General features: G+C 46.2%; 3 protein-coding genes across 7 annotated transcripts in view; 2 read left to right on the forward strand and 1 right to left on the reverse strand.

Annotated features, from left to right (window-relative positions):
• Positions 1 to 1,510, reverse strand: part of Smim33 (small integral membrane protein 33) — a 1,898-nt gene extending 388 nt beyond the window's left edge. The window contains exons 1-2 of the mRNA XM_052201362.1: positions 1,502 to 1,510; positions 1 to 56 (exon numbers count right to left, since the gene is read on the reverse strand). The exon at positions 1 to 56 is cut by the window's left edge and continues 388 nt beyond it. Coding sequence (XP_052057322.1) covers positions 1 to 56; positions 1,502 to 1,510 — 65 coding nt within the window. The remainder of the gene's footprint in view (positions 57 to 1,501) is intronic.
• A 6,690-nt stretch (positions 1,511 to 8,200) lies between these two features.
• Ecscr (endothelial cell surface expressed chemotaxis and apoptosis regulator) lies at positions 8,201 to 17,982 on the forward strand. Of its 4 annotated transcripts, XM_052155908.1 has the most exons (11): positions 8,201 to 8,334; positions 12,396 to 12,434; positions 12,694 to 12,738; positions 12,897 to 12,956; positions 13,470 to 13,607; positions 13,972 to 14,037; positions 14,735 to 14,845; positions 15,360 to 15,458; positions 15,667 to 15,703; positions 17,125 to 17,221; positions 17,407 to 17,973. In XM_052155908.1, the coding sequence occupies exons 1-11, from the start codon at positions 8,229 to 8,231 to the stop codon at positions 17,413 to 17,415; spliced, it is 807 nt and encodes a 268-aa protein (XP_052011868.1). In that variant the 5' UTR covers positions 8,201 to 8,228; the 3' UTR covers positions 17,416 to 17,973. The 4 variants fall into 4 exon arrangements, with proteins under 4 accessions (XP_052011868.1, XP_052011870.1, XP_052011869.1 ...); XM_052155910.1 differs by lacking the exon at positions 12,897 to 12,956 and having other exon boundaries at positions 17,407 to 17,982; XM_052155909.1 differs by lacking the exon at positions 12,694 to 12,738 and having other exon boundaries at positions 17,407 to 17,978.
• Positions 17,983 to 27,772: 9,790 nt separating this feature from the next.
• On the forward strand, positions 27,773 to 57,816 carry Dnajc18 (DnaJ heat shock protein family (Hsp40) member C18). Of its 2 annotated transcripts, XM_052155409.1 has the most exons (9): positions 27,798 to 27,880; positions 28,411 to 28,504; positions 29,823 to 30,009; positions 33,969 to 34,114; positions 45,870 to 46,055; positions 47,324 to 47,430; positions 48,670 to 48,779; positions 49,716 to 49,888; positions 53,635 to 57,816. In XM_052155409.1, the coding sequence occupies exons 3-9, from the start codon at positions 29,906 to 29,908 to the stop codon at positions 53,757 to 53,759; spliced, it is 951 nt and encodes a 316-aa protein (XP_052011369.1). In that variant the 5' UTR covers positions 27,798 to 27,880; positions 28,411 to 28,504; positions 29,823 to 29,905; the 3' UTR covers positions 53,760 to 57,816. The 2 variants fall into 2 exon arrangements, with proteins under 2 accessions (XP_052011368.1, XP_052011369.1); XM_052155408.1 differs by lacking the exon at positions 28,411 to 28,504 and having other exon boundaries at positions 27,773 to 27,880.
• The last annotated feature ends 11,373 nt before the right edge of the window (positions 57,817 to 69,189 follow it).

The raw sequence follows: 69,189 nt of genomic DNA on the forward strand, positions 1-69,189 counted from the left end.
GGCTCCTGATCCAACGACCCGTTCACAAGTGGAGAAGGCCGAGGGTAGTAGCCATCCTGCGGGGAGAGAGGTGAGAGAGCGTTGACATGGGCAGGAACATGGAAAGAAGACCCCAAGGAGAGGGAGGGATCTGAGAGACAGTGATAGAGAGAGGGAAGAGAGAGAGAGAGGAAGGTTCAACACACTCCTGAGAATCAACTGAGAGACAAAGACACTGGGAGCTGTGGGGGCGGGAGGAAGAGCAGTAAAAACAGACAGAAATGAAGATGGAGACACTAACAGAAATACAAGCCAACCCGGGAGATAAGGAGTTAAAAATCACTCAGGAAGCCTGGTGGTGGCCTGGTCTACCGAGTGAGTTCCAGGACAGCCAGGGCTATACAGAGAAACCCTGTCTCGGAAAAAAATAAATCCAAAAAAAAAAAAAAACACTCAGGAAAGGCAAAGGGAGGAGCTTTATTATCTGGAATAAAACAGTTTTTCCCCAGAGTCTTTTCTCATTCTCAGCTCCCCCTTCCCAGGTCTCCAGCAAGAGTCACAAACAGAGCCGGGTGGTGGTGGCGCACGCCTGTAATCCCAGCACTCTGGGAGGCAGAGGCAGGCAGATTTCTGAGTTCGAGGCCAGCCTGGTCTACAGAATGAGTTCCAGGACAGCCAGGGCTACACAGAGAAACCCTGTCTTGAAAAAACAAAAAACAAAAAAACCCCCAAGAGTCACAAACAGATCCTGTGTTCCACTGAGTAGTCTCCCGGCTGCCGCCCACCACGCAAGACAGTGGGCGAGGGGCAGTAGCTGCTCTGAGGTGTTTTGGAAAAGGGGGTCATTGTCTGGTCCCAGAGGGTCCCCTACTCTAAGTCACTGGAAAGGTTTAGGAAGGGGGACATGGACCCCAGAACCTTGGTATGAGGTGGTGTGCATGCCCAAACGTCATCCTCTAAGTGTAAGCATACCCCATTCCCCCCAGATCCTGGGGCCACGTTCTAAGGACCTAAATAGGGAGGGATGGGTTAAGAGAATTCTGCACCAGTCTACCCTTGCCAGGATCTCTGGGTTTTTCTACTGAAAGCTGAGGGCATAACTCATGATATGAGCATGTCCCTGCCCTGCTAGATGTCGAGTAGGGATGAAGGGATCTCAGCGAAGGGGGTAAGCTCAGCCAGTGAGGTAGCCTCCCTCCTCCAGCTGCCATTCTGTAGGACCCTGGGAGCTGGGGGCCTCTCTAACTCCGAGCACTCAGCTTGGTCCTCTGGAAGGCAGCGGGCACCAAAGAGAGGTTGACAAGGCTAAACTTCCTTTAGCTCCTCAGCCATAGCGTGCCCAGGTCCCATTTCAATACTGCTTCCCGTGCAGGGCCAGCCTGGTGTGTGAGTGGGTGGGGATTGTCGTGGGACTCCCCGCTGGGGCCAGAGGCAGCTCTGGTGTACAAAGAGAGAAGGAAGCTTGGTTTGGGAAAGGTGTGGAGCCCCCAGCAAGTCAGGAGGGAGTGAACAAAGAGTCTACCTGGTGCATTGTCCAGGGCTGGCGCTGAGTTCTCTTGGGACTGGATACCAGCAAAGGAAGAGAGCTCACTGCCCCGGTTCAGTCCCTACCCGGAGCTGCCACGTCTGTGGGCTCCTGGGCACACACCCTCTGCACACACCCTCTGCACACACCCTCACTGTTCTTTCCCACGATTGGAGTTCCGGGAACATCTAGGCTACCGTGGGCCAGCCTTCCACTCTGAGAGCACCTTGATCCTCCAGGCAGCCCAGGTTGCCCTGCCCACTTCCTCTCAGGGAAGATTCTAGACACCTACTCCCTCCCTGTGACTTGTTCCCCCTCCTACTCCCTCCCATTTCTGGAAGCTAAGGTCTTTCCTTGTTATACTTAATAGCTCAAGCACTACAGAGTGTAGATCACATACTCTACAGAATATATTGAATATAATCCCTCTCAATCTCTATAGCTCAACAGCTCTGTCCATCCATTTTTGCCTTACCACATCTATTTCTGAAATTTAAGAACTAAACTAGTTTTCTAATTTATTCTTATTTTAAATTTTAAACATTTGATGTATCATCGTGAAAGTGTGTATGTGTATGTACGGTGTGCATGGAGGCACTGTGTCAAGTCAGCTGACAACTTTGTGAAGTTGGTTCTTGTTTTGTTTTGTTTTTTGTTTATTGGATTTGGTTTTTTCCGAGACAGGGTCTCCCTGTGTAGCCCTGGCTGTCCTGGAACTCACTCTGTAGACCAGGCTGGCCTTGAACTCAGAAATCCACCTGCCTCTGCCTCCCAGAGTTGGTTCTTTCTTTCCACTATGTTAATTCTGAGAATTAAACTCAGGTCTCCAAGCTTGCATAGTAAAGTAAGTACTTTTACTTACTAAGCCATCTATTTATCATTACTGTTATTATTGTTATTTTATTGTAGTTGTTATTATTATTGACAGGATTTATTTATGTAGCTCTGGATGTCCTGGAACTTGCTCTGTAGACCAGGCTGGCCTCAAACTCACAGACATCCACCTGCCTCAGCTTCCCTAATGCTGGGATTAAAGATGTGAGCCACCACTGCCCACAAAGCCATCTATTTTTACTTAATCTATGTATTTTCACATAATGCATCATGTAGAGTTTCATTGTATTTAGATTTATTCATTTTTATGCATGTAAGTATTTCACCTTATTGCGAACTACAGTAGTCTGTGAACTACATGCCTGTTTGGTGCCTGAGGAGATCATGGAGCATCAGGTTCCCAGAACTGAGCTGTGGTGGTTATGAGCCACCACATGGGTGCTGGGAATAGAGTCTGTGTCCTCAGCTCAAAATCCCTGATTTATCTCTCTAGTCACTATTCTTTGTTTGTTCAGGGTTTTTGTTTGTTTGTTTGTTTTTCAGACAGGGATTCTCTGTGTAGCTCTAGCTGTCCTGGAACTTGCTCCATAGACCAGGTTGTCATTGAACTTACAGACATCCACCTGCCTCTGCCTCCCAAGTGTTGGCATTAAAGGCATATGCCATCACCCCCTGGTTCCAGACCCTATTTTTGTTTTTGTTTTTTTGAGACAGGGTTTCACTGTGTAGCCCTGGCTGTCCTGAAACTCACTCTGTAGACCAGGCTGGCCTCGAACTCAGAAATCTGCCTGCCTCTGCCTCCCAGAGTGCTGGGATTACAGGTGTGCGCCACCATCGCTCGGCTCCAGACCTATTTTAAATTGACACATAGGCATTGTGTATAGCTATGCGACACAGTGTAGCCGTCCCCTCCCTCTCCTTTTAGATAGGGTCTTTGCTAACCTGGAACTCATGATCCTCCTGCCTTGCTTCCACAGTGCTGAGATTACAGGTCCAGGCCACAGTGTCCAGCCAGCGTCATGTTTTAATGCATTGTACAGATGCATAAACATCAACTGGGGATAGCTGGTATGTCTATCACTTCAGGCCTTTTGTTTGTTTATTTGTTTGTTTGTATGAGTAAGGAGGTGGAGGTAGTTGGGTAGGTGGAAGCTTTTTCTGGTATAAGCCACAAAACACGGTACACAAATTCTAAAAAGGATTCTGTAAAGATTTGTCCTGTCTCTATGCTGAAAACAAGGACCTACATGTTCCCAGTCAAGTGGAAATTCCAGGCTGACGACATGGCTTATCTGGTACAGGCTCTTGTTGCAAGACTGGAGTTTGGTCTCCGGGATCTATATGGTGGAAGAAAGACTCATGCAAATTGTCCTCTGACCTACACACACTCACACACACACACACACACACACAGAGTATACACCCATAATACATAAGTTTTTTTGCTTGTTTGTTTGGGGTTTTTGGGTTTTTTGTTTTGTTTTTTTGGATTTGGTTTTTTCAAGACAGGGTTTCTCTGTGTAGCCCTGTCCTGGAACTCACTCTGTAGACCAAGCTGGCCTCAAACTCAGAAATCCACCTACCTCTGCCTCCCAAGTGCTGGGATTACAGGCATGCGCCACCACCGCCCAACTAATACTTAAGTTTTAAAATATCTAATATATCTGTGAAATCCTCACTTCCTTATCTCCTATAGAACTCTAATTTATATCCCTCTGCAAGGCATTGTTTTCTCTCTTGGATGTTTGGCTTTGGGTTTTTTTGTTTGTTTGTTTGTTTTGTTGTTTGAGACAGGGTTTCTCTATATAGCCCTGGCTCTGGCTGTCCTGGAACTTGCTTTGTAGACCAGGCTGGCATCAAACTCAGAAATCACACTGCCTCTGCCTCCCAACTGCTGGGATTACAGGTGTGTACCACTATGCCTGACTCCACTCTGGGATCTTAAATTAACTAATTTGTTTTTGAGATGGGGTTTCATGTAGATTAGGTTGGTCTTAAACTCAGTATGTAGCTAACAATGACCTTACCCTCCCAATCTGCCTGCTCCCAACCTCTGAGTGCTAGGATGGAAGACACAGACCACGTGATCAGTTCCCTGTATTTTGTTTAAGAGAGTTTCATTGTGTAGCTTGAGGTTAGCCTCAAACTCAATCGTCTGCTGCCTCGGTCTCATGAGTACGGCAATTACAGGTTTGCACTACTTTTCCTGGCCAATTTTTCCCAAGATAATTTTTGGTCTCAATTAGCTGCCTATAGCCAGCCATTCTTCATCCTGCCCTGGGTGTACACCTGCCCCTCTTTATTCACGAGGAGTCCGGTGGATTTGCAGAAGCCCCCCTCACCTACTGAGTTGAAAAAATAAGTATTAACAGCTTTTTGGCTGTTCTTGTCTCTCAGTCAAGCTGCCTGTGCCCTGTCACCTCCACGGACTCCAAGACTATTGACCTGATTCTCCAACCACCTGAGGCCTCTAGCTGGTGGGCCACAGAGTCTCCTATTGATCATTCCCCATGTAATCGAAGGTTCTAGCGATCTGCTGCCTCCCACTGTGGTCCTCTTGGATCTTAGCCAGTGCAGATCCAGACTCTTCCCCAAGTCAACAGTTTCGAGGACTTTCTGGAACCAAAGTACGCCCCAGGCCTCTCCATGACTTTCCAAGTTTGCACTCAATGTTACAACTGCCTCTCTTTCCTTGCTATCGAAGCCTCAATTACTCACCTGGTCTTACTAGTTTTGGGTGTCACCCCTTACTGGAATGTGTTCTTCAGCTCCCGAGACTGGAATAGCCCCCCTTTCCTCCTTAAGCCCTATACAAGTGCTTTTTATTTTTTTTAACCTGTTACTAACATGTTTTCCTTGTGTATCTGTGTGTACATGACACGTGTGTATATGTTCATGCATGTGAGTGTGACCTGGCATGTGTGTGGAGACAGAGGACAATCTCAGGTGTCCATTTCACTTCCCACTTTGTTGGAGGTCATCTCCATTGTTGGCGGCTGCATGCGCCAGGCTAGCTGAATGAACGTTCCTGGGGATGCTCCTGCCTCTGCCTCCCATCTCGCCTAGGAGCACAAGGAGGATACAACCATGCCCGGCTTTATATGGGTTCTGGGGTTTCAAACCCAGAACCCCCCTGAGCTATCCCCCAGTCTACCTGTTCCTAACATTGTCAAATGAAAGGAACAATAAAAAAGACAGGGAGTTTGAAGCCATCCTGGGCTACGAGGTAAGTGTCTGTCTCAAAACAACCATCAAATAAAACGAACAGACCCACAACTATAGATAAAGTAACAATAACAATTAGAAAAGAGGGCAAGAATTTGAGGAGTTGGGAGGGAGAGGAAGGGATGGGAATGTTGGAAACACAGCTCAAACTCATGTGTGCAATTCTCAAACAGAAAGAAAGAAACCCACACCCAGGGTTTTGAGCGATGGCTCAGCAGTTAAAAGCACTTGCACCTCTTCCAAAGGATCCATGATCCGTGCCCAGCAGCTACATGCCAGCTGGCCTCCGACGCCCTCTTCTGGCCTGCATGTACACTGCATGCATGTGGTACACAGACTATACACTCAGGCAAAACACCTATAACATTACAAATACAAATACATCTTTGAGAGGATAAAAGTAAAATTTAAACAACAAACAAAACAAAAAGCAGAGATTTGAGAAAAGGCTCATCTGTCAAGAGCACTTGCTGCCCTTCCAGAGGTTCTGAGTTTGGTTCACATCAGGTGACTCTCAAATTACCTGTAACTCCACCCTTTACTAGACACCCATATACATGTGGCATACACTTATACAGACACACATCAATAAAAATAAAATCTTTATTTTTAAATTTGATTTTCATTTTTAAAAACCTTTCATTGATTCTTTGTGAATTTTGCATCATGTACTACAATCCCACTCGTCTCCTTAGATTTAATTTTATGTGATGGGTGTTTGCCTGCTAGCATGTCTATGTTTCATATGTGCGCCTGGTGTCCGGAGGGCTAGAAGAGGCCATCAGAGGCCCAGAACTGGAGTTAGAGATGGTTGTAAGCTGCCATGTGAGTGCTGAGAATTGACTCTAGGCCTTCTGCAAGAAAAATCAGTGCTCTTAGCCTCGGAGTCATCTTTCCAGGCCCTAAAATGCACATGGAAGGCAGAGGCCGGCAGATATCTGTAAGTTGATCCCTACATATTGAGTTCCAGGGTAGTTAGAGTTGCACAATAGAGAAACCCTGTTTCTCTAAACAAAACGATGACAACAACAACAAAACAAAACAACGAACAGCAGAAAACAAACAAAAAGCCCTAAAAAGAAAACCTTAAGAGCCAGGCGTGGTGATGCGTACTTTTGATCCAAATGCTCAGGAGGGCAGAGGCAGTGGGATCACTGAGTTCGAGGCCAGCCTGGTCTACAGAGTGAGTTCTAGGACAGCCAGGGCTACACAGAGAGGACCTGTCAAAAAAAAAAAAAAAAAGACAAAAAAGAAAGAGAAAGAAAAAAGAAAGAAAAAAAGAAAGAAAGGAAGAAGGGAAGGAAGAAAGGAAGGCAGCAAGCCAGGTATTGTGACAGACACATGTAATCTCAGCTTGTGCAATGAAGAGGCCGGTTAGGAACTCACAGACTGCATTATGTCCATAGTGAGTTTTAGAGAAGCCTGCATTCTACCAGGTCCTGCCTAAAAACCAGCCAGTAGGTCAGGAGGGCAGGATGTTGAAAGTCTTTAATCCAGGGAGGCAGAGGCCAGAGGATCTGAGTGGAAGCAGAGCTCATCTTGCTCTATAGAGTGAGTTCCAGGACAGTCAGGGCCACAGAGAAAAACCCAGTCTAGAAAATCCATAAACAAGTGCACAAAGGAACAAACAAAGTGGAAGTATATATCAGCTATCTCTGTCCTTCATTTTTTCTCATACTCTTAAAGGTTTCAGATTGACTTCAGTAAGTATGTGCTGGGCCTTTCTGTGTGGTGAGTTCTCTGTAGGAATGCTACTGTCCTGCAGTGAGAAAGTGAGAGTCCGGAGTCTGGGCCGTGCTGTGGAGTAAGGACAGGGAACAAACACCGAACCTGAGGGGACTAGAGAGGCAAGGAGGCAAGGGGGTATGCCTCTGTGTGTGTGTGTGTGTGTGCACTAGCACACAAATGTGGCAGTGCAAGTGTGTGTACAAAGGTCAGAAGTCACCCTCAAGTGTTGTTCCTCAGGAGCTGTCTACTTGTTTGTTCGTTTGTTTGGAGATAGGGTCTTTCACAGGAGCCTGGGGCTCACCAATTAGGCTAGAGGGCCTATGAGCGCCAGGGTTCGCCCGACTCTGCCTCCCCCTGTAATGGGATTACAGGCCTGCCACCTCTTTTCTGAGGGTGTTGGGATAGAATCCATGCATGAGGCTAGTTCTTTACCCACTGAGCTCTTTGCCCAGCCCACCTCTTGTTTTTCCATTAGGAAGAAGAAGCTTGCTTGTAAGGCTTCCCTGACCAAGGCTGGAAGAACCGCCTGGACTGACAGCCCTGAGTGGGGAGAGGAATGTGGAGAATTCACAGTCTACTGAGCGTGGGCAGCTGGTGGGTCGAACTTAGGGCTGGGTCCTTGGTGACAATTGGGCTGCCAACAGCAGACCTGGGGGAAACGCAGGTGCCTCGGGGAAGGGCCTGAAGGATCCTGCTGAGAGGAAGGTAGTGCTGGGGGCAGACTGTCACCTCTGGTCACTATACACAGAAGGCAGAGAGGCCCTAGCGAGTCCTCACAACCACGCTCCAGGCTCACATCCTAATCTGGGCTGTGTGCTGAACCGGGGCCCCTGGAGCCAGTCCCAATCTGTTTCCTTCTATTCTTTGACAGGAAGCTCCTGGAGAGCCAGCCCCCGCCCCCGCCCCATCTCGCCCCAGTACTCCCTCTCTCTTTACTATGGACAGAGAATACACCGAGGAGCCTGCTACACACCCAGCTGATCTGGGGACCAACGGAGCCATGAGGCTGGGTTCAGCGATCCTCGGTCTACTGCTGCTCCAGGGTAAGATGCACTTGCCTGTTTCCCCCAGCAGGCCTCCCGCCTCCTCCCTGCCCCCACGCGGTCGCATCCAGAGCTCTTCCTGACCAAGGGAAATTCCAGAACCTTTCCATAAAGGGGATCCGCTGGCCTGGAGGATGGGAATCACCTCCCTGGTCAAACAGGCTCTGTTAGGCTGTTGTGATATTTTCTAGGGCTCCCTTATAGAGTCTGGCCCCCAGAGAGGTGGGAGTGGTTGGTGTGGTGAAGGACAGAACCTGAAAGGTCTATCTAAGGAATATACAAACAGAAGTCTGTGGCTGCCCTGTCAATACTCTCTACTGATACGGGCACCATGGTCACTTTATGGAAAGTTCTAGCACAAAATGGTCTGCACCTTGGGTTTTGTCCTTACCTGTGAAGAACTACAGTCTTTGAATTTCAAATACTGACTTTAATCTCAAATCACATCAAGAGGGTTTCCTGGTTAGACACAAAGAGTTACCGAGGAAAATACACAGCACAGGGGCTGGTTGAGCTGACTGGAGTTGTACCTCTCAGATGACACGGGCAGTCATGAGTGGGGTCCTGAGGCACAGTCCTCTAATTAGGGAGCCATTGCTGGGAACCATGAGAAAGAAATCCAGGACACTGATTCACAGGGCAGCAACTTCCCTTTGTCACCGCACCCCACCCCTGCCCCCATCCCTGTCCTTTGTGGAGGACATCTGAGGCTGTGTACCCAGCATTGGGAAGATGGGCCAGAGTGCTTAGGAGAAGGGGTCTGTGTTCCAGAAAACACTGCGAGCTGTTTCTCTAGAAGCGCTGAAGCCCCTTCCTACCCATCACCTCCCACAGGGGGAGTCAGAGGTTAGTGGGGGATTTATGAGGGATTCTGCAGGCCATCCAAACGCACAGCCTTTCCTAATGCTGGCCTAGACTCCGCCTAACCTGCTGGCACGCTGGCTGGCCCAACCTCTTCATCCAGGAGCTCACAGCAGCTCTTAGCATCTCTTTGATGGCTGAGGAATTGTCTAGAGCAAATTCGTGCCAAACACAGGGGCTTGACTGTGGAGAGAGTCAGCCAGTCTTTAGATGTGGAGAAATCGAAAGAATGGGGTGGGCTGGAGAGATGGCTCAGTGGTTAAGAGCACTGACTGCTCTTCCAGAGGTCCTAAGTTCAAATTCCAGCAACCACATGGTGGCTCACAACCATCTGATGACTTCTTCTGGTGTGTCTGGTGTGTACAGCTACAGTGTATTTATATATAATAAATAAAGTATATAATAAATAATTCATATATAATAAAATCTTTAAAAAAAAAAAGAATGGGGTAGCCGGGCAGTGGTGGCGCACGCCTTTAATCTCAGTACTCTGGGAGGCAGAGGCAGGTGGATTTCTGAGTTAGAGGCCAGCCTGGTCTACAGAGTGAGCTCCAGGACAGCCAGGGCTACACAGAGAAACCCTGTTTCAAAAAACCAAAAAAAAAAAAAAAAAAGAATGGGGTAAAAATTTAAATGTCTAGCACCGACAAGTGTTGTCAGGGCTGTGTGCTATATGAATTTTTTATATGAATTTTCTTTTCTCCTCAACAACTTCGGAGGCTCTCCCCCCACCTTACCCCAAGGTGTGATACTGAGAACCCATTGTAGGGCTTATGCAGAGGCTTACCTCAGCCTCTCAGAGAATCCAGGTCCAGCTCAAGCAGTGAGTGAAGCCAGAACTCAAATTCCCCACTTTCTTTTTTCTCTTGTGATGTTGGGATTGATCCTAGCAAGTCACACAAGCTCACACAGGCTAGGTAAGTGCTCCACCACTGAGCTACATGCCCCTCAAATGCTTTTCAACTCTAAATTGCTGCTGAGGAAAACAGGGGTGTGGGCGTGGTTAGACTGGAAGGAAATGTAGCAGGTAGGGATTAGGAAACAGAGGTCAGGAGAGTTAGGAATTCTTGTGACCACTGCTCTTTTGGTGTCTGTGTTCCCTGGTCAGAGACTCTGGGCCTACAGAAGCACACATCCCTCAAGTCCCTCCTCTGCTCACAGAAGAATCTTTATAGATGACAAGTTGGGGGTGGGGTAAGAGGCAGAGAGTACAGGCCTTTACATCTTGATGCTTGTGCCCTGGGAACTCCTCCAAAATGTATAAATCATCTTCTATATACATTTAGAAAGGCAGGTGCACTCAGACTTCACATCCTCCCAGAACTAATAAGAAATGTATGTGGTGCTTGAACAGGAAGCAACTGTCTTCAGAGGTTTTGGATGGAAAGGGTTAGCCCAGGCTTATCCTGTTCTAGAAAGGATTTTTTCCTAGCCTGGGGTTCCTGTAATATTTACTTCCTTTTGGAACCACAAAGGAGCAGGAATGTGCAAGCTCTTGACCTGGAAAAACACATCTCAGGGTTGGGTGAACTTTGGCTTGCAAACAGTTCCACAGTATCCAAGTGTGGATCGCTCCGTGTGGATAGTGGAGATAGGTCCGTGTGGATAGTGTGGGATGGCTCTGTGTGGATAGCTCCGTGTGGATAGTGGAGATAGCTCCGTGTGGATCGCTCCGTGTGGATCGCTCCGTGTGGATCGCTCCGTGTGGATAGTAGGGACTGCTCCGTGTGGATAGTGTGGGATGGCTCTGTGGGGATAACTCCGTGTGGATAGCTCCGTGTGGATAGCTCCGTGTGGATAGTGGGGACCGCTCCGTGTGGATAGTGGAGATAGTTCCGTGTGGATAGCTCCGTGTGGGTAGTGGGGACCGCTCCGTGTGGATAGCGGGGACCGCTCCGTGTGGATAGTGGAGATAGTTCCGTGTGGATAGCTCCGTGTGGGTAGTGGGGACCGCTCCGTGTGGATAGTGGGGGACGGCTCCTCGGAGGAACAGTAAGGCCTTATGAAAAACAAACAGACCAGGAGGCTGCCACAGCTTGGGTTGGGCCCCAGGAATTCAGCTGCCTCAGTCCTTCCGGGGCCTGGATCTGATGTTTCCCTAATGAAAAAAAGTCACGGAAACAGTAGGAGCAGAGCTACCACCTCCACTTCAGTCCCAGCCTGCGTGGAGGGTAGAGGGAGTGGCTCCAGATGGGCGGATCCTGTTCCCTACGTTTTTCCTTTCACATTGTTCATAGGTTTCAAGAATGATTTCATTGTGGAAAGTGAGCAAACATAACCTGACCTTCCAGGTCGCCCGCTCCCCGCACACACAAAAGCATATGCATATCTATGCAGAGGCCCACAAACACACACGTGTACCAACAAAACAGCAAACAAGAGCTCCACCGAGCAGCTGCTGTACCCTCCTCCTCCCTGGGATTGGACTAGAACAGCCATTTTTTAACTTGCCTCTGTCTGTGAGAATGAACCAGTCACTCCTTCCAGCGCTTCCTCTCCTGTTGGACATACCTCAGAACTTGTTTCCTGGCCAGGCCACTATCTCCGGTTAGGGAGGGAATTGGGGGGGGGGAGGGAGAAGGAGGGGAAGCGGGGGGGGGGGGGGGGGGAGGAGCAGAGGGAGAATGTGAAAGCAGGCCTAAGCCAACATAAGCCCTACTACCCAACTTCATTTACCTTCTTCTCCCCTTCATTTAGATTGGGGCCAAAATGACAGTTTTCACAGGAGGAAACAAATGGGCCAGTAGTGCAGAGACCCAGAGACCCAGAGTTCTGCGTGTTTGATCATATGTGTCACTGCTTTGAATAACTGTCCCCTAGACTTGTGCCAGGGTGCTGAGATAACTATTGAGGGCTGAAAACATAGTAGAAGACTCTGGGACTCTTAACTGAGAGGCGATGGTGACAAGTTCTTATCCTTGAATCCCCTGGCCTTCTACCATGGGTGTTTTAGACACCATGGGTGTTTTAGACAGCCAAAAGCCGAGTTTCCTTCATGGGCTCTGCTCTGCAGAAGTCTTTTTTTTTTTTTTTTTTTTTTTTTTTTTTTTTTTTTTTTTTTAGACAGGGTCTCTCTATGTAGCTCTGGCTGTCCTGGGACTCACTCTGTAGACCAGGCTGGTCTCAAACTCAGAGAGCTATGCCTACCTCTACCTCACTATGCTCTCTTATAGTCTGTGCATTTTTGCTTTCTCTCACAGGCTACAGCTCCCAACCTACGACAACTCAGACCTCTCAGGGTAAGAGCTGGGGTATTAGAGGAGGGGGCTCGGGTCTGTCTGTTTCACTGAAAGCAGGTGACAGGAGCTTGGGCCACAGATCTCGGGGCTCACTCGCCTGGCCTAACCTAACACGCCTGCAGGAGGGAAGAGGTGACTTGGCAGAGGTAGAGGAGGGAAGGGGAAGCAACACACAACAGCAAATCTAGCTTCAGAGACAGAGAAGGCACAGAACCGTTTGGAGGGTAGAGGTAGCGGCCCCTCAAATGATGTGTTTCAGGGCTCTTCGGGAGTCTGAGCCCCCAGGCAGTTTCTCTCAGCTCAGGTAAGTGAGTGAGTGTGGCTGCTGAGGAGACAACCTTTATCCTCCCATGCCCACCCCAGCCACTCAGACCCACTTGACCCTGGGACTTCTCAGATGGGCAAAGGGGTCCAGCAGCAGTCCTGTCCCATTCGCTCTCCCATCTGCCTCTGTCCTTGCAGGAGACAGATCTCCCTCAGAGCCTGGCATCTCGGGGCTTCAGCTTAGCACCGTTACCCCAGGTACTCAGCTGTTGAGACTGCAAAGTGGCCACAGTCTGGGCTCTGCAGGAGGATGCTGAGCCTGTGGCAGAAGGGACAGGCAAACGGGGCCTCACACTGGTGATCCCAGGGCAAGGGAGCAGGAACGGGTGTCATGGGACCCACCCATGACGTCAGCCTCTTCAGACTTCAGCTTTGGGGCCCTTCCCATGAGCAGCGGCCTGGAGAGCTGAGCCAGCAAAGGAGTGAGACGAACAAGGGGAGACTGTGGGGTGGAGGGAGGGAAAGATGCTTCCCAAGCAGAGCAAGGCTCAGGGCGAGCCAGAGAATAGCTCCTTCTGGAATTGAAGGCTGCGACAAGGAAGGGCTGGCGCTGTATCTCAAGGGTCCTATGCTTGCCTAGCATAAAAGGCATCCTGCATTTAATCACCAGCATCACACACACACACACAAAGATCAGAAAGGGGATATTTTGGACTAAGGAACCCTCTCTGTGCATATTATAGCTGGTCATAAGTACTTCCTCATCCACAGAAATGCTTCAGAAGTCATCTCAGGCCTCCTTGATATCCAGTCAACCTGTGACGCCAAGGTCAAGCACCATGGATAAACATTCCATTTCCTTGCCCAACTTGATGTCATTCCAGCCACAGAAGCACACACTGGGACCTGGTGAGTACCCAGGGCAGGCAGGCAGGCAGGCAGGCAGGCAGGCAGGAGGGGATGGATCCTGCATATGTCTGGATGGGTTCCTTCTTCCTTTAGTCAGGTGCCCTCAGTGTGGGAGTGGAGGCTCTTAAGTCTAGAAACTACACCAGTGGTACCCTGGTTTGGGAAGTTACAAGAATGCATTGGGGAGAAGTAGAGACAGGGAGTTGGATCTGCTCACAGTAAAGGTTGAACACTCCTGAATGTGGGAATGAGAAAAGAATAGATGGAGGAGGGAAATGGGAAGGGTTGGGGAAAGGCTAGACCCTTCTCAGAGTATGTTGGGAGGGATGGGACCCGCCATCTTGGCCATTTTCTTCTGGTGCAGGCACAGGAGTCCCAGAAAGCAGCAGCAGCAGCAGCAGCAGCAGCAGCAGCAGGAGCAGGAGAGGAGGTATGTCAGTGTATGTTCCCAGCAAAAAGAATGGTGAGACATGTCTATAACCCTTTCTTTCAAATCATCTTTTGGTTCTTGCACATTGTACACTTCCAGGCTTATCAGGAAGTCAGTACAAATAAGGAAATAGGGCAGAAAATAGGTCTGAGGGCAAGGGAAGAAAAATGTGACATTGGTCCTATCCTTCAATCATGTGGGTGACAGGGATTGAACTCAGGCCACCAGTCTTGGTGGCAAGTACCTTTACCTGTTGAGCCATTTAGCCAGCCCAATATAATTTTAAGAGGGCCAGAAACCTCTGTCCCTTGCCTGGCACCCTGGCCCTTTAGGCCAATATCTTCTTTCCTCCCATCTTCAACTGTTGGCAGAACACAGATGGCTCTACTCTGCCCAGTATGGTTTCCCTGTTTCTGCAGCATTAACCCTGTCTTCTGGGCACCGCGTGGTGATGGGAAGCATCTTAACCTTTCTTCTGAAAACAGTAATGTGAGCACCTGGCCGAGCTACTCATGTAGAGATGTGAGATCTGCATCCTCGGTCTTCAGGGCTCTGGTTGTAGCCGGAGTGAGTCCTTTTCTGTGGGCTGTTAGCTCTCGGAAAGCTCTTACCTCAGCGCATCAGGAGAGAAGCTGATTCTCTTTGTCAGGTCTCTGCAGTCCCCTTCACTGATGCACCAACACCCACTCTATTTCAGAAGCGTCTCTGGATGCTACTCCCAGTCCAGAAACTGCCAGCCTTTGGACAAATCCTGCCTACCCCCTGCCTACCCCCACATCAGAATCAGTGCTAACTGTGGCTGCCTTTGGTGAGAGATGGTTGGGAGGATGGGAGAGGATGGATGAGAGGGGACTGACTTAGACTCTGATTAAGACACAAGTTCAAATCTCACCCATTCATTCTGGGATGGACTTGCTGATGAGCTAGGCCATGATGGAAAAAAGTCTTGGCTCTCCCGGGTTCCCTGTTCTTACGGAGGACGTAGCTGGACTAAGTGGTCTGCATTAGTTAAGGGGACCAGCTAATAGATTACTTGTGTTTCCAAGAGAAGCAGAATCCACTACACTCTCAGAGCAAATATATAGTGTGCACTCGAGCACGCGCACACACACACAGGCACACACGTACACACATGCACACACATGAGCACATATACACTCATACACACCACACACACACACACATGAGCATACATACACGCATGCGCATACACCACACTCACACACACACACACACACACACCACATGTGCGCGCGCGCAGGCACTTACCTGGCCTGGGAACTGTAGACTCATCCTTACTGTCCCACCTCTCCCCTGCTCAGGTGTCATCAGTTTCATTGTCATCCTGGTGGTTGTAGTGATCGTCCTGGTCAGTGTCGTCAGTCTAAGATTTAAGTGTCGGAAGAACAAGGAGTCTGAAGGTAATTGTCTTGTCCTGGGTTCCTGTGACCCTTGTGCTGCGGGAACCTGAGCAGGGGGCTCCTGCTGATAGCAGCTGGGCCGAGGGAAGGAATGGTACAGAAGCAGCATTTGATGAGTTGGGGGGGAGGGCTTGGGTGGGCTCTGAGGGGAAGCTGGACATCTGAGTTACAGCATATGACCCTAATCTGTGCCCTTGGGATTTTACAGATCCACAGAAACCAGGGAGTTCAGGGCTACCTGAAAGGTAAGATTTTTAGAAACTCACGAGAAGAACCTTCTGATTCTAAATCCCTTTACCTCAAGAGAAAAACAACTCTCTCTCTGCTTTCTGTGCTCTCTCTCTCTCTCTCTCTCTCTCTCTCTCTCTCGTTTCCTATCACATACCACCCCCATTCATACCACCTGAAGACATGCCCCACAATTCTGCAGTCTTCACTGAAGCTGGGGCTGCTGGCTGGCTGCCTCTTCATGGAAATGCAGATTCCGATATAAGATCTATCCTCCCCAACCTATGCTGAAGAAACTTGTTGAAAACCTACTCTGAAGCCAGGTGTGGTGGTGATGCACGCTTTTAATCCCAGCACTCGGGAGGCAGAGGCAGTCAGATCTCTGAGTTCAAGGACAGCCTGGTTTATAGAGTGAGTTCTAGGACAGCCAGGGCTACACAGAGAAACCCTGTCTTGGGAAACCAAAACTGAAACCTATTATGTACCACACACAATGACATACAAGTTGTGATCTTATTTCAAATCTTAACAGCGATTTTTTTCTCTTCCCCGAAGCATGAATCATGCCTTGGAACCTGGAGCATGGCAAGTTGGTCAAACACCTATAGATAGGAAGAACAGGGTTCTTCTTCTTCTCCTTCTTCTTCTCCTTCTTCTTTCCCTTCTTCTTCTCCTCTTCTCCTCCTTCTCCTTCTCCTTCTCCTCCTTCTTCTTCTCCTTCTTCTTCTTCTCCTAATTCTCCTCCTTCTTCTCCTTCTTCCTTCCTCCTTCTTCTCCTTCTTCTTCTTCCTCTCCTCCTCTTCCTTCCTCCCTCCTCCCTCCTCCTCCTTTCTTCTCCCTCCTCCTCCTCCTCCTCCTTCTTGTTTTGCTCTGTTGAGAAGGGTCTCACAGGGGCTAGAGAGATGGCTCAGTGGTTAAGAGCACTGACTGCTCTTCCGAAGGTCCTGAGTTCAAATCCCAGCAACCACATGGTGGTTCACAACCATCTGTAATGAGATCTGATGTCCTCTTCTGGGGTGTCTGAAGACGGCTACAATGTACTTATTTATAATAAATAAATAAATCTTAAAAAAAAAAAAAAAAGAAAGAAAAGAGAAGGGTCTCACAGAGCCCAGGCTGCCTTCAAACCCATGTAACTGAGGATGACCATGAATCCCCTATCTTCCTACCTCTTACCAAGTGCTAGGCTTACAGTTATGTACCACCAACCTGGTTGGACTGGTAAAGCACCAACCCAGCTTGAAAAAGAACAAAAAGAAACTAGGTTTAAACACAAGTCTCATGGGTTTCCGAGCACATCCTCATCCCCTCATTTCCGTATGGTCCCAAGTAGAGTTTTCTAGCATGAAGACAGCACAGTGCTCCGCCGGCCCCTTCCTCCCTGTGCTCCCTGGGCTCCATCCCTCCTCTCTCTAACCCTGGTTCCTTCCCATCCCAGCTGCTCCACGGCAAACGGAGAGAAAGACAGCATCACGCTCATCTCCATGAAGAATATCAACATGAACAACAGTACAGGCTGCGCCTCAGCAGAAAAGGTGCATTTTAAACTTCCTTTCCTTCCCCAAACTCGCCCTCCTCTCCCCTCCCCTCCTATTTTTAGGCTCTGGTTCCTTAGTCAGAAAGGCAAAGGTCATGGCTGCAGACCCAGGCTCTTCCTCCCCTGCTTTCCTACCTGACCCCTCCCAAGTTCACCTTTCCTCATTGTACACATGTGTTTCAGATTCTTTAAAAGTGACCTGGAGTCGCCATGGGTGCAGGCGTGATGCGCTGTCCAGTGGCCATGAGGAAGACGAGACGGGAGTGGTGAAGGCAGCAGACCACACATAAATTATTTTATTTCATGCCTGCTCCCAGCTCTAAAGGATTCGTCTAGATCCAGAAGCGACCTGCCACACGAGAGACTCCTTCCCGCGTGGAAGCCATGCCAGCCCTTCTGCCTGTTCCTCCTCCTCCTCAGCTCAGGAATGAGGAGTCAATAGAGCAAGACGTAGGGAAATAATGAGGTGACTGTCCATTCTTCTCAAATTAAAATAATTTTCTGGCCTGAAATCTAATTTCTTTTAAGGTCTATGTTCCTATCTATCTATCTATCTATCTATCTACCTACCTACCTACCTACCTACTTATCTTTTCTTTGTTTTTTTGTTTCTTTGTTTCTTTCCTTTCTTTCTTTCTCCCTCCCTCCCTGCCTCCCTCACTCTCTCTCTCTTCCTCCCTCCTCCCCTTTCATGTGTGTGTGTGTGTATGTGTGTGTGTGTATGTGTGTGTGTGTGTGTGTGTGTGTGTGTGTGTATACCCACAGAGGGCATGGATCCCCTGAAACCGGAGTTATAGATGTTTGTGAGCTGCTCAGTGAGTAGTGGGAATTGAACCTGGATCTTCTCTGAGAGCTCTTAACCGCTGAGTCATCTCTCCCTCTCTAGCCCCCTATATACATTTCTGAGTAGCATTCTAACAACTTTGGTATCTTCTTTCCTAGGCCTTTATTTTTCCACCTCTGTGGGTAGCTAAGAAGACTTGTGTGGATGGGGAATTTTTGCTAGGTTTGCCTGTTGCCTGTCTTCTGTTTATTAATTTAATAATTTTCTTGTGTGTGTGGTAGTGGAGATTAAAACTCGGATAAGTGGGCTGGAGAGATGGATAGCTCAGAGGTTAAGAGCACTGGCTGCTCTTTCAGAGTTCCTGAGTTCAGTTCCCATAAACCACATAGTGGCTCACAACTGTTGCCCTCTTCTGGTGTGTCTGAAGACAGCAATGGTGAACTCATATACAAAACAAACAAACAACAACAAAAACCCCTCAGGTAGGCATTCTATTGATGAGATATACTTTATATTTTGAGACCTTCTTACTAAGTTGTCCACACTAACCGTGAACTTATTCCGTAGCTTGGTAGGCCTTGAATTTAACAATCCCCCTGCTGTAACCTCCTAAGTATCTAGGATTACAAACCTGTACAACCAGGCCCCAGGTGTGCTTGTCTTATGAGGTAAGGTAGCACTGAATAACCACCTCAACAGAAGAAACTGGCTGTAATTGGTGACCAGTTGTCACCAGTAATGAATGTAATCAGGCTATCAAGATGGCCCCGGAGGTAGGGAAGCCTGGCATCGACATTGGTGACCTGAGTGTGTCCCTCAGCATCTCCACAGGGCAGAAAGAGACCCAGCCCCTGCAGGTTTTTCTCTGCCTTCCACAAGCACCCACCAATATAAACATAGACACACCAAACAAACAAGCAAGTAGTCATTTTCAAATTAATTTTTAACAATTAAAATTTAAGCCGGGTGTGGTGGCGCACACCTGTAATCCCAGCACTTGGGAGGCAGAGGCAGGTGGATTTCTGAGTTCGAGGCCAGCCTGGTCTACAGAGTGAATTCCAGGACAGCCAGGGCTACACAGAGAAACCCTGTCTCAAAAAACCAAAAAAAAAAAAAAAAAAAAAAAAAAAAAAAAAAAAATTTAGGCAGCTGGGTAGATGGCTCAGTGGTTGAGAGCACTGGCTTCTTCCAAAGAACCAGGGTTCAGTTTCCAGCACCCACATGGCAGCTCACAACTGTCTGCAACTCCAGTTCCAGGGGCTCTGACACCTTCTCATAGACTTATAGACATACATGCAGGCAAAACACTAATGTACATAAAATAAAAATAAACTACAGAAAAATTAAAATTTAGGCTGGGTGTGATGGCACATGCTTTTAAATCCCCACACTTGGGAACCAGAGGCAGGTGGATTTCTGTGAGTTTGAGGCCAGCCTGGTTTACAAAGCTAGTTCTAGGTCAGCCAGAAGTATTTGTCTGAGACCCCGTCTTAAAAACCAAAGTAAATAAATAAAATTAAAATATGACTATATAATTATTTCCCCTTCTGTTTCCTTCCTCCAATCTCTCCCATAAACTACACACACACACACACACACACACACACACACACACACACACACAATATCTTGGCCTTTTTTTTTTTCCAGTTTCCTGAGACATGATTTCTCTGTATAGCCTTGGCTATCCTGGAACTCACTCTGTAGACCAGGCTGGCCTCAAACTCTAAAATTCACCTGCCTCTGCCTCCCAAGTGCGGCCTTTTTTAATTTGTTATTGTTGATATCTATAAATGCCTAAGTATATAAATACAACCTGATAAGTCCTTGTAGTGTCGCTAGTATGTGCATGATTCTGGGCAGGGCTGGTAGGCTCTATCCAGCTGGTACAGGATTATCAATTAGAACACTCATCCCTGGGGAAGGCTGTTTCTCTCACTCTTGGCCTCCCTCAGTTGCTTGTAGTTCTGTGTGCAGGGGTCAGGTCCCTGAGGTCTTTCTCTCTTTCACGTTAGCACATCTGTTGATGTTGTACTTCCTTGGGTCTTAAATAAGAAATCTTCAGTTGGGCATGGTGGTGCACACCTTTAATCCCAGCACTTGGGAGGCAGTGGCAGGCAGATCTCTGAGTTAGAGGCCAGCCACAAGTTCCAGGACAGCCAGAGCTGCACAAAGAAAACTTGTCAAAAAAAAAAAAAAAAAAAAAAAAAAAAAGAAAAGAAAAGAAAAAAAAAAGGAACCATCTGTCTGTTTTCTTAGTAATAGGTGTTTGCTTCTATGATGTCAGTTTGGGAAGAATAGAGGAAATAACTGTCCTGTGCATCTGCAGAGTGTTTAGAACCCAGAGAGAACATTGCTTACTAACTCTGCAGAAACAAAATGCCATTTTCTTCTGGCTTAGATGTCACAAAACGATAGAAAGAAGGACCAGTCTCGTCCACCTCCCTTCTCATGGAAAGTATAAAAAAATTATTTTTTCTCTTTTTTAAAAAAAAATGTATTTATTGGGGGCTGGAAAGATGGCTCTGGTTAAGAGTACCAGCTGTTCTTCCAGAAGTTCTGAGTTCAAGTCCCAGCAACCACATGGTGGCTCATAACCATCTATAATGAGTTCTGTCTGATGCCCTCTTCTGACAAGAAAGTGCACATGCAGAAAGAGCACTTATACATAAAATAAATAAATCAAAAAAAAAAAAAAAAAAAAGAAGAAGAAGAAGAAGAAGAAAGGAAAGAAAAGAAAACCTTGCTTTAAAACTGTATGTTTTCAGTTGTATGGGTGTGTTGTCTGCATATGTGTCTGCACAATGTGCAGTGTCCACAGAGGCCAGAAGAAGTCAGATACCCTGGAACTAGAGTTACAGTTGTGAGCAGCAGTGCGGGGACTCAAACCTGGATCCTCTGGAGGAGCAGCAGTCCTCTTAGCCACTGAACCATCTCTCCACCTCCTATTAAAATGAAAGTTTGAAGAGATTGGGTCCTCTTCATCTCAGAATTTGGGTGCAGAGGTAAGCAGATCTCTGAATTTAAGGCCAGTCTGCTCTACATAGCCAGTTTAAAGCTAGCCAGGGCTACATCTAGAGACCTTATCTCTGATGATGATGAGGAGGAGGAGGTTAAAGACTAAGTGTGGTGTTTACATACATAATCTTAGTACTCTAGGAGGCTTGGGCAGGAGAATATTGAGTTCGAGGCCAGTCTGGTCTACACAGTGAGTTCCAGGACAGCCAGGGCTACACAGAGAAACCCTGTCTCGAAAAAAAACAAAAACAAAAACAAAAACAAACAAAACAAAAAACAAAAAAAAAGGAAGAGTGGGAGTCAAAGCCAGGTGGCTGCAGGCATGTTAGTGTTTTGTGTTCTGCGGACTCCCTTCTCTTTGTGTATTAGGAGAAAGAGCTGTACCTCATCTTGTTCACCTCACACTCTACTGGGCAGGAAGAAGGTACTTGAGAAGTAAGAGCAGTCAGCCACTTAGTAGATAACGTGGGACACCACCACCCAAACCTCACTTCAGAGTCACAGCATTTGTTCCCAAGCTGTGGGCTCTGCGGACACATGGTGGCTAATGTTTGGCTAGTGGCAGAGAAGGGCCTCAGTTTCTCTTCTACATAATTGTGTCCCCTTACTTGTTACAGAGACATTCTTTAATACCCTTGGTATGTAATCTCAGGGCCTCAGAGTCCATTTCCCTGGAGTACTCATCCTATATAGCAATACTCTAAGATTTACTTATTGAATTTTGAGACAGGATCTCCTCTATCTCAGGCTAGCCTGGAACTCACACTGTAGACGAGATAACCTTGAAATACTTCTCTTCTTGCCCTCACCTCTCACACACAGATATTTACTACTCTGCCCAGTTTTATGCAGTGCTGGGATCAAAGGAAGGCATTCACCCATGTTAAACACACAAGCAAATGACTCCTGACCCCAGTCCTAATGTACAGGACTTTCTTTCTCATACGTGTGTGTGTGTGTGTGTGTGTGTGTGTGTGTGATGTGTATTTACATGGGTGTGGGAACACATGTGTTGGTGAGTGGGAACACACATGCGTGTGTTTGCATGTGGAGGTCAGAAGTTGACTGGACGTGTCTTCTTCAGCACCACCCCTGTACATTCAGGCAGGGTCTCACTGGAACCCAGTTGGTCTGGCTAATTTAGCTATGTAGGCTGCCCCAGGAAAACTCCCATCTCCTTCCTTGACACTGGGATCACAGGCAGACCCCCATGCCCACCCAGGCATTTTTATATGGGTGAGGGGATCCCCAAATTAGTCCTCAAGCTTATGTGGCAAGTACTTTTACCCACTGAGTAATCTATGGCCCCATATGACAGTATTTTTTCTACTTTAGATATATTTTATTTAAACCATACTTCCAAAAGCACGATTTACTAGATCCAGTTAGTACCAAAAGCTACCATTGGCATGGAGCTTTCCATGTGACATAACAATGCTGAGACGTCTTGAATTCTGTTAGGATTGTTATCGTTCTGCTGTGGAACTTGGTTCAGCTGCTTAGCGTACTGAACTTAATCAGGTCAAGGACATGGGTGGATTTCACTCTGGTTAACTCATATGACTTCTTCAGCACAAAGCCACAAATTTTCCTGTGACTCTGGACAATGTACTGCAAATGTGAGCTGTTAGTCATAAGGTATTTATATATGGGAGGTGGAGGAATAAACGGGTATTAATATCCTCGAGATGGCAAGGCTCTCTGTCGCCCTGCTGCTGACACTGCAGGACTACACCAGCCGAGAGAAGAAGGATCCCATTGCTAAGCAGCAATACTCTGGGGATGGTCTAGGATGAGCTCACTTTACGCTACATCCTGTGCTCAGCAAACTAGGTGCGGGGGTGGGGGGGGGGGTCTTTGCTAGGTCCCTGCTTTGTATGTAAAGACGAGAGTCCATCTCTGACAGGAAATCCGAGTACAGCCCTCTGCTGCTCCGCGGCTTCCCGAAGCCTGCATCTCTTCCTTGAAGTCTAGACAACAGGATGGTGACCATTTACAAGACAACTTCCTCCCTTTTCTTACACAAGACTACACAGTCCTAAAGCAGGAAGTTCTCTCTCTCTCTCTCTCTCTCTCTCTCTCTCTCTCTCTCTCTCTCTCTGTGTGTGTGTGTGTGTGTGTGTGTGTATGTATGTTATAGAATATCTATTTCTTTGCTCAGCCTATGGGAAAGCAAGAAACACAATAACAGTACCAGTTCAGGCACACAGGCCCCAACTAAAACAAGAAAATTTTACCCAGTATTTTTCTTTTTTCAGGCTTGGATGGGGCAAACCTGACATCAATATTTCTACCAACAAATATTTTCTTTACAATTTATTTATTTTATTTATTGGAGTACACTGTAGCTGTCTTCAGACACACCACAAGAGGGCATCGGATCCCATTATGGAAGGTTGTGAGCCACCATGTGGTTTCTGGGAATTGAACTCCTGACCTCTGGAAGAGCAGACAGTGTTCTTAAGAACTGAGCCATCTCTCCAGCCCACCAACATTTTGATGTAGATAAAACTACTGGTTGCAGGCTTCCTTGCTCTTAACTCTGGCACATAATTTCTCCAGAAATTATTATTGTTAAGCTAGGCTAGTCCCACTAAATTCTATGTAAATCTACCAAAAAAACCCCCAAAAAACCCAAAAACAAAAAGAAACAAAAAACAAACAACAACAACAAAACCCCCTGTGTGGTCCTGACTGCCAGTGGCCTGGGTTTGTAGATATTTTATTTTAGGAGTAACTGCAACTTTTGCACATACTTCCTTCCTGAGAACTGGCTTGGAGATACAAATTCTCCTCCTTTATTCCCTCCAAGAAGTTCTGCTATTGTTATTTGTTAGTTATATGGCTATGTGCACGTGTGTGGGGTTGTGATGTGAATGCAGGTGCTGTGAAGGCCAGAAGAGGATGTGGGGGACCCTGGCGCTGGAGGCCCAGGTAGTTGTGAGCCACCTGCCATGGCGCTGGGAACTGACTAGAAGAGCAACAGTCCATGCTTTGGGCACAGAGACCCTTCTGCAGTCCGCCCCCAGGACAGCCTCCGCCCTTGCCGCTGCTTGCGTTCCTATGGCCCATCTACTTCCTCTATCACAGATCTTGATGGACAGTCATGACTCCTGTTAGACACAGCGACTGGCACGGAAGTGATCTGTGTTGGGGCTTGGAGCCCTAAGTTTGTCTAAGTGATACAGACAAATCCAGGAATGTCAGCGAAGGTATGAAGGAGCCGTGAGACTACCTGAGAAGGGTGTAACGGCACCACCTCCTTTTTCTTTTTCTGGGAGGCTGCAGAGGATGGGGAGAGAAAACTCCCTGGGAAGCCTCAGTTTTCCGGTTTTGCCCAACACACTCGAACCTAGACTCTGATGCCGGTAATTTCATAATGCACGGTACTTCTTTTCTATCTTCTTTTCTATCCATAGTCAACCAGATACTTCTGAGTTAATAGTGCTCAGACGTCTGTGATTACCTGTAGACCTTAACCCCCTGTCCTGGGAAGCCAAGGCTGTGCCCTGTCTCAGGTTGCCAGTTTCTACAATCCCCAATGCAGAAAGCCTTTTATGTACAAGCATCTGATGCATGCTCCTGATCAGGCCACAGAGCCCTGGCAGATCCTTCAGGACCCAGGCTTCTGTCGTAACCACTGAGCCATCTCTTCTGATCAGATCTGGTCTTCCAGGAGCACACTATTACCTGAACTATATGAGCTGGTCACAGGCCCAGGGTCTCAGAGCTGGCCTTCAGCTCATGTCATGATTTAGACGTTTGCCTTCAATGTTTAAGATTATAACATAATCTGCCCGGTCATGGTGCACAGTCCTTTCTATACCAATTCACTTTGCCATAGGCTTTTGTTTGAGACAAGGTCTCATTCTGGATCTCAGGCTAGCCTCAAACTATGATCCTCCTGCTTCAGACCCCTGGTACTACAGATAAGTACCTCCGCATCTGGTATTCTCTTTTTTGAGGCAAGGTCTCCTGTTTCCCAGACTTGCCTTGAACTCCTGAGTCTTCCATTTCTTCTCTAGTACTAAGATTCGGGTGTGTATCACTATGCCTGGCTTATCCTTGGAACTTTCTGAAATCAGGAGTGGAAAAGATCATTAGTTTTAATAGCTGGAGGTATAGGACATGGGAAATCAGTTTCCTATCTCTTTTTGATTTTGTTATTCTTTTTTTCCCTCTTTGTAGTAACAATGATCACCAGATAGATATACAGGCCTGCAGATCTAGTCAGATGTATTGAAGACTCCATGACATGCCTAATACAGACTATACACTAATAATGTCATATCACAAAGGAATAGCTTTTGTTCTGCCACGATAGTCTGTAGTACTGGCTAGCATTTATTTAGTATCAGACAGTGCTGAATACTTTATAAGTCAACAATGCTAGGCTAATCTCTTACCCATTATGTTGTTCTCCCTCCTAAATCAGATGGCAATAATCAAATATCTACACATTTGCCATCTTCTTTATAGTTATAGAGTAGGGCTTAGGGCACAATGTCATTTTTAGGTGCTCTGTTTACAATTGATATGACAAATGACACAAGTCTTTAAGGGTCAATTAATTTGGTAGTTTTTGTCTTGTTTTGTTTTGCTTTGCTTTCTTTGTAGATATGATTTATCTGCATAGCTAAGACTGCCCTGGAACTTGTTCTGTAGACTAGGCTGGCCTTGAACTCAAAAGAGATCCACCTGCCTCTGCCTCCTGAGTGCTGGGATTAAGAGTATATTACCACCATAGCTCAGCTTTTTTTTTTTTTTTTTTTTTTTTTGCTTTTTACTTTTTTGCTGGTATTTTTCAAATATATGCTTTAAAAGATTTTTTAAAAGATTTTTATTTACATAATTTGTGTATGTGAGTGCTCTATTTGCATGTATGCTTGTGTGGCAGAAGAGGCAGCAAAAAGAAGCAAGTATCAGATCCCATTACTGATGGTTGTGAGCCACCTTGTGGTTGCTGGAAATTGAACTCAGGACCTCTGGAAGAGTAGCCAGTGCCCTTAACTGCTGAGCCAGCTCTCCAGCCCTCAAATGCATGCTTTTTTAAGTCACAAAATATAAAACAATTATAGATTAGATAATGGCAATACAGCCTTCCCTGCTGTGTCTCCCTCCCCCTTCCAGCTCACAGACGGTCCCAGAGGCAGCTAACATTGAGCTTTTTTTTTTTTCTTTTTTTTTTTTTTTTTTAAAGATTTATTTATTTATTATATGTAAGTACACTGTTGCTGTTTTCAGACACTCTAGAAGAGGGCATCAGATCTTGTTACAGATGGTTGTGAGCCACCATGTGGTTGCCGGGATTTGAACTCAGGACCTTCAGAAGAGCAGTCAGTGCTCTTAACCGCTGAGCCATCTCTCCAGCCCCTAACATTGAGCTTTAAGGATACCTCATTTTAGTAATTACCAATCAGCTCGAACCTTTTCAGCTTATAGAAGACTGGGGTCAAGCTGGGCCGGTGGAGGCGCACGCCTGTAATCCCAGCACTCTGGGAGGCAGAGGCAGGCAGATTTCTGAGTTCTAGGTCAGCCTGGTCTACAGAGTGAGTGCTAGGACAGCCAGGGCTACACAGAGAAACAAACAAAATCCAAACAAACAAAAACCAGAAGACTGAGGTCAAAGCTGAAAGAGAAAGCAGCAGCTCAGGGCCACACAATATGCAGCAACCTCCAACTATTCCTAACTCTGTATCCAACTCTGGAGCTTTTCCCACTGAGAGTCCTTGTTCTCCTAGCCTTCCAAGTAGTCATGAAGTCGGCATGGCAGGGCTGTGACAATAGGGAAGTGCTACAGCCATAATTGACAGCCTAATTGATTTGGTTGTCTTGAATAAAATCTAAGTGAATTCCAGGAACTTTTTACCCCCAAAATACTTTTCTGCAATCATGATCATTTTGCCCTTTTATAGACCCGATCTTTAGCTTGGTGATTAGATTGGATTTTGGTGATCCTCTGTGGATGAGCATGGGAGTGGGGAGGTCAGTGATTGCCCTGTGAAAGAGTCGCTTTGATTCTTTGCTAGACTTCACGGAAAACAGGGTGAGAAACGTAGGAACAATCCCTCATTTCCTCTTTTCAGACTTCTTAGAAAAGAAAAGAAGCCAGAGAAAGGACTGGGCTGAGAAAGAGAAATGCCTCAGAGACTCATGAGTAAATGGGGATGAATTAAGAACACGGCATGGCAAAGCTCCGACGGGAGTTTCCTAACTTGCCCTCCCACTCTCCCCATTACGGACCCTCTGATGCCTGAGGCGCTTGAACAGGAGGAACCCAAACTACTGCCTCACTACATTAAATTCACGCCACTTTTAATATTTTTTACGGCCATTAAACTTTCCAGAGTTGAGCTCAGCTTTTCTCCAGACCATTTTTCTATCTCCAAGGCCTAGCACAGAGTTTTTACAGAGTAGGCGCTAGTAGACATTTAAGAGGGACATTCTCGTGGATGGTTACCGGTTACCGGTTTTCCTACTGTGCGCAAAGCCGTTACCCCGTAGGACTTTTTGTGTGTTCTTGGGATCAGGCAGGACAGAAGTCACTATCCTCAGCTACAGATGAGTCTGAGTCAGAGCCAGTAGGCACGCAGAAACCAGCCAACTAAATCGGACAGGCCTGGGTCTAGGGGTCCAAACTCTTCACACCTCGGGGCTGGGAGTGTCGCGCGGGCCCCGCCGGGACTTGTAGTCGCGTAGAAGCGTAGCCCATACGTACTAAACTACAATGACCAGCGTGCCCCGCGCCCCGCGCCCCTTCTCTTTCAGCCTCCCGGATTTGAGAGGCTCAGCCGACCTGCTGACGGAAAACCGATATGGCGGCCACTCTGGGCAGCGGAGAGCGCTGGACCCAAGGTACTAGGTCCCGGACTGGCGGGTGGGACAAGGCAGCGTTCCGGAGACATCAGGGATGCGGCTCTTCGGAGCTTAAGGCGGAGATCCTGGGCCAGATGGAGGATTATGGGAGGATGCTAAGCCTGGGTAGGGTTCGCGTAGCGGTGGGAGGACGGCCCAGGGTAGAGGCCGGGAACGCTGGCTCCAGCCGAGGCTGTGCCCCAGAGCTCAGTCACCAGCTACGACTAGTTGTCTCCGGACCCCCAGCCCTGTCCCGGTCTTGTCCTGTCCAGAGCCCGGGGCTGCTCGGCCAGTGCTGACCTCCTGTGAGTGACTCGAGGGCTCTTAGGATGCTGAGTTCTGTAGCGTACCTGCCCCTTAAGGATGACTCCTCCAGGTTAGCTACCTGACTCTCAGTCCCGGTTTGATCTTGTCTCTCCAGGCCTCATCAGGGTCAGAAGGCTGTCTGTCCTTTTCCATCCTACGGTCAGGCAAAAAGTTTTTTTTATCACAATACCTATCATGTGTCCTGCGTTATGCTGATTCTGCAGGGGGAATTTGACAGACGCGGGTCCCTGAGCTCACAGAACTGTCAGTCCACTGAGAGAGTTTGACCGGTTAACAGCCTTTTACAAAACACGGCCAGTAAGTTCCTGGGCTACCACAGCAAGGTTGGGGGTTTGGGTTGCACGTCGACAAAGTATCCAACACAGCCTGGGTGTCAAGAGAGGCTTCCTGGAGAAAACGTTACACATAAAGACATGAAGGATGCCTTGTAGTTAGCCAGGCTGCCTTAAGGAAGGGTGTTGAGTGAGTGTCACAGAAGGATCTTGAATAGGGAAGAAAGACGTTCTTAAAGCCGTTTCAAGTCTTCAGAGAAGAAGACAGGAGTGCTGTGTCCTCGCTGGCTTGCTCCTTACATTCTGTAGATATTAAGACTTACTGAATCTTCTTGTGCTAAACTATTACCTTTTTGTGGGCACGAGCTGGTCTCACCCATACAGAGCCTGATATGTCTAGCCCAGTGTCTTGGCTCATATTAGTTCTACATGTGTTAGTTTATTTAATTAAAAAAATTATTTTTATCTTTAGTTGTGTGTGTGTGTGTGTGTGTGTGTGTGTGTGTAGCAGGGAGGACTATGTGCATGATAGTTCAGGTGCCTTCAGAGGCCAGAGGCATCAAAACCACCTGAAGCTGGAGTTGCAAGAGGTTTGAGCCATGTGGATGCTGGAAACCAAATTCAGGTTCTTACAAGAGCAGTAGTCACTCTTAACTACTGCTGATCCATCTCTCTAGTACCTCCAAATGCTAGTTTTGCCATTCTTTTTGTTTGTTTTTGTTAGGTTTTTGGGTTTTGAGACAGGATCTGTCTATGCTTTAAAATTTAAGAGTATACACACACACACACACACATATATATGTATGTATACACACACACACACATACACACACATATATAAAAGCAGTGCCACCTCTGACCATGGAGCACAAAAAAGTGGGCCTCTCTTTGCCCTGCACTAAAGGGTAGAGATGCCTTACAAGGCCTTTTTCTGTAAGTGAAGAGAATTTATTGAATGGGCATTGTAAGTATGGTAAAGAAAAAAAAAATTGGGCTTTATGTTTCTGGCATTTGAATTTTTTTCTTGGCTGCAGCCCATATTTTCTATATAGTGTCCCAGGGAAGAGTTTGTAGAGTTTTGAGTGAAGACTTTGAGGTCCCCATGATGTTATCACCCTTGCTCTTACCTACAAGCTGCCTCCCAGAAAGTTCAGCCAAATAGCAAAACTGTGAAGATGGGCTTCAGTGCATATGCCTGTAATTCCAACACTAGAGGAGCAGAGGCAGAAGGTTGATGAATCTGAGGCCAGCCAAAGGTACATAGTAGAGCCTTGTCTAGAAATAAGCAAACAGAAGCCTAAAGTTGATTCGAACCAGAGGCTGACTTGCGGATTGCTTTGCAGCTTACATTGACGCGATTAGAAGAGACAAATACCCAGAAGACCAGCGACCTGACAGCCATGATCTCTGCGGTTGCTGCAACTGCATGAAGGCACAAAAGGAAAAAAAGTCTGAGAATGAGTGGAGTCAGACCCGGCAGGGAGAGGGGAACGCTACTTACACAGAGGAACAGCTACGTGGGGTACAAAGGTAAGCCCCTAGTAGGATAAATAAGGGATTTTACATAATGTGCTCAGAAGGTGGTCTGCGTCAGAATGGGCTGTGAAAACTACTGACCTGTGTCTTCACCATATTTTTCTTTAGGCTGATTTATTATTTTATGTGTGTAGATGTTTTCCCTGTGTGTGTGTCTGTGTACCATGTGTGTGCAGTGCCCTCAGAGACTGGAAGAGGTGGCTTTGGACACTGAAACTGTAGTTACAGTTTTAAGCCTCCATCTGGGTGCTGGGAATTGAACTCAGGTTCTTTGGAAGGGTACACAGAGAAACCCTGTATAGAAAATTCAACACTAAAACCAAAAAAGAAAAAGAAAAAGAAACTAGAAGGTAGGTATGGAGGTATATGCTTGTCACAGAACTTGAATTGAAGCAGGAACATCTGAGGTTTGAGATCCTTGACAAAAAACAAGCAACACAGACCCTTACGTAAGGAGGATAAAGGAAGTAACATGAGCACAAATCAGTGAAATGGAAGATAGGAAAATGATGGAGAAAAAGCAGTACAATCATAAGTTGAATCTTTAACACGATAACATAATTGATAAGCTTTTAAACTATACTGCTCAGGAGAGAAAAACAGTACTCCAGTGACAAAGGCATTCCTGCTTGTGAAAACCTGTAACCCCAGCACTCTGGAACAGGGGAATCAGCAATTTCTGGGCTAGCCAGAGCTATACAGTGAGGTCTCTGTGTAATACTCAGACCTACACAAAATCAGGGTTGAAAAGAGAGGAGGGCACAACCCTTTTTATTATAATATTTTTATTTTTATGTATGTTTGTGGGCGTGAGCACATGAGTGCAGGTGCCCACAGAGACTTGAAGAGGATGTCGCCCTGGAGATGGAGTTCTAGACAGCTCTGAGCCACCTGATGTGGGTACATGAGTTCAAGGTCAGCCTGGCCTGCATAGCAGATTCCAGGCCTACAAGAGCTATAGAGTGAGAGACGCTCTCTCTTTGCTGTTGTTGTTTGAGAGAGGGTCATTCTGTGTGCTGGGATTAAAGGCATGCACTACCATGCCCTGGGAATGTCTGTCCCAAAAAGCAGACTAATAAGTAGAAGAGAGGAAAATCACCTGGAGATTGAAGGGACCCAGCATGGCCCAAACAGTTTTTAAAAGAGAACAAAGTTAGAGTGGTACTTTAATTTTTTGTTTTGTTTTGTTTTGTTTTTTTGTTTGTTTCTTTTTGGGTTTTTTTTTGTTTTTGTTTGTTTTTGTTGTTGTTGTTATTGTTTGAGGCAGGGTGTAGTCCTGGCTCTGCGTAGTCCTGGCAGGCCTGGAACTCACTCTGTAAACCAGGCTGGCCTTGAACTCAGAAATCTGCCTGCCTGCAGATTAAAGACATGCACCACCACTGCCCGGCATTGTTTTGTTTTTTTGAGACAGGGTTTCTCTGTATAACACTGACTATCCTGCAAGTAGCTCTGTAGACCAGGATGGACTCACAAAGATATACCTGCCTCTGCCTCCTGAGTGCTGGGATTAAAGACAAGTGTCACCACCACCTGGCTTAAACTTTAAGCTTACTTCAAAAGAACAATGAAGACCATCAAACAAATGTAAGGATGGACGTGTAGCTCTGAGGACTGGGCTGAGGAATAACTCTTATGTTTATGGGCCCTTGCTTTTTATTGGTGTTTTTAGATAAGGTTTAACTCTGTTAGTTCCAAACTCCCAGTAAGTCTCTTGACTCAGCCTACCAAATACTAGCAGTGCTAGGTAAGGTGAGCCACAGAGCCTGGCTCTAGTCCGTTACATCAACAAGGTGCCCAGGCATTTTAGTGGAGGAAAGAACAGACCTCTGCAAATGTTGACTAGACGAAAGGGTGAAACTGGACATACAAAACCAGTGCAAGGCAGGTGTGGGGAGCAAAGCTTATCCAACACTCAGGAAGCGAGGCGGGTGAATTTCTGTGAGTTCCGGGACAGCTAGGGCCCAAAACGAGATAAAAGAGTGAGTGAGAGAGAAAGAAAATGTAATTTAAAAAAATGAAATGAAAACTGGAAGGAAGACATCTGATTCTGGTCTCTGGTCTTGATACACATACATACATTACATACATACATACATACATACATACATACATACATACATACATACATGCATGCATGCATGCATACAAACATACACACATATAAACATATACATACGAACATACATGCATGTACACACACACACACACACACACACTTAGGAAGTTATTCTCTGCTACTTGGAGAATTGGAACCCAACTTGGTCTACATGAGATTTTTTTTTTAATTTTTTAATTTATTTTTGGCCTTTTGGATTTGGTTTTGTTGAGACAGGGTTTCTCTGTGTAGCCCTGGCTGTCCTGGAACTCACTCTGTAGACCAGGCTGGCCTCGAACTCAGAAATCCACCTGCCTCTGCCTCCCAGAGTGCTGGGATTACAGGTGTGCGCCACCACCGCCTGGCTTTAAATTTTTTTTTAAAGATTTATTTATTTATTATATGTAAGTACACTGTAGGTGTCTTCAGACACTCCAGAAGAGGGAGTCAGATCTTGTTACAGATTGTTGTGAGCCACGGACTAGAGAGATGGCTCAGTGGTTAAGAGCAGTGACTGCTCTTCCAAAGGTCCTGAGTTCAAATCCCAACAACCATATGGTGGCTCACAACCATCCATAACAAGATCTGATGCCGTATTCTGGTGTGGCTGAACAGCTATAGTGTACTCATAAATAAAATAAATCTTTAAAAAAATGAATTTAAGAAAACTTAACAAATTATTAAAAAAAAAAAAAAATAGAAATAGACCAAGTGTAGTGAATGGCACATGCATTTAATCCCAGAACTTGGGAAGGAGACAGAAGTAGCCTGATCTTTATGAGTTGGAGGCCAGACTGGTCTACTACATAGAAAGTTCAAAACAGCCAGAACTACAGAGTGAGAGCCTGACTCAAAACAAACAAAACCCCTTCCCGTTGTTGCCTGTAGCTTTCGCTACCCCACCTATGCTCTCTGGGAATGGGCTGAGCTACAAGCCCCTACCCAACTTCCCTTGAATCCATGTATAAAAGAATACACATACACACACACACACACACACACACACACACACTTACACACACACTTGGAAAAGCGTGCCCTTATTATCATTCTCAGCTCCACCCTCCCACTTGCCCTGAGCTTTAGTGGCCAGTCCCTTCTAGCTCCTGCCAGTCTCATCTAGCTCCTGCCAGTTGCCCCTGACCACCCGCCTGTGGGAGCAGCCTGTGTGGCCACTCTGTTTTGAGATCTCACATGGCTCTTCAATTCTTCTCCATCAAAAGCAAAACAAAGCTCTCCCTCTCCTTCCTTGTGTTCCCTTCTTATCCAGGGACCCATAAGTCCCACTTGTGCCTTCCACATGTGGGCCCATGACTTTCTTTATTGATCAAGAACCAATTGGGGAACAGGACCTTAGCATCAGAACTATCCCGATTCCCTGAGGAGAAAACTGTACACACAATTTTGAAAGATAGCCAAGGGCAGACATGTGAGCATGCACAGGCATCATATCAACCTGTGGGAAAGGGAGGAGTAAGACTTAAAGGCCAGCCTTAGCTACATAGTAAGCTCGAGACTAGCCTGGGCTGCTTGAGATGCTGTCACAAGAAAACAAGATAGCTAGATGACTCTCCTAGCTTTGCTGTTCTTGGATTAAGTTTCAGCATCTTAGCCTGAACTTTGATGTCATGGTTAACATGCTTCTTTTGCCTCCTTCTATGAAAATGGAGGAGGGAGGGAGGAGTAAACCAGGAGGAGCTGTACGGAGCACTGAGGTCTGGGAGGGAAGGTTTGAATGTTTCATAACTGGCTCACTAATTCCTCTTACTTGCTTTGGTGCTCACAGTCTGGCTGTTGGTTGTACAAATGGAGCCTCTGTATTTTAAAAAATACATATTACATTTTTTTCTCTTTTAAGAATCAAGAAGTGCAGAAATTACTATGACATTCTGGGTGTTCCTCACAACGCCAGTGATGAAGAACTTAAGAAAGCCTATAAAAAGCTTGCCCTGAAGTTTCACCCCGACAAGAACTGTGCTCCTGGAGCAACAGACGCCTTCAAAGGTTTGACCTTGAGCCCATGTCCGTCTGCCCTCTTAATGTTGGTGGGAGCAAGTTTGTTTTTTAACTTTTGTTTTGTTTTGTTTGATTTTTAGACTTCGTTTTTTTGAGACAGGGTTTCTCTGTGTAGCCCTGGCTGTCCTGGAACTTACTTTGTAGACCAGGCTGGCCTCGAACTCAGAAATTCGCCTGCCTTTGCCTCCCAGAGTGCTGGGATTACAGGCCTTCCAGAGTGCTGGGATTACACCACCGCCCGGCTTGTTTTTAACTTTTTAAATTATATTTATTTTTGTTAATAGTGGGCACATGTTTGGAGGCCTGAGAAGAGCCTTTGAAAATCAGTTTTTTTCTTCCACTGTGTGGGTCCCATGACTCAAGCTCAAGGTCATCAGACATAGGAGCTTACACCGTCTACCCTCTGAGCCATCTTGCAGGCCCAGGAGCAAACTGTTTTTAGTCTTCCTTGCAGATGACACACACTTTTGCTTTGTTTTGTTTGAGACAGAATCGTACTATTCATGTGTCCCTGTCTGGACAATCCTCCTGCTTCTACCTTTCAAATGATGGAAATACAGATGTACACCACCAAGCTTAGATATTTAAACACTCCTGTGTGTGTGTGTGTGTGTGTGTGTGTGTGTGTGTGTGTTGTGCCTCTGTGCATGTCCACATGTATTTAGAGGCCAGAAGATAGGCTCAGGTACTGTTTTTCAGATGCCATCCTTTGTTTTTGAGGCTCTCACTGGCCTTCAGGTAGGTTTTGGCTGGACATGAAACCCCACAGCATCTGTTTTACCTGGCGGGGTAATAAGCTTGTGCCTCCACAGAGCCTGGCTCAGGTCATTATGCTTGCAAGGACATCACTTGACACTCTTTTTTTTCTTTCTGACTCGCTCCACCTCTCTCTTTCTTTTGAGACAGGGTCTCATTATATTGCTTTATCTGTAATTCAACCAATTTAAGCTTATCCCCAAGTAGTTTACAAATAAATGAGACTCAGACTATGCTTATTTTATTTGGCTTTGACAATTAATGGGGGTTGCCCCTAATCTGCTTTTCTAACTGCAAGCCTGGCTACCTCCCCAGCAGTGTACCCCAGATTCTTGCTGTTTCTCTTAGCCATGTGCTCATTGTCCATCTCCCCTCATGGTGGTCCTCCCCTCCTTCCCCCTTCTCTCCTCTCCCCTCCCCTCCCCTCCCCTCTCCTCTCCTCTCTTCTCCTCTCCTCTCATTTTCATGGCCCCTCTCCCTCACCCTCTCCCTTTCCCTCCCCTCCCCCTCTCTATATCATATCTCCACCCCCCCACCAGGTCCCACCTACCTCTAATCTTTTTTTTTTAAGATTTATTAATTTTATTCGTATGAGTACATTGTAGCTGTCTTCAAACCCCTGTAGCTAATCTTATTTAACCAATAGTTTTAAAGTTAAGGAACAAGGTTTACAGGACAAAAGCTTATAAACATGAGAACTCACTCACAGACCTAGACCTTCTGGTACAGAGCTTAGCATTTTGTCTCCACAGAGGAGTGGAATACAGAAAGCACAAGGACGCAGCTTCTAAAAGTTATAGAAATGACAGAGACAGCTGGCCGCCTGCACAGCCCCCAGTATTCTCTGTAAGGCCCAGAATATCTTTTGTGAAGTAGGAATTATGAAGGACTGGCTTGCCTTTCCTTGTCTTGATAGAGCTCGGCAGCGACTTGTCTGCATCTGTTTGTCTTTTCTGGACAGTATTCCGTCTGCAGATGAAGTTAGGCCGTTTTCTCTGTCCAGTGGCTAGTTTGCCACAATTGAGCAAGTCCACACGGAGGTCACTGGTGCTCCTCATCTTCTGAAGTAAATGGGGCGCTTCCAGGAGCTGACATGGTTCAATGCCACAAAAGCCTCACAGTACAAACATCTTTAAATGACACATTCTGGGAGTCTTTGAGATTTTTAAAGACCATCTGTTTATAGCATTATCTGAACAGGCTAACATTGCCTGTCTCCAGCTACCTATTATCTGTTCAACTCAGGATGTATATTTTTGTAATAATCCAGATTAGTATCTGACAAGACCATGAGTTTGTTTGACTGCCTATTAACTTGCATTACTTAATTATCCTAAATAGTTTGTAAAAGCAGCTATTAAAAGAACTGAGACTAAACCTTGTTTTGTTTTGTTTTTCCCCCCAAAGACAGGGTTTCTCTGTATAGCTCTGGCTGTCCTGGAACTCTGCAGACCAGACTGGCCTTGGACTCAGAAATCTGCCTGCCTCTGCTTCCCAAGTGCTGGGATTAAAGGCATGCGCCACCACCGGCCAGCTAAACTTTGTTTTTTGTTTTGTTTTCTTTTTGTTTTTGTTTATTTTTGGATTTGGTTTTTTCGAGACAGAGTTTCTCTGTATAGCCCTGGCTGTCCTGGAACTCACTCTGTAGACCAGGCTGGTCTCGAACTCAGAAATCCGCCTGCCTCTGCCTCCCAGAGTACTGGGATTACAGGTGTGTGCTACCACTGCCCAGCTTAAACTTTGTATTTTTAAATGAGTTGCATAGGCACAATGCCTATCTAAGAGTTGTTGTAACAAAATTAATCTTAAATTTTGTATCAACATACAAAGAATTCTACCAATGAAAACCTTAAACCTGTCTCAGTGTACAAAATTCTGTACCAATGTAACAAAATATAACCTTCATTGTATATTATATCAATATACAAAATTCTCTAGGAATGTAAGATTATAGCTATAAAATATATTTTGGTTTAAGAGTAGATTTAATTATCTACCTCTGATTGTCTAATTTCTTATAATATTTCTATATCTCCCTCTTTTCTACCCCCTTTCCCTTATTTAAAGAAGAAAGAAGGGTAGAGAAAAGGAAAGGAGATGGAACAGAAATCCCTGAGTATACATTCCCTATCTTGTTTTCTCCCCACTTGAGACTATGATTATTCGTAATCATCCCCTAAATTGGCAACATATCATTCCAATTTTATTATATGTGCTGCTGCAGCAAACACAACAACGTATCTATTATTCATAAAATAACCAAAACCATTTACCCCAACTTAAGGGACTGGGATGACAACAGCCCTTTTTTTGTTTTGTTTTGGGGGGTTTTGTTTTGGGGGGTTTTGTTTTGTTTTTTGGGGTTTTTTGTTTTGTTTTGTTTTGGGGGGTTTTGTTTTGTTTTGTTTTTCGAGACAGGGTTTCTCTGTGTGGCCCTGACTGTCCTGGAACTCACTCTATAGACCAGGCTGGCCTCAAACTCAGAAATCTGCCTGCCTCTGCCTCCCAAGTGCTGGGATTAAAGGCATGCACCACTACTGCCGGCAGACAACAGCTTTATTATAATTTCTTCCTGCTGAATTGAGGCAAAGAATTCCTTTTCAGGGGCCAAGAAAATTTTTTTGTTTGTTTGTTTTGTTTTGTTGGATTTGGTTTTTTCGAGACTGGGTTTCTCTGTATAGCCCTGGCTGTCCTGGAGCTCACTCTGTAGACCAGGCTGGCCTCGAACTCAGAAATCCGCCTGCCTCTGCCTCCCAGAGTGCTGGGATTACAGGCGTGGGCCACCACCACCCAGCAAGAAAATTTTAAAAAATATTAGTTTTAATAAAGCTAGCAGTAGCATTTGTTGTCCAGTCTCTGTATGCTGAGAAAGTGCAGGCTTAAATGAAGTCCCTATGGAACAGTCTGAAAGGCTGGACCAAGTGTGCAAGCTATTCTGAAAATGTTTTGGAAGCAAGTCTTTACAGGAAACAACTTCGATGCAGTTGAGGTACAGGGAGCTGGTATAGCAGGTCTCAGTATCTCAGCATCCCCAAGGGTGAATTCTGTCAGGACTGCCTTCTTAGTCTTCCATTCTGTAATATACAAACCTTACAAGCAATATATAGCTCTATAAAGACATTTGCTGAGGCAAGCCTGGTCTACAGAGTGAGTTCCAGGACAGCCATGGCTACACAGAGAAACTCTGTCTCGAAAAAAACCAAATCCAAAACGCCAAAACCAACCAACCAAACAAACAAACAAAAATAAAGACATTTGTATGGAATGTGCAACATGCAGAGATCAGTCAGTTAAGGGTGATTTTCTGCTCTTTGTTTGAGTAGGTGAAAGACAACTGTTTTCTTCAGAAGTTAGTCTGATCATATCATCAAACCGTAATATAAATCTTCATTCATACAGTATGAAAAGATGGTATGTAATAATAAGTATGAGAATTTTGTAACCAACAAGACTTATTGGCTATGTAAGCTGAAGTGCTGACTGGAGACATATCTATGTCCCAGTCAGTTTCAGAGTTGTTTAGCATTGCACATTACTGGTTTGTTTGATCCTTTTGATTGTCTTCTTGTCTATAGTTGAGATCTTTAGGGGGTCTTCCCCTGTCATGTCTGATTTTATCAATTTTGAAAGAACCCATAGCTTTTCTTTTCCTGTGGAAAAATAGACATAACCTCTCCCACAGCATAACACATTTCTTTTGTTTTCTGTTCTGAGGTTAAGACATCTTTAAAATAAACAGGCTAGTTTAGTTTAGCTGTGTTTTTTTTTTTCTTCTTCGTAGTCCAGTGTATTTTTTGCAGCTGTAGCTTTTTAGTCGATAGCATTCATAAAATCTAAAGTTAAAGCCGGGTGGTGGTGGCGCACTCTGGGAGGCAGAGGCAGGCGGATTTCTGAGTTCGAGGTCAGCCTGGTCTACAGAGTGAGTTCCAGGACAGCCAGGGCTATACAGAGAAACCCTGTCTCAAAAAAAAAAAAAAAAAAAAAAAAAAAAAAAAAAAAATCCAAAAATCCAAAAAAATAAAAATAAAGAAAATAAAGTTTATAAAGCATTATACAATCTATCTCTGGGGGTCTTTGATACTCCATTTTGCTTGTTAAGCTTCTCTTTAAAGTACAATTGGCTCTCTCTATGATTGTTCGTCCTCTAAGATTGTGTGGTATACCTGTAATATGTTTTATATCATAATTTTTAAAAGATCATTCTATTTTATTACAGACATATGCTAGTGCATTGTCATAATTTGTCTATGTATTTCCATAATGGACATAATTTCTAATAAATATGTAATTACAGAATCAGCCTTTTTATAAGTTACTGCAGTTGCCCATTGAAATCCTGAATATGTATGTGTCTATAGTATGGTACACACATTTCTGTGTGTACCAAACTCTATGAAATGAAACATAACCATTTGCCAAATTTCATTTCCTTGGGTGCCTTTAGGGTTATTCTTTGTAAGGTAATAGAGTTTGGTTATATGCAGAACAAATAGAAATATCTTTACAATTTCCTAGACTTGTTATCAAGTGATAGAAAATTCCTCTTTAAAACCTTTGCTGTTAACCTGGTAGTTTTTATGAAACTCTGAAGCCTTTAGCACACTTCCTATCAGTAGCTGATCAATTTCATCATTACCTTGTGCTAGAGGGCCTGGTAGACCCATATGAAACTTTATATGTGTATATATAATTGATGATTTCTATTTCTGATCATTTGTTGTAGTTGAATAAACTGAATTTAATTCAGAATCATCCTGAATAAGTTCAGTAGTTTCTATATGCAAAACAACTATTTCTGCATATTCAAAGTTAGTTACTATATTAAGAGATTCTTGAAAATTTAATAACACCACATAAAAATTGCATGTAATTCTGATTTTTGAACTGAATTATAAAGACTCTCACTTACTTATGTTTTCTACCTTATATTCTGCCTTTCCTGATGTATTTTCATCAGTAAAAATGTAGGGGCTTTAGACATTGGTTTCCCTTTTATTAAAAGGAAGAATGCAATTAGTTCTTTTTATAAACCAAAGTTGCTTTTGAGGTTTTTATTGGTAATTTCTCCCCAAAAATTACTGCAAGCTCTTTGTTAGTATTTTCTGCCATACGAGGCAATCTCAACATTAGTAAAAGGTACCACAGCCTCAGATGGGTCTATTCCAGCTAATGAAGTATTGAGGAAGTATTGTTTTTCCTTTTAGAATCAGTTCAGAGACCTCTTCTATATAGGCCTTTAATTTTTTTACTCTGTATGTGTGCTAAAAATATCTGTCCTAAGATATATCTTCACTCTGCATAAGATTTCCATGGGAGAATGAGTTGAGGGCAAGATAACAAAGTATAAGCCATCTTTGGGTTAATGCACTCTATATGGGCAGGTCGTAATTTTTTTTCTTTTCTTTTTTTCTTTTTGTTTTTTTTTTTTTGTTGTTGTGTTTTTTTGTTTTTTTGTTTTTTGGTTTTTTTGAGACAGGGTTTCACTTTATCGCCCTGGCTGTCCTGGAACTCACTCTGTAGACCAGGCTGGCCTCAAACTCAGAAATCCACCTGCCTCTGCCTCCAGAGTGCTGGGATTACAGGCCCGCACCACCACCACCCGGCCTGTAGTTTTTTTTTCTATCAGCCAATTTCTTTTCAGTTTCAGCTAATAGTCTTCTTGGACTATTTAATTCTTTATCACCTTGCAAGGTTTTATTCAGCTCAGGAGTTGTCAAATCAATTGCAGACTGAAGCCAGTTAATATCTCCCAGTAATTTTTGAAAATCATTAAGAGTATTTAGCTGGTCTCTCCTGACTTGTACCTTTTGTGGTCTGATTTCCTGCTGATTTACCCTAGGTAATCCACAAAATCTCCTCTGTATTTTTTTTTTTTTTGGAGTAATTTGTAATCCTCAATAAAGACAAATTTTTTTTCTTCATCAAATGTTTGTTCTAAGGTATCTCTATTTGAATCAGCCAGCAAGATATCATCTATATAATGATGAATTATGGATTGAGGAAATTGTTTACAAATTATTTCCAATAGCTGTTGGCATAAGACAGTACTATTGGACAGTCTTCGTGGCAGGACTTTCCATTGGTACCTTTTATTAGGCATTGAGTAGTTAAATGTGGGCAGTTGAAGGGAAATCTTTCTTTGAGTTGTTCTTGTAAAGGGGTTGGGAAAAAGCAGTCCTTTAGATCAATCACTATGACATGCCATTCCTTAGGTAAAGAAGAAGGTAATGGATTCCAGGCTGTAGATAACCCATGGGCTGAATAATTTTATTGATTGCTCTCAGATCTGTCAGCATCCTCCGTTTGCCAGATTTCTTTTTAATAACAAATATAGGAGAGTTTCAAGGGCTGATGGCCTCATCTGTGTGCTCTAATTTTTCCTTGGTCTTAGCCATTGCTCAGTATAAACAGGTTGGTCATCAACCACCTTAGTGGTGAGGCTGTTGGTATTTCATCAGCAGTGGTTCCTCAACCAAGACTGAAGGCTGTATTCGGTCTATGGATAGCCTAGACTGTCTGCAACTGTCCCTGAAACATCCTTTTGATTTTTTATCAGAACCACCTCCTCCCATATAGCCTATCTCTAACTTTGGAGGAATGCTAATCTCCATTGTTGGAATAGATCTCATCCCTGTAAGTTCATGGCTATATCTGCCACATGTGGTCTTAACCTTCCTGTTTGACACTTCTGGTCCTATACATTTAAGACTTTGTTGTACCAGAGACAATGTCCTAACCCCTAGCAGCTGAGTAGGTACCCTCTGAAGCAGGCAAGCTGGATTCCAGGCATCTTGTGATGTTAAGGTTACATCTGCACCAGTATCCTCAAATCCTTCCATCTCAATTCCATCTGAATGTGATTTTAACTTTGGTCTCTTATGATTTATAGTAGTCTTCCCAAGTATCTGTTTTTCTGTATCCTTAGAATCTCTTGTTTTATCTTTAGGGGCCATTTGATTTTTGTTGAGTGATTTAATTGAGTTTTAAGCAGCTCTGTTTGTCCTATCAGACCTTGAATTTTGTTTTTCAGAAATATCTTTGCTTAGTGAACAGGATGTGCATGGCTCGTGTTGGTTTTCGTCAGTCCTTGAGCGAGGGCCCTTAGTTTTCCAAAATTAAGGAAACGCCTTGTATATCTTTGGATGAGCTATGTTCATGAGCCGTATTCCTTTCACATCTTCTACATCTCCCAGAATTATTACTGCTGTAGAAGGATTTATCCGTAGGAATTGTCTGCTTACCATTGCTCAGGGAATGACTGGATCTTTGACAGCCACAGCAATGGGTATCTTGATTTTCTTTCCTGTAATTGTTTGGACAAACCCAATTGGATTGTGAGCATTTGCTTCTATGTCTGCAATCATTTAAACCTTTCCTAAAGAGCTGTAGATCTTGCTCCTAATGGTCTAATTGCCTTTTTGCATTCATCATTAGCATTTTCAAAGCTAAAGATTCAATTAAGATTTCTCTGGCCTTTGGATCTGATATTGCTCTATTTAGAGCTGTGGTTAGTCTTTGTAAAAAGTCTGTACAAGGTTCCTTTGAACCTTGGATTGTCTTAGTAAATGATTCAGTTCATCCGTCTTCAACATTGTACCAAGCGTTTAAAGCTATGGTGTGACATTGTTCTAGGACAGCATCCTCAGGCCATCTGTACTCCTAATTCCGAATGCGCGTCTTCACCTAGGACCTGATCCTTGACAATGCCAACGGCTCTGTTCCTCTTCTTCCTTCGCTCCTCATCTTCCCACCATTTCAGCCATTGTAACTGAGGACCAGGTTCTAGGATGGCTGTCATCAGATCTCGTCAGTCTTTTGGAATTATGTGATTCCTGTGGCCCAGTTACTGAGTATCTGTTTAACATATGGTGAGTGTAAGCCATGGCTCGTTATCGAGTCTTTAAACCTTTTTAAGTCTTGTGCTATAGAACTGCCATTCGAATTCTGGAAAACCACCTGAGTTTTCTTCATTTCCTTCCAGTTCCCTTATCAAGGCTGGGAAAATAATTTTAGGTTTGTTTGTTTGTTTTTTGTTTTTAACAGAAATAGACTGCCCTTTCACAGTCTTGCTACAGGGTGTTGCTCTGGGTTCTGGCTTTCCTTCCTCTGTCCCTGTCTTAGTATATACTTCAGTTTTACCTGTAATCCTTTGTAAATTTTTTTCTAAGACTTCTCTCCAATTGTTATTATTTTCCTTTTCTTGTATCTTTATTAATCTCCCCCTCAATAGTTTTTTTTTGCGGATTTCTGAGTTGGAGGCCAGCCTGATCTACAGAGTGAGTTCCAGGACAACCAGGGCTATACAGAGAAACCCTGTCTTGAAAAAATCAAATCCAAAAATCGAAAGAAAAAAAAAAAGCTTGTAAATTCACTCACAGGCTTAGACCTTCTGTTATGGAATTTAGCATTATAATACATAGCAACAGACCAAACCTCAACACCTGACTGTCCTGGAACTTGCTCTGTAGATCCGGCTAGCCTTGAATTTAGAGATCACTGCCTCTGCCTTCTGGGTAGTGGGATTAAAGATCAGTGCTACCATGCTCTGATAACTTTTTTTTAGGAAAAAGGCATTTTATTTATAACACATTTTCGGGACTGAAGAGTTAGCAATTAAGAGCACTTGTTGCTCATGCAGAAGACCTAGGTTCCATTCCTAACACCTACAATGTGGTTTTTTTTTTTTTTTTTTCAAGATTTATTTTGCCGGGCAATATAGTCCCAGCACTTGGGAGGCAGAGGCAGGCAAATTTCTGATATCGAGGCCAGCCTGGTCTACAGAGTGAGTTCCAGGACAGCCAGACAGAAAAACCCTGTCTCAAAAAAAAAAAAAAAAAAAAAAAAAAAAAAAAAAAAAGACTTATTTTTATGTATGTGAGTACACTGCTGCAGACACACCACAAGAGGTCATTGGATCCCATTACAGATGGTTGTGAGCCACCATGTGGTTGCTGGGAATTGAACTCAGGACCTCTGGAAGAGCAGTCAGTGCTCTTACCTGCTGAGCCCTCTCTCCAGCTCTATAGTGTGATTCATAAGGGGACCCAGTGCCCTCTTCTGACTCAGAGGGAATCAGATGAGCACATGGTACATATACATACATGCACGCAAAACATTCATCATACACATGAAGCAACAAAATAAGTAAATCTTACATTATGTCTAGGGGTTGAGCTCAGGGTTAGCTAATGTGCTCTTTATTGCTGAGCCATCTCCAGTCCTAGGTTGTGATTTTTCAGACAATGTCTAATTATCTAGCCAAGGACTGCCTTGAACTCCAGAATCTCCCATCTCAGCCTCCTGGAGCCCAGGATTATAATTGTGTACTTCTAGGCACTGATATTTTGAAAACGGAAAGACTTGAGCATCTTGTCCATTCACTTGTGTGGGGTGGGGCATCTAAAGGCCAGAGCACAACTTACAGGGATCCGTTTTTCCCTTCTTCCATGCGTGTTCTAAGGATTGAGCTCAGGTCTTCAGGCCAGGTGGCAAGTGCCTCTACCCACTGAGCCATCTTGTGGGCACCTGAGAAACTTTTAAGTCATTCTTGAGGCTGGAGAGAGAGCTCAGTGGTTAAGAGTACTGACTATTCTTACAGAGGACCAAGGTTCAATTCCCAGCAACCATACAGTGGCTCACAGTTGTTTGTAACTCCAGCTCCAGGAGATTCGATATCCTCCTCAGGCCCGTGTGGGCACTGTACACATGTGGTACATATATATACACTCAGGCAAAATGCCCATACACATAAAAGGAAATACATTTTGTGTTTGCTTATGAAAATGTCTCTCTGTGTAGCCCTAGCTGACCTGGAACTCATTTTATAGACTAGTCTGGCCTTTAATTCACAGAGGCCTGCCTGTCTCTGCCTCCTGACTGCTGGAAGTAAGGTGTGTGCTACCATGCCCAGCTAAATATAAATCCAAAAAAAAAAAAAGTTCCTGTTTGTCATGAGGACAGTTTTTCAGTTGTGAATCTAGTTCTTAAAGCATCGCTAGGGGAGCAGGGGGAGAGCCCAGGTTCTCAGACTTTTGACTGTGAGCCCAGCAGCCTTTAGTGGCTGAGCCCTTTCCAGCCTCCTCGTTCTCTATTTTCACATGGAAGTCGTCTCACAAACCAATGAGAGCCCTTTGTTTTTATCCAAGCAGAAGGAGTTTTGCAGATTATTTTATTTAGGAGATTGTTTTTTACCTCAACTGTCTCAATAAACTGCTGCTCTTAAGTAAAATAACAACACTGATGTGCGTGGAGGGGGGTGCGTGTGCGTGTGCGTGTGCGTGCGCGTGTGCGTGCGCGTGCGCGCGTGTGTGTGTGTGTGTGTGTGTGTGTGTGTGTGTGTGTGTGTGTGTTTGTTTGTTTATTAGATCCTGAGGTTCATTTGGTACGCGTGCTCCTTAACTTTGCGCTATAACTCCATCCCCTAGACAATATTTTAAATGTCTGTTTATGCCTCTGCGTGTGCTTGCTTGTTTTTGTGTGCACTCTGTTGGGCAGCTGTCCTGAGAGGCCAGGATAGGGTATCAAGAAACTAGAGTTACAGGCATTCGTGAGCCACCCATTATGATATTAAGAACTGAACCTTGGTTTTGTCTAAGAGCAGTCAGTGCTCTTAACCTCTGAGCCATCGCTCCCTCACAAGTCCCACTTAGGAATAATAGGAACACAGATATTTCTCCAACATGTCTAAAATTATTGGCATGAGTTAGGGCCAGTGTCTCCACTTGAGTACAGCTGAGATGTCTCCGTAACGCTTAGGGGTTAAGCTCACTTTAATAGCGTTCCCAGTTGTTGGATTCTAGTATTCTTGGATTATCAAGACTGTGAATGATCTCTGGGGCAAATCCTTGTGGGGACTTTGTAGGCCTACAGTACCTATGTTTGTAACCCCGTGAGGCTGCCTAGCACCAACTCTGGGCTTCTTGCTGCTGCTGTGGTCACCCTTGACCACAGCCAAGGATGTGCTGATGTTGTTTGTTGTTGGTTGCAGCGATAGGAAACGCCTTTGCAGTCCTGAGCAATCCTGACAAGAGACGCCGCTATGATGAATATGGAGATGAGCAGGTGACTTTCACTGTACCTCGAGCCAGATCTTATCATTATTACAGAGATTTTGAAGCTGACATCTCTCCAGAAGAACTGTTTAATGTATTCTTCGGAGGACACTTCCCTTCAGGTTGGGTTTTTTTTTTTAATTTTGCCTACATGTATGTCTGTGTACATGGCTGGTGGAGAGAAGGTCACAGGAGGGTACTAGAACTGGAGTTACATTTCTGAGTGACTGTGGGTGCTGGGTCATATCTTTCATTATAGTCACCTGCCTGAAAAATGGGGCTGTTATTTCAGTATTGCTTTGAAATGTATATCTTTTATATTTATATCACATGTATATTACTGCAGCACTATACATTGAACCCAGGGCTCAAAAATTCTAGAAAAGACAGTTTAAGTAGCTGCTCTGGCTGGTTTTGAGCCCTTTATGTACCCAAGATAGTCTGGAATTTGCTGTCACAGTGGATCATGGGGCATACAACTATACCTATAATTCCATTACATGATGGGGTCAGGCAAGAGCATCAGGAGTTCAAGGTCATCCTTCATTACATAGTAGGTTTGAGCCCAGCTGGACTTCCTGAGTCTCTGTCTCAAACAAAACAGAACTTAAAGGGGAGCTGGGGCTTGGTGGCTAAGAGAGCCCAGCTATTGCTCCCAAGGGCACAAGCTGGATTCCCAGTGCTCACACAGCGACTCAGGCATCTGAGACTTTACACTCAAGGGATTGACCTTTGCAGGCATGGCTGTGGTGGACATACGTATATGCACATCAAATACTCAAACACTGGAGAGAAGGCTCAGCAGTTAAGAGCACTGGCTGTCTTCCAGAGGTCCATCTGTAATGGGATCTGATCCCCTCCTTTCGAGTACAGATAGAGCACTCATATAAAATAAATAAATGGGTCTTAAACCCTACTCAAACACATAAATAAATCTTTGTTGTTGTATTTTGAGACAAAATCTCTCTATGTAGGCTTGGTTTTCCTGAAACTCAAACTCAGTCTGGCTGGGCGTTGGTGGTACACACCTGTAATCCCAGCACTCTGGGAGGCAGAGGCAGGCAGATTTCTGGTCTACAGAGTGAATTCCAGGACAGCCAGGGCTACACAAAGAAACCCTGTCTCGAAAAAATCAAATCCAAAAAAAAAAAAACCCAAACTCAGTCTGGCCTCAAACTCACAGAGGCCTGTCTGCCTGTATCTGTCTTGAGTGCTGGGATTAAAGGTGTGCAAAAACCACACCCAGTAACATGAAATAAGTAGAGGGACATTCTCCTTATTTGGAACAAGACTTTGCAAAGGACAGAAAAGGAATTGCTGTCTCATGAATGTTCTCTCTCCTACTTTCTGCCCTGCCCTGCCTTTCTCTCTAATCATGTCTGTTTTCCAGGAAATATTCACATGTTCTCAAATGTGACAGACGACAGTCACTATTACTGCAGGCGGCACCGCCATGACAGGACACAGACACATAAGAGAGAGGAAGACAAATCTCAGGTGTGTGGGGAGCGGCAGTCGTGCCCATGGCCATACTGAGCTACTTCTGTGGGTGAGGAGACTGCGCCTACAGGGCGCCTACAGGGCGCCTACAGGGTGCCTACAGGGCGCCTACAGGGCCAGTCTGTGCCTGCTCCTGTGCTGTGATCAGTGATGGACTTGCACTGAGCTGTGCTGGTGAACGAACAAGGGTTAGGAGTCCTCCACCTGGTCCTGTCCGTGTTCCCTAGCATCCCAGTCTCCCTCCCCTCCCTACCGCTCCCCACCTGATACTTTTTGGTTTTGAGACAGGTTCTCTCTATGTAATTCTAGTTGTCCTGGAACTCACTGTGTAGACCACACTGGCCTTGAACTCACAAAGATCCACCTGCCTTTGTGTCCAAAGTACTGGAGTGACCATGTGACCCACCATGCACAGCTTGCGGGGCCGACCTGATTGAACTTTTCCTCACTACATAAAATAAGAGTCTCTTTAAAGATATGCAGAACTAGCCAGGCTGGTGACACACACCTTTGATCCTAGCACTTTGGAGGCAGAGGCAGGTGGATCTCTGTGAGTTTGAAGCCAACCTAGTCTAAACAGTGAGGTCCAGGATAGCCAAGGCTACACAGAGAAGCCCTGTCTCAAGACAGAATATAACAAATATAAAACCAAACAAACAAAAAAATTCAGAACTAAAAGTAGGTTATGCATGGGTATCTCAGGAAACCCAAAAGGCAAGTACTGCGAGGGTTGAACTGAGTTGTCCAGCGGCGGCACGCACGGTGACTTGCTGAGCTCTCTTGGTGGCCTCATACTCATGTAACCATCAATCAACAAACACTATGCCTCTGGCTGGTTCACAGTGTCTGAAAGAATGTGCCCTCTCTCTAAACTGTAGCTAATAAAGGAGGGGATGAACCTTGACCCTGCATTGTCAAGGAAGAATGTGACCATCTTTGACAGAGTTAGATATCGGTTTGGGACAGCTGTGGCCAAGTAAGAGTTGCTTAGCAGTAGCCCAGTTCCTTCCTGGTAATTACCTAGAGGTGTAAGGGACAGCAGGATTACTGACAGTGTAGATTGGAAGGGCTTCCTTTAGCCTGTCAGCAGAGAAAAAAAATGTGTTGTTTGCTTCTAAGCTGAAATCCAGCCTTTGTGGCAACTTTGGCTTTGTGGGCATTCCTGCACTGTGTGCATAATCTGCATTTCCTCCGGGATGTCTTCGCCCTCTCAGGCACTTCTCTGTCCTTTTACAGACTCCATATTCCGCGTTTGTTCAGCTGCTTCCAGTTCTGGTGATTGTGACTATTTCTGTCATTACTCAGCTGCTGGCTGCTAATCCCCCATATAGTCTATTCTATAAATCGTAAGTGGAATGTTTCTAATTTTCCCCTAGCAACAGTCTGAAAGACTAAAGACTTAAGGTTTTGCTGAATCATGCTGACATTTCAGCTCACCCTCCTCACCTTGGTGCAGCTGACCTTAGGGTTCAGGGAATAGCCATCCAGAGTTCCCCTAGCAGTTTCTGTGGAGGTGAGAAATACTAAATTTACTTACTTGAAAACAACTAATCTAAATGGAAAGGAACAGCCCAGCTGGGTGGATGCTGGGTAGCAGCTGCCTCTGCCTTAGAGGGACTATTCTGTCACACAGTGACACCCTCTGTCAACTGCACAACAGTCAGAATTGGTTTAGAAGGATCAGCGCCATAATGTGAGATTCACCATGGTGGAGTTAGAGAGGGCCCCAGTGAAGGCTGGAGTGAGGGCTCATACCTGTGACCTGGACTGAGGGGTGGGGACAGAGGATTGCCATGAGCCAGTGAGAAAGACAGAAAGAGGGGGGGAGAGGAAGAGGGAGAGAAGATGAAGAGGGAAGGAGGAAGTGCAGATGGTGATTTGTGGGTCTAGGATGACCCATAGTTGCTGGGACCTAGCGATTTCTTAAAATATGCTTAATCCCCAGGAGGAGCTGGAGAGACAGCTCAAAGGTCAAGAGCACTGGCCGCCCTTGCGGAGGACTGGGGTTAATTCCCAGCACTCACATGGTTGGGCATAACCATCTGTAACTCCAGTTTCAGGGGAATCTGACTCCCTCTTCTGGACTCTGCATTCAGTGGTTCACAGACGTACATGTAGGCAAAATGCTAAGACATAAAATTAATACTAATTTTTAAAAAACTGCAAGAAGGGACATTTGTTACCCATAAGGACATAGAGATGATGGCGGTCGTGTGTAGAGGCCAGAGCCAGAAGTAAGATTGAAGGTGTTACAAGCTGATTCAAGATACTCTGCGTTTCAGAACCTTGGGCTACACCATTTCTAGAGAAACGCAGAACCTGCAGGTGCCTTACTTCGTGGATAAAGACTTTGACAAGACCTACCGAGGGGCTTCTCTTCGTGACCTGGAGAAGACGATAGAGAAAGATTATATTGACTACATCCAGACAAGTTGTTGGAAGGAGAAACAGCAAAGTAAGTTGGCTGGACAAACTCCTCTGGTGGCCGGGAGCCACTGTCAGGGGCCACCCCAGCCTCCTGACCCCTGGTCTGCTGGTTGGGATCACATGTTTGTCAACAGAGACAGGATAGTCACCCACTCAGATACTACAGCAAAGGAGAGTTTATTGACATGTGACTGGGATTGGAAAACTTAAAAACTCAGGCATCTTTGTATTACCTATTTACCTATTGTATTCCCCTCAGGTTGGGGATGTGAGGGGTGGGGGCTTACTACAGAGCCCTGGCTGACTTAGAACTCATTGCATAGACCAGGCTGGCCTGCCTCTGCCTCTGCTTCTGGGCTCCTGCTCTATAGTCCTGAATTTCTAGTCCTCCCGAGGACTTAAGATTGCAGGTATGCACGCACTTTCCCATCTGCCCTTTTTTTTTTTTTAAAAAGAAAAAAACCCCAAAACCTTACATTTATTTATTTTTACAAGAATGTGCGCACATGCCACAAAGTGTGGTTGGCACTCAGAGACACCGTGTGGGACACGGTGCATTTTGGTTGTTGCTCTCGTCACTGCCATGAGGTGCCAGCCTCACTAGTCTCTGACTGACCCCATTTTGCATCCCACGCGTCCTCTTGAAGCTCTCAGTGGTATCTGCTTTCCTTCACAGTTCCGAAATTCAGAAAAATCTGATTGAACCAGCCCAGCTTTGAGTCAAGTCAAAAGCTTAGAGCTGGGTAGTGGTGGTGCACACCTTTAATCCCAGCACCTGGGAGGCAGTGGCAGAGGCAGGTGGATTTTTGAGTTCGAGGCCAGCCTGGTCTACAGAGTTCTAGGATAGCCAGGGCTACACAGAGAAAACTCTGTCTTAAAAAAACAAAGGAGGAGGAAGAGAAGAAGGTAAGAAGAGAAAGAGCCAGGAGGAGGAATTCTCTTTTTAAAATTAAGAAAGAGCTGGGTGTGGTGGTTTAGGCCTGTAATTCCAGTAGTGGGAGGCACAGATAGGAAGATTTTGAGTTTAAGGTCCAATTGAGCTACATAGTAAGGCTCTGTCCTGGGAAAATCAGGCTGGTGAGATGGGTCAGTGGGTAAAGGCAGTTTACACAAAGCCTCACCTGAGTTCCATCCAGGATCCAGAAATAGAACTTACTCCTAAAAGTTGTTCTCTGACCACTACATACATGTTATGGTATACGCAGGAGGGTGCACGCGCGCGCGCACACACACACACACACACACACACACACACACAGCAAGCAAATCCATTGAATGAGCCTGAAGTGTGCAACTCACCAGTGCTGAATGGAGGTTGTCAGCACATACCCCTGTAAAAATCTATTCCTAGCATTTAAACACAATGGTTCTGTGGGGCCCGCACCACCCGAGTGCCATTTGAGAGCAGGCAGCATCTGCCCTCTGAATCCAGCAGCAAGTGCGGCCAGGAAGGTTAAATTTAGCGCTTTGAGGTTGTAAAAATAAACTTGCTTGAGAACAAAGTTCACTCATGGCAAAATACCAAATGGGAATTTTATCAAGGCTAGCCATTGTCTTTTAAAATCTTTATTATTCCTTTTATTTGTTTTTTCTTAGAAAGCCTAATATGGGTGATCTTCTCTGAGTGATCTTTTACCTTGAACGAGAATTGTCCTGTTTACTCTTCCAAGTTTATATCTGCATATTATGTGCACTGCCAGGGAAAGCGGCTGTGGCAGGGTAAAGTCACGGCAAGAACTGCCTCCCTGCCTGCTCCAGCAGAGCCCAGGCTGGGCCAAGTCTTTGCCTTGAGCGAGCACTTCTTTCCATGACCTTGAGCAGGATGATGGAGTGAGCGGAATCCTAGGCTGTGAAGTGGGGGCGGGGGAGTGTTCATTCCCTCAGAGAGGTTTATGATATGGGTGTAGCTTAGCACAGTGCCTGCCTGGCATACGGTGAATACCTGATTCCTGGTGCAGCCCAAGTTTGAACAGTGGAACAGCACACAGTACACTGAGGTGCAATGCCCCGTGGGACCAGGGCCTGGGTAGTTAAAATTGAAGGGGACAATTCGTTAAGGGCAAAGGTATTTTTTTGGTCCTGCTCCTCCCAAAGACTTTTTTCTTTCATTTTACTTATAAGTTATTGGGTATTGGGCCTGGAGAGATGGCTCAGTGGTTAAGAGGACTCACTGTTCTTCAGAGGACTCAGGTTCACTTCCCAGCACTCATGTAGGGTGACTCTAAAGGGGAGCCTAGTCTACAGTCTACATTCCAGGACAGCCAGGGCTACACAGAGAAACCCTGTCTTGAAAAACAAAAAACAAAACCCAGCAGAAGGCGATTGTTCTAGTGAATAGGAGCCAGTCTGTTCTGGTACAGTGGTGTAGCTGGAACTCTAAAGAGCAAAGTGCAGATAGATTTCACAGAGGCTTCCTGCATAACCTTCCTACCTGCCAGAGAAGCCCTAGAAAGGAGTGCTGAACACCCCGTGGGGTGCAGGAGCCAAAACTTAACACTTGAGTGCAGCACAGTCCTCCACAAAGCCCTATCACCTGCAAGGTGATTGTGCCAAGGCAGGCCCTGGCTAGGAGGCCCTGTGGGCACCACACCAAGGGAGTGAGAGCACATTGTTCTTCAGCCTGAGAGACTATGGCGGGCCAGAGTCTGGGCCCTGCACTCTTTGTCCAGGGAGGGTGTCACAGTTCCCCACCCTCAGGCTGCCATCCTGCACACCATCTGCACTTTGAGCCTGCCTCGGTGTAAATAGAATCATTGTGAGCAGAAATGCCAGGCAGTGTTTTGTGTCAACAGAAATTATTCAGTAGCCCATGGCCATTGTTCCTCCTGGCTGAGTGTGAATTCCTGTGTCCTGGTACTTTGCTGATTAGTCAGACAGGTGCATCTTGTTCCACAACGAAAAACAAAGCCTGTCAGCAAGGTGATTAAGAATGGAGGGCAAATTTCAAAATGATTAAAATAGCGTTTTCAGAAGCACAGTCCTTTAAAGGCTGCCTGTTGTTGGAGTCTTTGGGAAGCCACGAAGCCCTTGCAAGCAAGCCATCCTATTACTGTGCAGCACACGCGACTATCTCTGAAGGTGCTTTTCTGGAGCTCCCCGCTGAGGGGGGGGAGGGCTTCCAGGAGAATTGAAACTTAGAGCCACCACCATGGAGTTGGGAAACCCAGCAGAGATTATATCCCAGTTAAAAATAGGATGGCTTTCTCTATCACGAGGAGAAAATGAAATTTAGTCAAGGAAACAAGAGGCCAGTGGGCCAGGTGACTTGACTTTTGGAAGGGCAATTTGTGTTGGTAACCTCCATGTGTGGTAAGGGGACGAGGACAGCGGCCAGCCTGGCCTTCTGTGGATGTTCACGTACCAGAGCCGCCATGTGTGCCTTGGGAGTGTGCGCTGAGGGAGGAATGCAGCAGCTGTCTTTGTTCCGAGGACAGGAATAGGCGACTGCGCTCCAGCCCCTCCACTGCCATCTGATCACTGGTGACCAGGCTGTGGCAGGCCCCTCGTTCTGCATGTGCGAGCTTCCTAAGCTTGTGCCAGATGTTTGGTTGATACGAACTAAGCCTAGTACTTCTGTAATATAACACAGAGACTGCGGGGCTCTCAGGTCACAGACAGCCTTAACCCTCAGAACCTGGTGCAGCGCCCAGTCTACCAGGTACCTCTAGGGTAGAGGAGTAACACTTGCCCGGTAGAGTAGTATGAAGTGGTAGCAAAATAAGGTCGTTTGAATCTAGAAAGGCTGAAATGAGCCATTGCTGTTGTGTCTTTCAGAGTCGGAGCTGACCAATTTGGCGGGGTTATACAGAGATGATCGACTGCGGCAGAAAGCAGAGTCACTGAAGCTGGAAAACTGTGCAAAGCTCTCCAAGCTCATCGGCCTCCGCAGGGCCGGCTGAGAGGCCGACGCCCCTGCCCTGGGTGGGGGTTCTTACCCGGTACTATTACATTGCAAATCCCATTTTATAATACACATTAGGAAATATGAGCACTCTGCTATCTGCTAGCTTTGTTGGGCAGAGAGCTGGAGAAAAATGGATACTTGTTTGCCTCCGTCCTTCCCCAAGCCTGGCTCCCAGGGCAGGAAGTTTGTCTTAATCACGGCAATGGTAAAGTTTGGACCCAGCTCCTCTGTGAATGTAGGTCAGGGCATCCCAAAGAAGACCCGAGTTTCTTTCTTCATCTTGTCTGCAGCAAAAGCCCACTGCCTAGGCATGTCTAGGCTTAGGCAGTGCACTTCAGAGTATTGGTGGTGTCTGCCAGGAATCACACCTCTCCTGCTGTAGAATCCCTACATCCCCGATTTTCAGTTTTCCACTCCCTAATGGTGGTCTAGAAAAATTGAACTATTTAGCCGATAGTTCAGTGTTATCCAAATCTCTGTTGAGTCAGGAACATAAACAAAGCTGCCTAATTTGAGGTTTCTTTTCTTTCTTTCTTGAGAGAAGGACTCTCTCTGAAGCCTAGACTAACCTGGAACTCACTACCTAGTCCAAGCTGGCCTTGAATCTGCTGCCTGGGCCCCAAGAGCTGGGATTCAGTTGGAAGCCACCTTAGCCAGTGAGGTTCTGGTATTGTCTTAGTCTTCTCTTTCAGAAGACCTAAGAAGTAAAACCTGGTTGAGCAGGCTAGGTATAGTGGTGTCCATCTTTAATCTTAGCACTCAGGAAGCAGAGGCAGACCATTCTCTCTGAGTTCAAGGCCAGCCTGGATCACATATTAATTCCAGACCAGCCAAAGTTACATAATGAAACCTTGCCTCAAAACAAACAAACAAACAAACCTGTTGAACTGTGAAACAGTTCAGCAGCAGGAAGGAGAAGGTGAGATATGAGACTGTCAGCTCTTCACTGTAGATTCCCTGGTCCATGTCGGAACTGTAGAGTACTCTGTGTCACTCCCTTCAGATCATTTAGTGTTCTAGGTTGTGTGATGAGCACAAGAATGCACAGAAGGGCAGCAGTCAAACCCAAGAGGAGGCACAGGCAGCATGAGGGGCTCACGCGTGCGTGTGGCAGCAGCCATTTTGTTTGATGGCGTGCCCTGAACATTTCAGGATGAGATAGTGATGCGACCTTTCGTCCCTTCACTATTTATGGAGTGCCCACTACAAAGGGAGGCCTTTCATTCACGTGCTGTTTTGTTTCATTTTGTTTTTTTCATTTATTCCTCCTAACAACTTGTGAAGCCGGTGCATTAGCCCTTTTATGAATCAGAACATTAACCAGAGAGGATGACCAGTTGGCCTGGTCACATGACTAGGTGAGGAAATATAGTATGTGAGAGATCATTCTTTTTCTTGGGTGATTCTAGCCAGGTTGTCAAAGCAGATTTTCCTCATCCTACATCCTCTGCCCCCAACTCGAATCCTTTCCATGGCCATCCTGAGTCCCTTCAGGACTGCTTTCTGCTGGACTAGGGCTGGACAAGGCTCTGGTCGTTAGAAGAGCACTGACTGCTCTTCCAGAGGACCCGGGTTCAATTCCCTGCACCCACCTGGAAGCTCCCATCATTCTGTAACTCCAGTTCCAGAGGACCTGACTCTCTTCTGGCCTCCACAGGCACTGTATGCACCTGGTGCACAGACACACATGCAGGCAGAACACCTACATACATTTTTTAAAAAGCAGGACACTTGATTCAAATCCTTTAGAGGCAGAAAAAGCAACTCTTTCTAGAGCTAAGTCATTGGTTGCTTAGGCTGTGTGGTTGGGTCTTCCTGTGGAGGGCGGGGTCAGATTTGAGTTCCTGATCTGCCCAGATTATCGTGAGACTGAATTTAAAAGGAGAAGCAGGTAACTGGTTTATAGTCCATGTCTTTTTTCTTTTCTTTTTCTTTTTAGAAAGGGTTTCATGTAGCCCAGGCTGGCCTCAAAGTTTATACACAGTCAGAAACCTTGAACAACTACTACTACTACTACTACTACTACTACTACAGTCAGAAACCTTGAACAACTACTACTACTACTACTACTACTACTCCTCCTCCTCCTCCTCCTCCTCCTCCTCCTCCTCTTCCTCCTCCTCTTCTTCCTCCTCTTCCTTCTCCTCCTTCTTTTCCTCCTCCTCTTCCTCTTCTGTTTTAGGGGAGGGAGCAGTTCTAGAAAGTTTTTTGTTTGTTTTTTTAATGTAGCACTGGCTATCCTGGAACTCACTCTGTAGATCAGTCTGATGTTGAACCCAGAGATCTGCCTGCCTCTGCTTCCTAAGTGCTGTGGTTAAAGTCATGCACCACTATGCCCTGCCCTGTCTGTCTGTCTGTTTGTTGAAACAGGCCTTTTCTGTATAGCCCTGGCTGTCCTGGAACTCACTTTGTAAATCAGGCTGGTCTTGAACTCACAGATCTTCCTGCCTCTGCCTCTTGAGTGCTAGTTATATGGATTCAAGGTGTGTGCCACCACTTCCCAAGACTTTGAACTTCTGATCCTCCTGCCTCTGCCTCCTGAATGCTAGAATCAGTCCTGGTTTATGTGGTGCTGGAGAATGAACCTGAGGCTCTGTGCATGCTAACTAACAAGCTACATCCCCAGACTTCCTAATTTTTTGAGAATCTCTTTAACTTATGAGCAACAGGGAGTTTATTCTGTAAAATGTGTCAGACATGGTGGCATATAGCTTTAAGCCCAGCACTCAGAATGCAGAGGTAGATAGAATACTGTGAGTTCAAGGCCAACCTGCTTTACATAGAAAGTTCATAGTGAAACCCTGTTTCAAAACATACACTGTAGAATGTACCCATGAACCAAACAAACTTAAGGAAAGTTCCTAGACATGAACACTTTCCCCTCCCAACCTCAGGCTCTGCTAGAAAATGAACTGTCCTGAAACTGGCCTGCCAGGGCAGAGCCCCTCCCACTAGAAGACCTTTCCTAGTTCTGTGGATTTCCTGGCACTGCTGAGTTATCTGTAAAGTAATAACCAGAGGCAACACTAACAGCTCGGTCACCTGTCACACCTATTGTCTGTCCTTACAGCATGGTGGCACTGTTTTATTTATTCCTGTAGACTACCATACTCATATTGTTTCCTTGCTTCAGCGGAAAGATAATTGGCACTATACAGAATAGTGTTAAACTCTTTAATTCCTTGCTTAAAATTTATATAACATTGGCTGTGCATTGGTAAAATAAGCTTTGTTCTCTTGCCTACATCTTTTGGGAGATTTCCTGGCACAGGAAGCTCTTTGCTGCAGCTGTTCTTGCTGTCAGTGTGGCTCACAGCTTGAGGCCACAGAATGGAGACTGATGGGAGTGAGGCTCACAGGAGTAGAAACTGCCATTTACGCGAAGTGTTTTCTTAAGTGAGAGGGAGACAGAAAATCCTCCTCTGTAGGAACTGTAGAGCCTGAAGGAGCTTGTTCCTCACTATCTCCGTTTCATTGATCAGCTCCAGGCCTCACAGCTTGGGATAAGTGACCTACGGTAAGGAAATAGCATTGCTATGCATGCTTATGGGAACTGTTAGAAAGGACGAGAAATACCAAGCCCTGCTGGAGCCCGGATCCAGCAGGCTGCTGAGCTGCACGCCATTTCCCTTTCCATCTTCACTCAGAACCGGCGCTGCCAGGGGCACCTTGGGAATCCCAGCAGGTTCCCGTTGCAGCTGGCTCTCACAACCAACCCACTGTCTCTGCATGCACTACTCCTCACAGGAGCTGTTAGACTGGTGTCCTAATACATTTATTTTGGGAAAGGGCCAAGTTACTATACATCTTAACATTTGGGCCTGCACTGTTGATACCTCATGCAGTATCAAGTAACTTATATCCTAAGTACATTCGCATCATACTTGGTTTTTAGAGGTGGAGAAGGGAGTACTCAGTGACTAGAGTCAGGAATGACATCTGAGAAATTAGTTGGCAGTGAAAAATGCTGAAAACTCTGGTCACCTGACCCACGGCATCTGGAGTGTGTTTTAACAAGTGAACATGAATATTAAACGATTTTACATACAAAACGCGGCTTTGTGGCTCTCTTTCCTCAGCCATTGCCCACTGTCCTCAGATACTGAACATGCTCGGCGCCATTTTGGACACAGTTGTCACTGTGGAATAGATTGTGTTTAGAACAGCACATAATACTGATGGCATGAATTCTAGTCATTTGTTTTGTTTCAATACGGGGTTCTGCCTGCCTCTGCCTCCCAATTAAAGCCTCTGGAATTAAAGACTTGCACCACCACCACATGGCTAAGATTTTTTTTTTTTAAGATTTATTGCTTTTATTTTTTTTTATGTATATGGGTATTTTACCTGCAGGTATGTATGCATGTACACCATGTAGGGCCCCGAGGCCAGGAAAGGGAGTCAGCTGTGAGCCACTGTGAGGGCAATGTAAACAACCAGGAGCAGCAAGTGGGGTTTTGTTTGCTTTATTTTGTTTTTTAAACATTTTATAGCCAGGCAGTGGTGGTACACGCCTTTAATCCCAGTACTTGGGAGGCAGAGGCAGGCGGATTTCAGAGTTCCAGGCCAGGCTGGTCTACAGAGTGAGTTCCAGGACAGCCAGGGCTACACAGAGAAACCCTGTCTCCAAAAAACCAAACAAAACAAAAAACAGTGAGAACAAAATGGAACTCTTTATTTATTTACTTAATTACTTATTGGTTTCTTTATTATTTATTTATTTGTTTATTTATTTATTTTGGTTTTTCGAGACAGGGTTTCTCTGTGTAATCCTGGCTGTCCTGGAACTCACTCTAGACCAGGCTGGCCTCAAACTCAGAAAGTTGCCTGCCTCTGCCTCCCTAGTGCTGGGATTACAGGCGTGCACCACCACCGCCCGGGTTACTTATTGGTTTCTTGAGATGACTTCTGTGTAGGCTGGCCTCAGAATTTACAGAGATCCACCTGCTCTGCCTCTGCCTCTGCCTCTGCCTCTCGAGTGCTGGAATTATAGATGTGAGCCACAATGCCTGGTTTTTATAGTAATTGTTATTGACTGTTTATAAATGTTTGTTGTGGCTTTTCTTAATCCAGCTAGCTTCCAAATAATTGAGACTGGGCTATTATATTTATTTCAAGCTTTAAGGGCACAACTGAGCAACATTACTCGATTTTAATCCTCTAAGCTAACCTTGCTACCTCCCAGGCACAATCCCAGTGAGACTTGCATCTTAGTACTGATGTGTCTCTCTGGGTTCCAGGTGTTTGTAATGGTGTCTCTGGGCCCTCTCCCCAAGGTGAACCCCCACTTCCTCTTCCTTTTCTCCTCCCCTGGCTAGGAGGAAGTCCAACCCTGTTTTTTACTCTGCTCAGTCACTGGCTGATCAGCTTCCTTATTGACCAATCAGGAAGTAATTGGGGAGCGGTGTTCCGCAACCACATAGGGGTGCACAAAAATCAGCATTTGAATAACACAGGGATAATCTTACATAGTGCACAATAACTTTCTTTTCTTTTCCTTTTTTTTTTTTTTTTTTTTTTGAGGGAGGATTTCTCTGTGTAGCCTTGACTACTCTCCTGGAACTTATTTTGTAGATCAGGCTGCCCTTGAATTTAGAGGAATTTAGAGGAATTCCTGCCTCTGCCCTGGAAGTACTGGGATTAAAGGCATCTACCAACTTACATTATAGCAATTATTTAAGAGAGGTTTGGGAGTATCGGTGAGATGGTTCAGCAGCTAAGAAGGTATCTACCGGTCTTCCAAAGGTCCCAACTTGGCTTCCTAGCATTCACATTGGGGGGCCCACAGTCACCTGTAACTGAGATTGGAGGCGTGTGCTAACATCACCCAGCAAAAGCTCAAATTCTAAAAAGAAAAAAAATAAGATAATCCAGCAACAAAGAAAAATTCACAATGAATTAATTATAAAACGAGTGTGAACAAAGCATCTGAAATTATCTCAATCATTTAGTAACTCATATAATAAGAAATAGATCTTATCTTAAAATGTTATTTTAATAAAAACCTCGAGTTGGACAGCTTGTTATAAGAGTTAAACCATGTTTACAATGAGCCTGTTGAGTCCCTATCCTGAGAGAACTGTATGAAAGCATGGCGTCCTGAAGCCAGACAGCTAGGAGCACGGAAGCCTTACTGCTCTTCACTGAGACAGAAAGAGCGTGGAGATGGGGGTGGGAACAGCAGAGAAGAGTGAGCCCTCAGTGTGTGCCTGTAGGTGATGAGCCCTCAGTGTGTGCCTGTAGGTGATGATGAACCCTCATTGTGTGCCTGTAGGTGATGAACCCTCAGTGTGTGCCTGTAGGTGATGAGCCCTCAGTGTGTGCCTGTAGGTGATGAGCCCTCAGTGTGTGCCTGTAGGTGATGAACCCTCAGTGTGTGCCTGTAGGTGATGAGCCCTCAGTGTGTGCCTGTAGGTGATGAACCCTCAGTGTGTGTCTGTAGGTGATGAACCCTCAGTGTGGGTGATGAACCCTCAGTGTGTGTCTGTAGGTGATGAACCCTCAGTGTGTGCCTGTAGGTGATGAACCCTCAGTGTGTGCCTGTAGGTGATGAACCCTCAGTGTGTGCCTGTAGGTGATGAACCCTCAGTGTGTGCCTGTAGGTGATGAACCCTCAGTGTGTGCCTGTAGGTGATGAACCCTCAGTGTGTGCCTGTAGGTGATGAGCCCTCAGTGTTTGCCTGTAGGTGATGAGCCCTCAGTGTGTGTCTGTAGGTGATGAACCCTCAGTGTGTGCCTGTAGGTGATGAACCCTCAGTGTGTGCCTGTAGGTGATGAACCCTCAGTGTGTGTCTGTAGGTGATGAACCCTCAGTGTGTGCCTGTAGGTGATGAGCCCTCAGTGTGTGCCTGTAGGTGATGAGCCCTCAGTGTGTGTCTGTAGGTGATGAACCTTCAGTGTGTGTCTGTAGGTGATGAACCCTCAGTGTGTGTCTATAGGTAATGAACCCTCAGTGTGTGTCTATAGGTAATGAACCCTCAGTGTGTGCCTGTAGGTGATGAACCCTCAGTGTGTGCCTGTAGGTGATGAACCCTCAGTGTGTGCCTGTAGGTGATGAGCCCTCAGTGTTTGCCTGTAGGTGATGAACCCTCAGTGTGTGTCTGTAGGTGATGAACCCTCAGTGTCTGTCTGTAGGTGATGAGCCCTCAGTGTGTGCCTGTAAGTGATGAACCCTCAGTGTGTGCCTGTAGGTGATGAACCCTCAGTGTGTGCCTGTAGATGATGAGCCCTCAGTGTGTGCCTGTAGGTGATGAACCCTCAGTGTGTGCCTGTAGGTGATGAGCCCTCAGTGTGTGCCTGTAGGTGATGAGCCCTCAGTGTGGGTGATGAACCCTCAGTGTGTGTCTGTAGGTGATAAACCCTCAGTGTGTGACTATAGGTGATGAACCCTCAGTGTGTGTCTGTAGGTGATGAACCCTCAGTGTGTGTCTGTAGGTGATGAACCCTCAGTGTGTGCCTGTAGGTGATGAACCCTCAGTGTGTGCCTGTAGGTGATGAGCCCTCAGTGTGTGCCTGTAGGTGATGAGCCCTCAGTGTGTGCCTGTAGGTGATGAACCCTCAGTGTGTGCCTGTAGGTGATGAACCCTCAGTGTGTGCCTGTAGGTGATGAGCCCTCAGTGTGTGCCTGTAGGTGATGAGCCCTCAGTGTGTGCCTGTAGGTGATGAACCCTCAGTGTGCGCCTGTAGGTGATGAACCCTCAGTGTGTGCCTGTAGGTGATGAACCCTCAGTGTGTGCCTGTAGGTGATGAGCCCTCAGTGTGGGTGATGAACCCTCAGTGTGTGTCTGTAGGTGATAAACCCTCAGTGTGTGTCTATAGGTGATGAACCCTCAGTGTGTGTCTGTAGGTGATGAGCCCTCAGTGTGTGCCTGTAGGTGATGAGCCCTCAGTGTGTGTCTGTAGGTGATGAACCCTCAGTGTAGGTGATGAACCCTCAGTGTGTGTCTGTAGGTGATAAACCCTCAGTGTGTGTCTATAGGTGATGAACCCTCAGTGTGTGTCTGTAGGTGATGAACCCTCAGTGTGTGTCTGTAGGTGATGAACCCTCAGTGTGTGCCTGTAGGTGATGAACCCTCAGTGTGTGCCTGTAGGTGATGAGCCCTCAGTGTGTGCCTGTAGGTGATGAGCCCTCAGTGTGCGTCTGTAGGTGATGAACCCTCAGTGTGCGCCTGTAGGTGATGAGCCCTCAGTGTGTGCCTGTAGGTGATGAACCCTCAGTGTGTGCCTGTAGGTGATGAGCCCTCAGTGTGTGCCTGTAGGTGATGAGCCCTCAGTGTGTGCCTGTAGGTGGTGATGAGCCCTCAGTGTGTGCCTGTAGGTGGTGATGAGCCCTCAGTGTGTGCCTGTAGGTGGTGATGAACCCTCAGTGTGTGCCTGTAGGTGATGAACCCTCAGTGTGTGCCTGTAGGTGATAAACCCTCAGTGTGTGCCTGTAGGTGATGAACCCTCAGTGTGTGCCTGTAGGTGATGAACCCTCAGTGTGTGCCTGTAGGTGATGAACCCTCAGTGTGTGCCTGTAGGTGATGAACCCTCAGTGTGTGCCTGTAGGTGATGAACCCTCAGTGTGTGTCTGTAGGTGATGAACCCTCAGTGTGTGCCTGTAGGTGATGAGCCCTCAGTGTGTGCCTGTAGGTGATGAACCCTCAGTGTGTGCCTGTAGGTGATGAACCCTCAGTGTGTGCCTGTAGGTGATGAGCCCTCTGTGTGTGCCTGTAGGTGATGAGCCCTCAGTGTGTGTCTGTAGGTGATGAACCCTCAGTGTGTGTCTGTAGGTGATAAACCCTCAGTGTGTGTCTATAGGTGATGAACCCTCAGTGTGTGTCTGTAGGTGATGAACCCTCAGTGTGTGTCTGTAGGTGATGAACCCTCAGTGTGTGTCTGTAGGTGATGAACCCTCAGTGTGTGCCTGTAGGTGATGAGCCCTCAGTGTGTGTCTGTAGGTGATGAACCCTCAGTGTGCGCCTGTAGATGATGAGCCCTCAGTGTGTGCCTGTAGGTGATGAACCCTCAGTGTGTGCCTGTAGGTGATGAGCCCTCAGTGTGTGCCTGTAGGTGATGAGCCCTCAGTGTGGGTGATGAACCCTCAGTGTGTGTCTGTAGGTGATAAACCCTCAGTGTGTGACTATAGGTGATGAACCCTCAGTGTGTGTCTGTAGGTGATGAACCCTCAGTGTGTGTCTGTAGGTGATGAACCCTCAGTGTGTGCCTGTAGGTGATGAACCCTCAGTGTGTGCCTGTAGGTGATGAGCCCTCAGTGTGTGCCTGTAGGTGATGAGCCCTCAGTGTGTGCCTGTAGGTGATGAACCCTCAGTGTGTGCCTGTAGGTGATGAACCCTCAGTGTGTGCCTGTAGGTGATGAGCCCTCAGTGTGTGCCTGTAGGTGATGAGCCCTCAGTGTGTGCCTGTAGGTGATGAACCCTCAGTGTGCGCCTGTAGGTGATGAACCCTCAGTGTGTGCCTGTAGGTGATGAACCCTCAGTGTGTGCCTGTAGGTGATGAGCCCTCAGTGTGTGCCTGTAGGTGATGAGCCCTCAGTGTGGGTGATGAACCCTCAGTGTGTGTCTGTAGGTGATAAACCCTCAGTGTGTGTCTATAGGTGATGAACCCTCAGTGTGTGTCTGTAGGTGATGAGCCCTCAGTGTGTGCCTGTAGGTGATGAGCCCTCAGTGTGTGTCTGTAGGTGATGAACCCTCAGTGTAGGTGATGAACCCTCAGTGTGTGTCTGTAGGTGATAAACCCTCAGTGTGTGTCTATAGGTGATGAACCCTCAGTGTGTGTCTGTAGGTGATGAACCCTCAGTGTGTGTCTGTAGGTGATGAACCCTCAGTGTGTGCCTGTAGGTGATGAACCCTCAGTGTGTGCCTGTAGGTGATGAGCCCTCAGTGTGTGCCTGTAGGTGATGAGCCCTCAGTGTGCGTCTGTAGGTGATGAACCCTCAGTGTGCGCCTGTAGGTGATGAGCCCTCAGTGTGTGCCTGTAGGTGATGAACCCTCAGTGTGTGCCTGTAGGTGATGAGCCCTCAGTGTGTGCCTGTAGGTGATGAGCCCTCAGTGTGTGCCTGTAGGTGGTGATGAGCCCTCAGTGTGTGCCTGTAGGTGGTGATGAGCCCTCAGTGTGTGCCTGTAGGTGATGAACCCTCAGTGTGTGCCTGTAGGTGATGAACCCTCAGTGTGTGCCTGTAGGTGATGAACCCTCAGTGTGTGCCTGTAGGTGATGAACCCTCAGTGTGTGCCTGTAGGTGATGAACCCTCAGTGTGTGCCTGTAGGTGATGAACCCTCAGTGTGTGTCTGTAGGTGATGAACCCTCAGTGTGTGCCTGTAGGTGATGAGCCCTCAGTGTGTGCCTGTAGGTGATGAACCCTCAGTGTGTGCCTGTAGGTGATGAACCCTCAGTGTGTGCCTGTAGGTGATGAGCCCTCTGTGTGTGCCTGTAGGTGATGAGCCCTCAGTGTGTGTCTGTAGGTGATGAACCCTCAGTGTGTGCCTGTAGGTGATGAGCCCTCTGTGTGTGCCTGTAGGTGATGAGCCCTCAGTGTGTGTCTGTAGGTGATGAACCCTCAGTGTGTGTCTGTAGGTGATAAACCCTCAGTGTGTGTCTATAGGTGATGAACCCTCAGTGTGTGTCTGTAGGTGATGAACCCTCAGTGTGTGTCTGTAGGTGATGAACCCTCAGTGTGTGTCTGTAGGTGATGAACCCTCAGTGTGTGCCTGTAGGTGATGAGCCCTCAGTGTGTGTCTGTAGGTGATGAACCCTCAGTGTGCGCCTGTAGATGATGAGCCCTCAGTGTGTGCCTGTAGGTGATGAACCCTCAGTGTGTGCCTGTAGGTGATGAGCCCTCAGTGTGTGCCTGTAGGTGATGAGCCCTCAGTGTGGGTGATGAACCCTCAGTGTGTGTCTGTAGGTGATAAACCCTCAGTGTGTGACTATAGGTGATGAACCCTCAGTGTGTGTCTGTAGGTGATGAACCCTCAGTGTGTGTCTGTAGGTGATGAACCCTCAGTGTGTGCCTGTAGGTGATGAACCCTCAGTGTGTGCCTGTAGGTGATGAGCCCTCAGTGTGTGCCTGTAGGTGATGAGCCCTCAGTGTGTGCCTGTAGGTGATGAGCCCTCAGTGTGTGCCTGTAGGTGATGAACCCTCAGTGTGTGCCTGTAGGTGATGAGCCCTCAGTGTGTGCCTGTAGGTGATGAGCCCTCAGTGTGTGCCTGTAGGTGATGAACCCTCAGTGTGCGCCTGTAGGTGATGAACCCTCAGTGTGTGCCTGTAGGTGATGAACCCTCAGTGTGTGCCTGTAGGTGATGAGCCCTCAGTGTGTGCCTGTAGGTGATGAGCCCTCAGTGTGGGTGATGAACCCTCAGTGTGTGTCTGTAGGTGATAAACCCTCAGTGTGTGTCTATAGGTGATGAACCCTCAGTGTGTGTCTGTAGGTGATGAGCCCTCAGTGTGTGCCTGTAGGTGATGAGCCCTCAGTGTGTGTCTGTAGGTGATGAACCCTCAGTGTAGGTGATGAACCCTCAGTGTGTGTCTGTAGGTGATAAACCCTCAGTGTGTGTCTATAGGTGATGAACCCTCAGTGTGTGTCTGTAGGTGATGAACCCTCAGTGTGTGTCTGTAGGTGATGAACCCTCAGTGTGTGCCTGTAGGTGATGAACCCTCAGTGTGTGCCTGTAGGTGATGAGCCCTCAGTGTGTGCCTGTAGGTGATGAGCCCTCAGTGTGCGTCTGTAGGTGATGAACCCTCAGTGTGCGCCTGTAGGTGATGAGCCCTCAGTGTGTGCCTGTAGGTGATGAACCCTCAGTGTGTGCCTGTAGGTGATGAGCCCTCAGTGTGTGCCTGTAGGTGATGAGCCCTCAGTGTGTGCCTGTAGGTGATGAGCCCTCAGTGTGTGCCTGTAGGTGATGAGCCCTCAGTGTGTGCCTGTAGGTGGTGATGAGCCCTCAGTGTGTGCCTGTAGGTGGTGATGAGCCCTCAGTGTGTGCCTGTAGATGATGATGAACCCTCATTGTGTGCCTGTAGGTGATGAGCCCTCAGTGTGTGCCTGTAGGTGATGAGCCCTCAGTGTGTGCCTGTAGGTGATGATGAACCCTCATTGTGTGCCTGTAGGTGATGAGCCCTCAGTGTGTGCCTGTAGGTGATGAGCCCTCAGTGTGTGCCTGTAGGTGATGATGAACCCTCAGTGTGTGCCTGTAGGTGGTGATGAGCCCTCAGTATGTGCCTGTAGGTGATGAACCCTCAGTGTGTGCCTGTAGGTGATGAACCCTCAGTGTGTGCCTGTAGGTGATGAACCCTCAGTGTGTGCCTGTTGGTGATGAACCCTCAGTGTGTGCCTGTAGGTGATGAGACCTCAGTGTGTGCCTGTAGGTGATGAACCCTCAGTGTGTGCCTGTAGGTGATGAACCCTCAGTGTGTGCCTGTAGGTGATGAACCCTCAGTGTGTGCCTGTAGGTGATGAACCCTCAGTGTGTGCCTGTAAGCAAAGGATGCAACTCACTCCGGAGGCAAAGAAGGCAGTCACCTCCGGTCAGGGTCCGGTCAGATAGCAAGGCAGCATGCACAGTCAGTGTAGAGCAAGACTAGAATTAGCATCAGAAACATCAGTGTTGCCCTGCTCTTTGATGGCTTTCTTCCATATGGCCCATATTTAACAAAGTTTTGGTTTTAAAATATCATTCATGGTATTTAATATGTATATAGTCTAACTAGTTACATGTCCTTCTTGGACCAGCATGCATGTGAAACTCATTTCAGTAGAGCCTGTGTTCCAGGTGAGTTGGTTCAGGGAACAAATACCTCCTAGAGCAAACACCCAGTGACTCTCCACCTGTAGGTCACAACCCCTTTGGGGTCATATATCAGATATCCTGCATATCAGATATATTATGATTCATAACAGCAAAGTTACATTTATGAAGCAGCAGTGAAAATTTTGAGGGTCACTATGACACAAGGGACTGTATTAAGGAGTCTCAACATGAGGAAGGTTGAGAGCCACTGTCTTGATTAGTTTTCACTTTGCCTTGACATCCCTAATGCCAGGATCACAGATATGCAGGACTCTGCCCTGAAAATCTTAGTTTTTACCTCCCAAGATCCCAAGCCTCTCTTCTGATACTATTAGATGCACACTTCCAAACTACCATCCACTTACACTGCAGTAGCTTTACCCTCTTGCGTAGGTTATTTCAGTAGCTAGCTTTTGTTCCCAGTACTAAAAGCATCAAAGTTTTTTTTTTTTTTTTTTTTTTTTTGGATTTGTTTTTTTTTTTTTTTTTTTCCGAGACAGGGTTTCTCTATGTAGCCCTGGCTGTCCTGGAACTCACTCTGTAGAACAGGCTGGCCTTGAACTCAGAAATCTGCCTGTCTCTGCCTCCCAGAGTGCTGGGATTATAGGCGTACGCCACCACAATCAGGCCCAAGGCAGCTCTTATATGGACAACATTTAATTGAGGCTGGCTTACAGGTTCAGATGTTCAGTCCATTATCATCGAGGCAGAAGCATGGTAGCACCAAGCAGGCATGGCACAGGAGGAGCTGAGAGTTCAACATCTTGTCTGAAGGCAAACAGAAAACTGGCTTCCAGGCAGCTGAGGGTCTTAAAGCCCACGCCTACAATGACATTCTCCTTTCGACAAGGCCACACCTCCTAATAGTACCATTCCCTGGACCAAGCATATTCAAATCATCCCTATAGCCAACATTGTGTTTTGAAGATATTTTTGTTTTGTTTTTTGAGATACGATTTCTCTGTGTAGCCTTCGCTGTCCTGGAACTTAATCTGTAGAACAGGCTCAGAATCACTGATAACTGGTAGATTGTTGTTGGAAACAGGGAGCTCAGGCTGAGGACCATCAGGCTCAGTTTCTCCACAGGGGCTGCCTGAGGTGGCGGATGAGAGAATCACCTAGGGTGACAGGAGCAACCAATATCTGCAGGCCTTTGTTGGATGGGGATGTGGCACGTATGTGTATGTATGTCCAATGCTGGGGATTTGAACTCTGGCTTCATGTATGCTAGCCAAGGTTGTGCTGAGGTTACAAACATCATCATAATCAGCTAGAAGTGGATTTTTTTAGTTTGGTTGGTTGGCTTGTGTAGTGGGCAATGTTAATCAAGAGTACCACGCCGTCAAGCCCCCGCATCACTCCTCCCATGTATCTGGCAAAGCATGTCTCTTAAACTTGAAGAGTTAACCAAATATATTTACGTATAAGAAACTCCCAATTAAATAATGCCAACAATTTATAATGATAAAGGCCTTATCCCAATATTTCTAACCTCTCCAAAACACCAGAAATATATCTGAAGCCATCTGGATATCCGCATCTCCTCCTCTGCTCCATTTGTCCTGTCCACCCAGCCTCTCTCCGCCCCTCACTTCCCTTAGCTCCTCCTCCTCTCTCCCCTCTAGTCACTGTCCTCTCACTGCCTCTATGTGAATGGATAGGAAATGGACAGCAACAGGCTTGGGGTTTTTATGAAAGAAGATCTCATTATGTAGTCCTTACTTCCCTGGAACTTGATATGTAGACCAGGATGGCCTCAAACTCACAGAAATCTGCTGGAATTAAAGGTGTGCATCATCACCACCCAGATAAACCCTCTTGCTATAAATAGCCTTGGTTGTTTATCATATCAAAAAAAAAAAGTAATTCCTGATGCTGACTGTGGATGCAGTGTGGTCAGCTTGCTAAAAGCTCCTGCTGCCACGCTCTCGCTACCATGATGGACTGTGCTTTCCACCTGGCTCACAGTAAGTCCTGTCTGCCTGCCTGCCTTCCTTCCTTCCTTCCTCCCTCCCTCCCTCCCTCCCTCAGGCTGCTTTTTTTTCTTTTCTTTTTTTTTTTTTTTTTGGTTTTTTGGATTTGGTTTTTTCGAGACAGGGTTTCTCTGTGTAGCCCTGGCTGTCCTGGAACTCACTCTGTAGACCAGGCTGGCCTTGAACTCAGAAATCCTCCTGCCTCTGCCTCCCAGAGTGCTGGGATTGCAGGCGTGCGCCACCACCGCCCGGCTCAGGCTGCTTTTCTTAAGCACCTTGTCGCAGCAGCAAGACAAGTAACTGATGTAAATGTTCTTTCTCAGGCAGGAGCTCAAAACTAAGGTGCCACACCACACTGAGCCTCACTGAGCCCAGAAGCCCAGAATGCCTACTGACAGAGACCCTGTGATGGTGTCTGACAAGGGTGACCAGTCCTCATGTCCATGTTGGATCCAAGGTTCTCTCCTGTGACCTCCTGCTCTCCCCAGGGACTGGGTACTAGAGCTTCCTGCCCTTCAGGCAGGTGTTGTCCCAAAGACATGTGAGGACGCCTATTCAGACTTATCAGGTGACCACTGAGCAGCAAGGACACAAAGTAACATCTCATGAGAGATCCGAGGGATGGGGCAGACCACATTCCTGGAGGAGGAACATAAGGACTGCAGCCCTTG

This window comes from Apodemus sylvaticus, chromosome 13 (genome assembly GCF_947179515.1).
Source record: "Apodemus sylvaticus chromosome 13, mApoSyl1.1, whole genome shotgun sequence".
Taxonomy (NCBI): Eukaryota; Metazoa; Chordata; class Mammalia; order Rodentia; family Muridae; genus Apodemus; species Apodemus sylvaticus.

Excerpts from the sequence above, each read along its gene's own strand:
- Dnajc18 (XM_052155408.1), top strand. The coding sequence starts at position 27,841 with ATGGCGGCCACTCTGGGCAGCGGAGAGCGCTGGACCCAAG. Across the intron at positions 30,010-33,968 it reads CAGCTACGTGGGGTACAAAG|AATCAAGAAGTGCAGAAATT; the intron begins GTAAGCCCCTAG and ends TTCTCTTTTAAG. Across the intron at positions 48,780-49,715 it reads TATAGTCTATTCTATAAATC|AACCTTGGGCTACACCATTT; the intron begins GTAAGTGGAATG and ends TCTGCGTTTCAG.
- Ecscr (XM_052155908.1), top strand. The coding sequence starts at position 8,229 with ATGGACAGAGAATACACCGAGGAGCCTGCTACACACCCAGCTGATCTG. Across the intron at positions 12,739-12,896 it reads GGCAGTTTCTCTCAGCTCAG|GAGACAGATCTCCCTCAGAG; the intron begins GTAAGTGAGTGA and ends CTGTCCTTGCAG. Across the intron at positions 15,704-17,124 it reads AGTTCAGGGCTACCTGAAAG|CTGCTCCACGGCAAACGGAG; the intron begins GTAAGATTTTTA and ends TTCCCATCCCAG.